The sequence below is a fragment of the Mustela putorius genome, unplaced genomic scaffold (assembly GCF_011764305.1).
Source record: "Mustela putorius furo isolate JIRA1106 unplaced genomic scaffold, ASM1176430v1.1 tig00003901_pilon_pilon_pilon, whole genome shotgun sequence".
Lineage (NCBI taxonomy): Eukaryota > Metazoa > Chordata > Mammalia > Carnivora > Mustelidae > Mustela > Mustela putorius.
Genome location: NW_025422049.1, coordinates 13,005,417 through 13,077,505, shown reverse-complemented (window position 1 = coordinate 13,077,505; position 72,089 = coordinate 13,005,417).

Sequence of the window (72,089 nt, the reverse complement as noted above, 5' to 3'; positions counted from 1 at the left end):
CTCCCTGATGGTTAATGATGATGAACATTTTTTCATGTGTCTGTTAACCATTTGTATGTCTTCATTGGAGAAGTGTCTGCTCATGTCTTCTGTTCATTTTTTGACATGATTATCTGTTTTGTGTGTGTTGAGTTTGAGGAGTTCTTTATAGATCCTGGATATTAGCCCTTTGTACTGACATTTGCAAATATCTTCTCCCATTCCGTGGGTTGCCTCTTTGTTTTGTTGACTGTTTCCTTTGCTGTGCAGAAGCTTTTGATATTGATGAAGTCCCAAAAGTTCATTTTAGCTTTTGTTTCCTTTGCCTTTGGAGACATATCTTGAAAGAAGTTGCTGTGGCTGATATCAAAGAGGTTACTGCCTATGTTCTCCTCTAGGATTCTGATGGATTCCTGCCTCAGATTGGGGTCTTTTATCCATTTCAAGTTTATCTTTGTGTATGGTGTAAGAGAATGGTTGAGTTTAATTCCTCTATATATAGCTGTCCAATTTTCCACACACCATTTATTGAAGAGACTTTTTTTCCACTGGATATTTTTTCTTGCTTTGTGGAAGATTATTTGACCAAAGAGTTGAGGGTCCATATCTGGGCTCTGTACTCTGTTCCACTGGTCTATGTGTCTGTTTTTATACCAATACCATGCTGTCTTGGTGATCACAGCTTTGTAGTAAAGCTTGAAATCAGGCAACATGATGCCCCCAGTTTTGTTTTTCTTTTTGACTCATAATTTCCTTTTATTTTTTTTCTTTCACCCAGTATTATTTAGAAGTGTGCTCATTTTTTAAAAAAATGGAGATTTCTTACAGATATATCTTATTGCTTTTGATTTCTAATTTATTTAACTTCTGGTTAGAAAACACAGTCTATAGTATGTCTATCATTTTAAATTTACTGATATGACTTTATGCATGTGTGCTTCATTTAGATTAATAACTTACATTATGGTGAACATAAAAATAATGTATACCTTGTAGTTGTTGGCTATAGTTTAAAGTGGTTGATAGTGTTCTTTGGTTTTCCTATGTCTTTGATGATTTTATCTAGTTGTTTTATCAATTGCTGAGAGAACAATCTTACATCTGTTGGGGGAAGCAGCCATTCTGTAACCTGCCATGGGTATGGCCACCTGAATATCCAGTCTGCCAGCAACAGAAAACACTAAGTCCTCAATGTAGCACCATTGCTCAGGGTGATCAGGCACCTGCCTGATGACAGGTTGATTAGGGTGGTCTGCATCCATCATGGAAGGGACAGCTTTTTGGTTTTGTTGGAATAGATTCTTCATGTTGAGGGTACAGCCATCACATGACCTGCCACCCCTCTCCCGGACAGCACGATCAATGCACTGGGCCTGAAACATTTCCCTATACAGAAACATGGGTGATGAAGTTGTTGCTTGGTCCTATAGTCTTCTTTCTTATTTGGAAAAACCTTCCTCTGTCCTGGATATGCAGTAAACTTCTTTTTATTGTTCAAGCATGTGTGTCATATGGTACCTGGCCAGCCCCACCCCCACTGTTAGGAAATGGGGTCTTTGCCTGTAGTATGAAAGGGATGGGTGCAGTCCATCATCGTGTGTCAGGTATTAGGAGGGATCAACCAGTCATCGAAGACCAGTGCACACTACAGACCTTGATCTTGCTGTGACTCTTTTGTGAACAAAGTGTTGTTCTAGCCAGTGCTTTAGGTTTTGAGTCTTCCTCAGCAAATCCAAACCCACAGAAGATATAGTGGCTAGATGTCTGTGGGCTCCTACTTATAGGTGCTAGCATTATTATGATCTCTGATGTCATGCATATGGTAGGAATCTTCACTTGGGATTGGTAACTGGATCTTCCTAGTCTTGACAATATCTCTACTATGACTGTGGGATTCTCTCTCTCTAGTTCTATCAATTTTTGCTTTATATACTCCATAGCTATTATTAGCATAGATATCTTTTTAAGAGTTAAGTCTTCTGATGAATTATCCCCTTAATCATTATGAAATGTCCCATTTTATTTTTGATAGTGCTCATTGTCATCAATATGTTTTATATTAAATAGTTACTTTAGTCTTTTATGCATACTGCTTGTATGATATACATTTTAATTCACTTACTTTCATCATACCTATGTTTTTACATGTTAAATATGTCTCTTGTACACAGTATGTAGTTGATTCTTGCTTTTTATGCATTTTTATAATACCTACCTTTTATTATAGTGCTTAGTTCATTAAAGTTTAATATAATTATTGCTATTGGTTCATGTTTACCATTTTAATATTTGTATTTATTCTTTCTGCTTTTCATACCTCTTTTCCTTTTTCTTGTCTTTTAAAATATTATTTGACTAAGTGTTAGTATTCTATTTAAATATTTTTACTGGCTTTTTTGCTATACTTATTTGCTTTGCTTCTTCAATGACTTCTCTAGGGATTTATTTTAACTATATTACCTTGGGTGAGGTATGGCAAGACCAGACACACATTGAGAGAGAAAAACCAGAGTTTTACAGTTTGTTTTAGTTACAGTTCCCTGGGGAGGATAGAATACATTATCTATGGCTATACCAGGCAAGCACTAGACACAGAGGGAGAGTGGGCAACTGTGGGCAAGCACCTTTATTTTGGTTTCTATGGAAGAAATGGTGAGGCAAGACAAAGAGGCTTAGGATTGGCTAGTTTGAAATAACTCAGTGAGTTTTGGAGCATAGGGCCTGTCCCTGGTTGTCTGGTATCTGGCCCTGAGGCACTTAGGGCAGTTATTATATTGTTGCTCTGAGTTTGAGAACTTGATAAGAGATGTGGCTGGGAAGATTGCGTTTTAAAAACCATATTAAAATATTATAGCTACATCCTTAACACTTCACAATCTACTTTGAGTTAATGTGGCATGACTTTAAATAAATGTAGAAATTTGGCAACCATAAAGGTCAGTTGCTCTCCTTCTCATCTTTTATGCTATAGTTATTATAGGTATTATGGTACCATAGATTATAGAACCTAAAAGGTGTTATAAAGTTTGTTTTAAATTGTCATATGTGTTTTGAAGGAATCTAAAGGGGAAAAATATGTTTTTACATTTACCATTTATCATGCTCTTTATTCCTTTTGGAGGATCCAAGTTTCCATCTGGTTTCAACTTCCTTCTGCCTGAATAACTTCCTTTGCTACTTCCTAAAATGTAAGCTTAATAGTAACACATTCCTTTGTTTTACTTTCATTTGAAAAAGTCTTCATTTTCCCTTCATTATTGAAGGGAAAAAGAAAATATCATTGACAGATCTAATTTTGCATTCAGCATTTTAAATATGCTTCATTTTCTTCTGGCCTCTAGATGTCTGATGAATAGCTAACTATTAATTGAATCATTGTTCTTCTATACACAATATGCCATTTTCTTGTTGCTGATTTCAAGATTTTTTTTTTCCACATTCAACTGTTTGATGATGAAATGCCCAAACAGAGATTGCTTAAATCTTTATTCTGATTGGAGTTCCTTGCACATCCAGATTCTATAAATCTACGTTGCATCAAGTTTAGAATTGTTATAGACATTATTTTTTCAAATTTGTTTCCTGCCTTATTTTCTTCTCCTTCTGGGACCCCAATTACATGTGCTTTAGTCAACTTGTTATTAACTATCCAATCTCTGAGAATCTGTTCATTTTCTTAAAATAAACTTTTTATTGTTTGCTTGTTTTGTAGAACAGTGTTTGGTTCCTAGCAAAATTGAGTGGAAAGTACAGAATTCCCATATATCCCCTGCCTCCACACATGTATAGGTTCCCTTATTTTTTTGTGTTCTTTTGTGTGATAGCCAGTCAACTATGGAACAAAAGAAAATAGAGGAGAAGCTCAGGAAAATGGTTTACTATACTCAACAGGTGCTAGAAATAGGAGACATAGCATAGCACACAGGGCCACATAGGAAAACAACATCATTGGCCTGGAGACAAAGTACAAGAGTGAGGGGAAAGACTAAGCCACAAGCTTTATTGGAGTTTCCATAGGAAAAGCAAGAAGACAAACTAAACAATTTAGGATTGGCTAATTTGAATAATTGTGGCAGACTCTAAGCCACAGAGATGATGCCTTATTGCCTGGTACCTGGTACCTGGATGATTAAGGCAGGGGACTATTACCTCCTGGGGTCTGCAGGTGAGATAGAAAAGGACTGGCCCTGAAATGGTTACTTTGCATACCAAAGGCATGTTCCTGGTTGGCTAGATCAGGGAGTGGCAGTGGCAGAGAAAGATTTTTAAGGTTTCCAAACATCAGAATATACAGAAAATAAGAAAGGTAAATGATGCATTAGCTACCAACATCCTGAATGTGGTACATTTGTTACTGTCAATGACCCTACATTGACTTTATCACCCAAGTCCATAGTTTACATTAGAGTTCACTCATAGTGTTACACATTCTATCCTTTTGGACAAGTATATAATGACATGTATCCACTAATATAGTATCGTCCAGAATAGTTTCACTGCCATAAAACTCTTCTGTGTTTCACCTGTTCATCCCTCCTTCCCCCCCCCCACCCCTGGAGACCACTGATCTCTTTACTTTCTGTGTAGTTTTACATTTTACAGTATATCATACTCTTGGAATAATACAGTATGTAGCCTTTTTGGATTGGTTTCTTTCACTTAGTAATATGCATTTAAGGTTCTTCCATGTCTTTTCAAGGCTTGGTAACTCATTTATTTTTAGTGCTGAATATTTTATTTTCTGAATGTACCATAGTTTACTTATTCATTCACCTAGTGGAGGACATCATGGAGTGGTTGCTTCCAAATTCTGGCAGTTATGAATAAAGCTGCTAAAAACATTTGTGTGTAGGTTTTGGTTCTATTCTAGTTGTCATGTAGTGTCTTGCTTTTTAAATTTTCATTTCCCTGATGACATAAAATGTACAGAATCTTTTCATATGCTTATTTTCTATCTGTGTATCTTCTTTGGTGAATTGTTCTGTTAAGGACTTTGGCCCATTTTTAATGTTTTTTATTGTGAGTTATAGGAATTCTTTGTATAATTTGGATAACAGTGATTATCAGATATGTCTTTTGCAAATATCTCCTTCCAGTGTGGGATATGTCTTTTCATTCTCTTGTATTCATTTTAAAAAATCCTTTCCCCTGTTCTTCAGATTATATAATTTCTATTGATTTATCTTCAAGTTCACAGATTTCTTTGTTTGTCACTCCCATTCTGCTAAGTCCATCCAGTAAATATGTGTTTTAATCTCTAATATCTTTAATATACAATTGCCACTTAAAATTCTATTTAAAAATTTAAATAAAATTTATATTTATTAAGATTTAATATCTTTTTATTATTTGTGAATATATAGCTTTACATTGTTAGGTTCAGTTATAATAGCTGCTTCAAAATCTTTGTTTACTAAATCTGTCATTGGTAGATCTTGGGGTTTGTGCTAGCTAATTGTTCTTCTCTTAAAAAGGAATTATATTTTCCTAGCTCTCCATATCTCATATTATATTCAATTTTATCCAGCATATTTGTGAATGCTAAGTTCTGGAGACTATTTTCTTTTATTTATTTAGGAGACTGTATTATTTATTTATTTATTTTGGCATTTTCTTTTGTTTTAAGAGGCAATTGAGTTCACTGGGTTCAAACTGAAAAGTCTGTTTCTTGCATAGCAGAGAAGTTCATGTGTTTGTTCTTAGCTGAAGTGCTTTGAGTTATATTCTGCAAATTTTTGGTTTTAGCATTAGCCAGACACGTTAGGAAATATAATTTAAAGATCTGCTCTGTGGCTCTTTGCTCTCTTGGTTTTCTCTCTTTTTCCAATGTTCATGGTTGTTCCAGACTGAATTGTCTTGTTGCCCAAGTCAGAAAGCCTGTAGTATTTCCTATAAAGCATAACAGTGCCAACTCCCATACTAGAATTAGTGAGAGCAGGGAACACACTGTACATTGGGCTTCCTTAGTTCATGTACCCTCTGGCAAAATTGTCCTGCTTTTATTTACTGTGGCTTTTGTTTACTGTGACTTTAGGTTCAGAGATTACAGGTTTTTTTTTTATGGAAGATGCTCTTAACCATTATCATGTATTGATCATTTTATTTTTTGTATTAGATATTTATTTGAATATTGCATAACTTATAAAATAATCTTCATTTACTATCCTTTTTCCTTCAGTTTCATTCCTGAGTTGTATCACCTTTCATTTCTTTTAGTTTGTATATTTGTTTAGAGCTGAGGTTTTGAATTTCTGATTAAAGATTTTATTTTAGATTTAAAATTATTTTTTCTGAATATTAATTCATGTTAGAATACTCATAGTTTTTCAGTTCATCGTGTTTTTTTGTTTGGTTTGGTTAATTTTTGTTGAAATGATTTGATTTTCATTTTCTTTCTTTTCAGAATAGTTTTATATGGACATACTTGTGTTTGTGTTTAAATGTCTTACTTTTTTGGGACTAGCAATATTTGGCAGCTTTAAGGTGTTTTGGTTATGAACTCATGTTGAAGAGGTTTTTTTTAATCAAACATTTTGATGTAGGTAGAAGGGTTTGATTTTGTCACTCACCTTTCTTTCTCTGGGATTCTTAAATTCTGTTCCTATGTTTATTTTCCCCTTCAATCTTCCTGTTTCATTCTCTCTTCTTTCTACCAGGCATCTGAAATATGTCTTTCTTCCAAGTTGACTCTTTTTCTTGTAAAAGTGGTATCTTTTCAAGTTTGCTACTCCTGACTGTGCATGCCTCTATGACCATTCCTTGAAATTCACCACTATCCAGTTCTCTGATCCATCAGTTTTCAAATTTTTCTTAACTTTTCCTCTCTTAAAGAGGATTCTTCTCTTTCCAGAAATGATGTTTTTCTGGCCCTGCCTCTATTAGTTCCTAGCTCTTTTCTCCTGTTCTCCATATAGTTTAGCTGATATTTTATTCTGGATTAAGCCATGGACATAGTGGACTGGTTTGGTATGCTTAGTTTAAACCTATAAGTACTTTAAAATTTGCACCAATCTCTATATTTTAGTTAAATTATAGACATGAGATATGGAGAATTTAGTTTCCCTTCTTTATATGATTTTTCTGCTGATGATGTAAAGATTCAGATTTTGGTATCTGAATTTATCCTATAAGAACCCCCAAATTCCTTAACTACTTCTTGTTGCTAATATGTAAAAAGACAGTAGTGTACCTATGAAAATGTATTTATCTTGACTTTTTCATTTTGCTAACATGATATGTAACATTTGTTACAATATGATATATGAATGTTACCATCCTATGTTCAGGAAAAATTGTTAACACTATTCAAATTTAATCGACTCTTATTGCAATATATTTATCAAAACGGAAAAATGTAAGAAGTACTAATACTAGTATCTGTCATTTCCAGAGGAAGGAAATAATATTTCTGAACAGTATATTTATTATTATTCTCTATTTATAGGACAATTAAAATGTGAAATTTATATAGCAAAACCATTTTTGTAATCTCTATCATGTTTTGCTAGAAATCTGTTATAGTTTCATTATGTGGAACTTACATATTGAGAAGAAAATAATCTATTTTTTTGTTAGTACTAGGTCTTATATGCAACCACCTGTGCTCAGCAAATCATAAAAACTGGAAAGGGTCTCTGAACTCTGCTTAAAAGATTCCATTGCAAAGTCCCTGTTCCTTTGTAACTGCCTTTACCATCAACTTGTTCACTTCAGAACCTGTGTACATTTTTGCTTAACATATGATAATTCATTCAAGATTTGTCTGCTGAGTCTCTCCTGAACTTTCTCACTAAGAAAACAGTATAAACCAATTAAGAACCTTCATAAAAAGACACATTTTTAAATAACTCAGTGGCAATAATTTTGAAGATTCCCTTAATGCAATGATTGTGACCAACCCCAAATTTATATTTATTCTGCTTTTTACAACAAAATGAGCTCAATTAATTTGTATATCTTCTCCTCTGAGGCCATCTTCAAAGTCCTTGCTGTGTTGTCAGTACATGAAAGGTATCAAATAGTAAAGCCGTAATCCTAAAATGGGTGACATGGTGGAATAGGGCCCTGGATTTTATTTTCTTATTAGGTTATAAGACAGAGATAGTTTTGTACATTTATCTAACAAATACTTATTGATCATCTAATAAAATGTCAAGCATTGTCAAGTCCTATAAATGCAGAGAAAACACACTGTCATCAAGTGGTTCACAGTCTAGTGAGGAAGAGAAACGTAAAATTTTTTTAAAATGGTACTTCGGTAGAGTCAAGGATGGGCTCCCAACCCACTCTGAGGGTTAGCGCAAGGTAAGCCAAACAATCCCTCTTCTTATTTTGTTTTGTTTTGTGTTGTGTTGTTTTGTTTTATGAGAAGGACAACTTTCCAGATTAGATATGGTGGCTCTGGAACCAGACCTCCTATTCAGCACATTTTATGAGATTATTAATCTGGTTTTGTCTTGGAAAGTAATACTTGTTATGAAATGCATAGGGAGATTAATCTGTCTTCAAAGACAATTGCATTATCTTGTTCATGCTCTACCATGGTCAGAGGAGGATTCTTACTTAAGTCTCATCTTAAGCAAGTTAGAGAGAGATTTTAGAGTACTCCTGGGAGAGTTTGAAAATGTATGAACTTCGTGAAACCTAGGACTGACAGTTGTTTGAGAAAACTGAAGATGAGAGACTAACTAGTATCATTGGCCTAAGGCAGTAAAACAAAGAAAGGTCTGTTAACAGCAGGTGAACTTCCACTGAACCTAGGGCAAAGGGCCATGTTTTTGAGAAGCAAACGTGGACTTATTTAAAGAAAACCAGCCTGGAGAGTCTTAAAGGGGAAGAAGGTGGAATAATCTGACTCCAGAACTGCAATAAAACCCAAATCTCATCACATAAAGGAGGATATTTTAAGAAATCAATTTTAAAAAGAGACATTTTCTCATTAAGAGATCTACAGGGGGAGGTCCTTATAATGGAAACTCCAAAAAGAATCCCCAAGTAAAAGAACCAAAAGTCTTAGATGTTTTTGTTTTATTTCTGAGTTTTTAGAGCCCTTTATATATTCTAGATCGAGCTACAGCTCCTTTGTTGGATATGGGTTTGCAGATATTTTCATGAATCTGTAGTTTGTCTTTTTATCCATTTAACAGAATCTTTTTCAAAAAGAGCAAAAGTTTTAAATTTTGAAAACTCCAGCTTATCACTTGTCCTTTTAATAGATTGTACTTGTAGTATCATGTCTAAAAACTCATCACTTAGTTTTAGCTTCCAAAGTTTATCTTGTAAGAATTCTTCTAGGGGTGCCTGGGTGGCTCAGTGGGTTAAAGCCTCTGCCTTCGGCTCAGGTCATGATCTCAGGGTCCTGGGATCGAGCCCCACATTGGACTCTCTGCTCGGCAGGGAGCCTGCTTCTTCCTTTCTCTCTGCCTGCCTCTCTGCCTACTTGTGATCTCTCTCTCTGTCAAATAAATAAATAAATAAAATCTTTTAAAAAAAAGGAATTCTTCTAAATGTTTTATAACTTTACATTTTACATTTAAACTCATTATTGATTTTGAAACAATTTGTGTATAATGTGGGGGCTTTCGGTTGAGGCCCTTATTTTGCCTATGGGTACCTAATTCCTTCCATTCCATTTGTTGAAAAGAATTTACACCATTGAATTGCTTTTGCAGTTTCAGCGAGACTCAGCTGGGGTTATTTATATGGATCTCTTTCTGGGCTCTCTGTTCTGTTGCACTGATCTGTGTATCTTTCCCTTAGCCAGTAACACACTCTTGATTCTGTATAATAAGTTTTAACATTAGATGGAGTGATTCATCTTTATTATTCTTTTAAAAATTTAGTTCCACTAAACCTTTGCATTTCCATAGATTTTATTTCATTTTATTTTTTATTTTTTAAAAGTTATATTTGTTTATATTAGAGAGAGAGAATAGGACAGAACACATGTGTTAGTAGGGAGAGGGGCAGAAGGAGAGAATCTTTAAGAAGACTCCCCACTGAGCCTGGATGCAGATTCAGGATCAATCCTATGACCTGTGAGATCAAAACCTGAGCTAAAACCATGAGTCAGATGCTTAACTGACTGAGTCACTCAGGTGATCCTCCATATAAATTTTATATGGCTTGAAAATATCTACCCAAAATCTTGATGTTATTTCTATAAAAATTTATAGTATTTTTATAGGAATTGCATCAATCTACATATCACTTTGGGGGAAATTGGTATCTTTACTATGGTGATTCTCCCAATCCAGGGACACTCTATGTACTCTAATTTCATAAATCATCGTTTTGTTATTTATAGCATATCAATTCCATACTTTGTTAGATTTAAAGTATTTAATGTTTTAGATCAATTGTAAATGGTATTGTTTCTAATTTTATTTTTCATATGTTCATTGCTAAGACCTAGAAATAAGATATATTTCTGTGTATTAACCTTATATTCTGAGACTTTGCTAAACTCACTTATTAATTCTATAAATATTTTGTAGTATCCATTTTTTCATAGATAACTGTTTTAACTATAATTAAGGACATTTTTATTTTGCTCTTTCTAATCTGCATGTCTTTTCTTACTTTTTTGCCATGGCAAGGACTTTCAGTACTTTTGTTAAATAAGGGTACTGAGAACTCAACAGTCTTGCTTTGTTCAGTCTTTTTAACTTTTGAAATTCTAGTATGTGAGTTGTGATATCTCACTCTTGATGAGTAATGGTGTTGAAAACCTTCAATGTGTTTAATATCTATTCTAATACTTTATAATGGAAAGCTTTATCTCTACGTCTTATTCTAGAAGCATTAAAATATTATATTTTTACATTTAATTACATAATTGACTTCAAAATAATTTTCGTATATAAATACCAAAGATAGGGTTCCCACCTTTTCTGTGCGGACATCCTGTTGCAATACAATTTGTAACAAAACATTTTTTTCCCCACTGAGTTGTATTGGTGGCTTAACTGAAAAATCAGGAGAGGGACACCTGCGTGGCTTAGTGGGTTAAAACCTTTGCCTTCAGCTCAGGTCATGATCCCAGGGTCTTGGGATCAAGCCCCACATCAGGCTCTCTGCTTGGTGGGGAGCCTGCTTCCCCTCCTCTCTCTCTGCCTGACTCTCTTCCTACTTGTGATCTCTGTCTGTCAAATGAATAAATAAAATCTTAAAAAAAAGAAAGAAAAATCAGGAGATATGTATAAATTTATTTGTGACATTCTATTCTGTTCCTTTACTCCAAGTGTCTATACTTATGCCAACCCCACAATGCCCTCATTATTATAGCTTTATAGATATGTTGAAACCAGATAGTGCTGGGTCACTTGGACTTTGCTCTTCTTATACAGTATGTTTTTGCTTATTTGCAATTCTTTATAAACTTTAGAATCCAGGGGCACCTGGGTGGCTCAGTGGGTTAAGCCTCTGCCTCTGGCTCAGGTCATGATCCCAGGGTCCTGGGATCGAGCTCTGTATTAGGCTCTCTGCTCAGCAGGAAGCTTGCTTCCCCCTCTCTCTCTACCTGCCTCTCTCCCTACTTGTGGTCTCTTTGTCTGTCAAATAAATAAATAAAATCTTCAAACAAACAAACAAACAAACAAAAACTTTAGAATCCAATCATCAACACATAGATCAATGGAACAGAACAGAAAACCGAGAAATGGACCCACACCTATATGGTCAACTCACCTTTGATACAGCAGAAAAGAATATCCAATAGAAAAAAGACAGCCTCTTTAATAAACAGTGTTGGGAAAACTGGACAGGGACATGCAGAAGAATGAAACTGGACCCCTTTCTTACACCATACACAAAAATAAGGTCAGAATTAATTAAAAACCTAAATGTGAGACAGGAAAGCATCAAAATCCTAGGGGAGAACACAAGCAGTAACCTCTTTGATCTCAGCTTTAGCAACTTCTTACTAGATACATCTCACGAGGCAAGGGAAACAAAAGCAAAAATGAACTATTGGGACTTCATCAAGATAAAAAGCTTCTGCACAGTGAAGGAAGCAACAAAACTGAAAGGCAGCCTATAAAATGGGAGAAGACACTTGAAAATGATATATCTAATAAAAGGTCAGTATCCAAAATTTAAAGAACTTATCAAACTCAACACCCAAATCCCAAATATTACTATTAAGAAATGGGCAGAAAACATGAATAGACACTTATCCAAAAAGACATTCAGATGGCTAACAGATATGAAAAGATGTTTATCATCACTCATCATTGGGGAAATACAAATCAAAACTACAATGAGATAACACTTGGCACCTGTCAGAATGGCTACAGGGAACAACACAAGAAACAGATGTTGATGAGGATTTGGAGAAAGGGGGACCCTCTTATAGTGTTGGTGGAAATGACAACTGGTACAGCTACTGTAGGACAACAGTATGGAGGTTCCTTGAAAAGTTAAAAATAGAACTACCCTATGATCCAGCAATTTCACTACTAGGTATTTACCCAAAGGTTACAAGAATACTGATTCAAAGGGATACATGTACCTGATGTTTATAGCAGCATTATCTGCAATAGCCAAATTATGGAAACAGCCCAAATGTCCATCGACTGATGAATGGATAAATAAGATGTGGTACATATATAGAATGGACCATTACTCAGCCATAAAAAAGAATGAAATTTTGCCATTTACAATGATGTGGAAGAAGCTAAAGTGTGTTACACTAAGTGAAATAAGTCAGTCAGAAACAAACACCAAATGATTTCACTCATACATGGAATTAAGACACAAAACAGATGAATATGGGGGGAAAAACAGAGGCAAACCATAGAAGAGACTCTTAACTATAGATAACAAACTGAGGGTTGCTAGAGGGGAGGTAGGTGGGGGATGGGTTAAGTAGGTGATGGTACTAAGAAGGATGCCTGTTGTAATAAGAACTGGGTGTTATATGTAAGTAATGAATTACTAAATCCTACACTTGAAACGAGTATTACACTATATGTTAACTAATTGGAACTTAAACAAAAATTTGGAAGAAAAAAATAAAGAAGATCTGCTGGAATTTGGGGGAGAGTATATTGAATCTATTGATAGATTCAGGGACAATTATACCATAAAAATAAGAATTTTTCCATCCATGAAAACATTATATGTCTTCATTTTATTTAGGTTTTCTTAAATTCAATTTCAACTCCTACATTGGTTTTTAGTTACAACTGTTTATTTTCTGGTTGCTTTATTGATTACAGTATGTATCCTCAACTTACTTCAGTGTACATTAAATTCTTATTATGCCATTTCACTTATAATGTAAGAAACTTAGAAGACACTCTTCTAAGTAGTAATATGATTCACTACTCTCCAAATCACTGTGTGAGTGTTGTACAATATTTCCCTTTTACATACATGATAAACTCCAAATTATTTACTTATTTATTTATTTAGTATTCTATTTTTAGTTGATTGTTGTTTATTTTTACACCTGGTTTTTTAGTCATTCATACCAAAACAAAATTTTATCTTTGTGTAGAATTACATCTTTGTTGGGTAAATACATAGAAATGAAATGACTAAGATTTATGGTAGATTTATATTAAAGTATTTAAGAACTATCAAATTATTTTCTGAAGTGTTTGTAGCATTTTGCATTTCTACCAGCATTGTAGGAGTGTTCTAGTTGCTCCATCTCCTTGTTAACTATTAGTACAGTCAAGCTTTTAAATATAAGCCATTCAAATCAGGGTATAAAGTTTTCTACTTGTGTATTTAATTTGCAATTCCTAAATGACTTACCACATTAAATATCTTTTCATGACCTTACTTACCATCCATATATCTTCTCCAGTTAACAGACTATCCAAATCTTTAGCTTATTTTTAATTAAGTTGTTTGGCTTCTTATTACTTAGTTGAAGGAGTTCTTTATATATTGTAGATACATGTCATTTGTCAGATATAAATTTTGCAAATATTTATTCTACTCTAAAATTTTTTATGTTACTTTTAAACAAGATTTTTTTTTTCAAATTTTGAAAATGTCCAATTCTTTTATCTTTATTAGTTTGTGGAGTTTTTGTTATTTGTTGCATCTTAAGAAGTCTATATTCAGATCTATGATGCATTTATTTTTTAGATTTTTTCAGTGTGCTTGACAATATTACATTAGATTTTTAAAATTTTTTATAAACATTACGTTAGTTTTAAGTATACAATGTAGTGATTCCACAAGATTACACATTATGTTGCATTCACCACATCTGTCCCCATACATTGCTATTACAGTATCATTCCCTATGTTCTACCTTTTATTCCCATGACTTATTCATTCTGTAACTGGAAGCCTATAACTCCAGGTCCATCCATGTTGTCTCAAATGGCACGATCTCATTCTCTTGTATGGCTATGCAATATTCAATTGTAATATTTAATATTCAATTGAATATGCAATATTCAATTAAATATTCACTCTTCAATTGTATTTTATGGCTATGCAATATTCAATGCAATGTTGCAATTCAATATGCAATATTCAATTCAATTCAACACACACACACACACACACTACATTTTCCTCATCCACTTGTCTATTGATATATACTTAAGTTGCTTCCATATCTTGGCTATTGTAAATAATGCTGCAATGAACATTGAAGTGCATATATCTTTTCAAATTAGTGTTTTTATTTTCTTTGGGTAAATAACCAATAGTGGAATTATTGGATCATATGGTAAATTTTTGTGTATGGTATGAAGCAAAAGCTATAGTTATAAAGATATCTAATTATTCACTTTGTTGTTATTTATGGTTCTTTTAGAGTTTACAATATAATTTTATAATTTAGAGTCTGTCTTCAAGTGATATTCTACTACTTTGTGTATAGTATAAGAACCTTAAAATAGTATATTTCTATTTTCTCATGTGGTCTTTAGGAAATTGCTGTCATCCATTTTACTTCTTCATTTCTTATAATCCCCATAATACATTGTTATTATTTTACTTAAAATAATCAGTTATTTTAAGTGGATATTTAGAGAAAATATGTTATATATATCCACAAATTTACCATTTGCATGCTTTTCATTCCTTTTTATAGATTTAGATTTCTACCTGATTTCATTTTCCTTTGATCTAAAGGACTCCTTTTGTCATTTCTTACAATGTTGGTCCCCTCATGATGAAATGTTCCAGCCTTTGTATGTCTAAAAAAGAAGTTCATCTTTTTTAAAAGATATTTTCACTAGTTATAAAATTCCAGGATTTGTTTTTTAAAACCTTTTACTACTTTAAAGATGTATCTGTATAGCTTTTTATCCCATATTTTCCCAAAGTGAAGTCTGCTGCCATCATTGTATTTGTCTGTGAGATAATTTTTCTGTACTCAAAAGAGAAAGACAGAAGCTTTCTTAGTTTCTCAACTTTAAGATTCCTTTGTTATTTCCATGAACTGTTAAAATAATGTAGCTTTTCCCCCCTCTGCTAAAGTTTGAATGTTTATATCTCCTCCCCCCCTGTTCATATGTTGAAATCCTAACCCTCAAAGATATTGAAATTAGTATACAGAGCCTTTGGGAGGTAATTAAATTATGAGACCAAAGCTCTCATGATTGAGATTAGTGCTCTTGTGAAAGTGACCTCACAGAGCTCCTTAGTCCCTTCCACAGTGTGAGGGCACAGTGAGAAGTCTGCCACCCAGAAAAGGGCTCTCAACTATGCTGGTACTGATCTGGGACTACCAGGCTCTAGAACAGTGAGAAATAGATTTATTTTGTTTATAACCTACCCAGTCTGTGGTATCTGGTTATATAGTAACTCAAATAGACTAAGAAACCCTGATGTGCTTTCTCTGTTCCTTTCCCTCATATTGATCTCAACCTTAATTTATTTTGCCCTGAATTTCCATGACCAGTTCAGATTAAATTATACTCCCAGTAGTTTCTCCTCCATGTCGGGGAGGAGGGGGGCTAAAATATGGTTGGTATATTTTGAGTTCATAAAGGCAGAGAATATTCTTCACCAACAGACTTGTACATGGTCCCTTTTGAACTTGCTAGAAAACTAGAATTTGTGTAGTTTTCTCCTAGTTTTAACGCTATTCTTAGACTGGCCATCACATTTCCTATGCCTAGTGATAACCTTTCATTTTAGAGTTGGTACCTGTTGTCAGTTTGATTTTCAGTGTCCTGGCTCTTCCAGCCATCAAAAGTTCCATTATATGGGGCACCTGGGTGGCTCAGTGGGTTAAGCCGCTGCCTTCAGCTCAGGTCATGATCTCAGGGTCCTGGGATTGAGTCCCGCATCGGGCTCTCTGCTCAGCGGGGAGCCTGCTTCCTTCTCTCTCTGCCTGCCTCTCTGCCTACTTGTGATCTCTGTCAAATAAATAAATAAAATCTTAAAAAAAAAAGTTCCATTATCTTAGTATCACTTCTTCCTCATATTTGATAATACCAATCAATCTGGTTCCACTTCTTGATTTGATATATATATAATATATATATATATCCTTATTTATATATATATCTGCATATATGTTATATATATCCATGTATATCTGTTTATTATATTTCAAATAAAAAATTATGTGTCCTCTTCTCTTTGACATCTATAGTACTTTCTGCCTTACTCTACATTATAAAGCCTGGCTTAGACTTCTCTATATATGTTAGTCATATTCTTATCTAAAAGCATTTTCCCCCCTCAGGTAGCTCTGTCAGTTCATAGAACCTTAAAATACTATGTACATGATTTTCTAGGCCTCACGTTTAGAAAACACGGGCCATCAGAAAAAAATATTCCAACAATAAAAATATAGCATATAATTACTGACATTATATTAGAAATTACCTAATTACCTAATCTAAGTTTCTCATTTAACTGATGAATAAAACCAGGTTAAGTATTTGGCAACAGTAATCTGGACTAGAAGTTAGTATTCCTCATATTCACCCATAGCTCTTTGAGCTATATTAGGTCACCTTCCCCTGCATTTACTAACATCCTGTTTGGATATCTCAACCTCTTTTTCACCTCTCAAATCTTTGCTTCAAATATATAAGTTGGAATTTTTAGGACCACATACTGCTAACTTTCATTATAATGTATATATTTCAGATAGGTATTGAACATAAACAAGCAAAAAGCCTATCCAAAATGCAATACAGATTTTAATCTTCTCATAGCCTGACTTTGCCTTTAAAACAGTTCTTATATGATTGCACTATTGGATTTGCATTTATCAAGGTGCAAAGTAAATGGCAGTAAATTATATTTTACTGTATTATAATATAAAGTTAAAATAAAATTATACTTCTGAGATGGTTTAGGCTTAATCTAACTTCTCAAATGTGTTTATGCTCACAAGAATAAGTATTGATAATTTTCTTAAATATTAAAAAGCAAATGATTATTCAGTTCCAAGAGCAAGGAAATTACTGTCATTTTTCAAACTCAGTTATCCACCATGAAAGCTCTGTAACATACTTTAAAAACCAGAAAATATAAATTCAAGTACATTGGCTTGTAGGTGCTATCAACCGGTGAACCAACTGATGATTGTTAAACTATAATTGCCAATTTATTCCTACCAGACGCTCCCCAGTAACATGTTATTTGAACATCTGTTGATAAATAACCACTCAATCATCATTTAGAGCATTAGTCTACCAGGTGGTATATAATCCTGGTACAAGATAATGTTTTTTAAAGGAAACATTAGAACTAGGAAGCTGCCATTTGTTTTACTTCCATGTTTTGGCATTCAACATAGTTTCATGTTGTGGAGAACAGATTGTAACCATTTTGTCACTGTCCCTGCCTGACAAGTGTCAATATTATTGTATCAGCAAATAACTACTTGGAATATGTTTCTTGATGGTGGTGATAACCAAACATTATAATATCACTGTGTTGGAAAGATTTTGAGAAATCATTTATATCTTCCTTTTGGCCTTTGAACTAAACCTCAGTCATTTTAATATGCCCCTATATTTAATGGCTTATTTGTTTGTTTTGTTTTGTTTGTTGTTTTTTAGAGAGAAAGAGAGTGAGTGCACACATGAGTGGGGGGAGCAGAGGCAGAGGGAGAGGGAATCTCAAGCAGACTCCACCTGGAGTAGGAGTCTAATGCAGGGATAGATCCCATAACCCCAAGATCAGACCTGAGCCAAAACCAAGAGTTGGACACTTAACCAATTAAGCCAATTAAGTGACAATTTAAATTTTAAAAATTTAAAAAGTTGGGATGCCTGGGTGGCTCAGTGAGTTAAGCATCTGACTTTGGCTCAGGTTGAGATAGAGTCAAATAAATAAATAAACACCTTTTTTTAAAAAAGACTGGTTATGAGCACCTGGGTGGTTCAGTGGGTTAAGCCTCTGCCTTCAGCTCAGGTCATGATCTCAGGGTCCTGGGATAGAGTCCTGCATAGGGCTCTCTGCTCAGCTGAGAGCCTGCTTCTCCCTCTTTCTCTGCCTCTCCTGCCTCTCTGCCTACTTGTGATCTCTGTCTAATAAATAAATGAAATCTTAAAAAAAAAAGACTGGTTATGAACTGAATTGATTCAGATTTCTTAAGAATAATCTGTTCTGTCTCTACTGCTATCATAAGCCAATAGGTGGAAGTACAGATATAGGGGATAAATAACATTGTCCTGCCAGTTGTACAGATGTCCAGTGATACAGGTCAAAACACCTACTTAAATGTTGATTGGATGATTATTACCACTAGGGGCCACAGAATGTAATTAATGTAATTAAGGTGTAGCTCCAAAGTTTTGAGAGAAAGTCAGAAAACTGTCTTCCTCCAAACCTAAAATTACTAGGATCAACATGAAATAGATTAGATTGGTCACATGCAGAAGTGCTCTACTACGCAAAATGAATTGCAAATGTTATTTTTACTGAGATTTCTCCCAGAACTTGATTTTTACCACTGTCACTCCACCTCATCAAAATGAGTAAAATATAAATATCCATCCACTTATAACACATAGTCTTATAAAGCTCTGGCAGTAGAGATATCTGCAGAGTTTAGGAAAAGCAAATCCAATCAGTAAGACTAAACTGTCAATCCAGACTTGTTCATTTGAGTGACAGGCTGTATTCAGTAGATGTGATTTTTATATTCACATTCCCACAGAAAGTATTCTTTATAGTGAAATAGGCCAAATCTGGGGTTACCACCACCTGCATTAATGATCCATAGAAAGTCCTTCAACTCTTGTTGAATTGTGTACTTGATGTCAAAAGGAGTATACCACAGACAACAGGGATTACTAGGAATTTCATGTCTGCCCATTTTCTTTTCTTAATGGTACCTTTTGAGTGTACCAATCCATTTTAAGCAGTTGGAAGATGTGCTGCAGGAAGAGATTTTAACAGTCCTTCTCTACCAGTTAACATTTGTGTATAACAGTTTAGGTAATAATGCAGTCGGATGGGTTGGCCTCAGGTGACTACAGTTTTTTCACTTTTCTTCCTGCTTTTCAAACACCACTTCACAAAAGAGAACTTGAAAAGAAAGTATTTGGTGTTGATTAGAAGAAAAAAAAAGCCTTTTATAAAAATGTCCCTTTTTGTCTTCATTTCTTCTCTTCCTTACCCAACCCCAATTTTCCTCATAGAAGAACTATGATCTGCTATCAAATTCTCTTATTAATTTATATCTGAAAAGCCTCTAGGTATACAGTACAAAGATTAAAATATAAATTAATAGAAAAAATAAAAAGAAAAGCTATTTCCTGTTTCTCTGAAACAGTCCATTTGTGGATACTCTCATATCTCTGTTTCTTAGTATTGTAGGAATTTTCAATGACAAAATTGAAAACTCTACCCCAAATATCTCCATAGACACATGCATACTATTTAAATAGCAATAAGTATTTATGCAGGATTTTCTGTAGAAAAATTACCCCTAAATTTCACATTGCATATTTTTAGTTCTTGACTTGTATAAATCTGGCATTATAGGTGGACAAAAGCTACCAGGTGGTCAAATTTGAGAAGTTGAGGTTCTCAGGAGTGTACACACACATTTGTTCTAATGTTTAATATTTTATCATTAGATATACATTTTTTGGATTTTGAACACATTTCTTTTAGGTTCTCCTATTTAAATAAATCAACACATCTGAGAAGAGGAACTTAAACCCTGACATCTTCCATTTCTAAATTTTTGTGAAAGCTTAATGTAACCATATATATATGAGCACTTTTGTTCGTGTAAGTATTGGTATAAGCCTTAGACATTTAGTAAGTTATTGGAGCAGCAAGAAGTTTTAGAGATCCCCTAATTTAAATTCTTCACATTATAGAGGAAGAAATAGGAAGAGTGAGTGGCTCGAATCCCAGATCAGTATTTATTCCTCTATATCAAGCTGATCTTACCATTGTGTTATAGACATGGTGTGTGTACAAACTTACCAGTTAAAGCTCTTTATGTGACAGAAAAGTATCTACCCCTTCCTCTTGATAGCATAAGCCAAATGCTCTGATATAAACCTGGTTTTCTAGACTTCTAAAGCACAGAGTAGGCAGAAGTATGCAGACAAGGTATAAATGTATGACGTAAGTTTAGAGAAGATAAATGTCTTATTGTTATCACACATTGAAAACTCACTTATGGGGCACCTGGGTGGTTCATTCAGTTAAGCATCTGACTTTGGCTTAGGTCATGATCTCAGGGTCCTGGGATCAAGCCCCATGTCCCTCTCCCTTTCTCTCTCTCTCTCTCAAATAAATAAAATCTTAAAAAAAAGAAAATTCATTTAAACTAAAAGTGATGTTTAGGGTGAAAGGTTAGGCATTGTATACAGTGGTAAAAGTTGTTCTGAAACTCACTAATCTTTCTCATTTTTCTCCAGCTGTACTGAGGTGTAGTTGAAAAATAAAATTGTGTATATTCAAAGTATATAATGTGATCTGTATATGTATACATTATGAAATGATTAGCATATCAAGTTAACACATTTATCACCTCACATAGTTACCTTTTGTATGTGGGGGCATGAGAATATCTAATATCTACTGTCTTAGCAAATTTTAACTATATAATATGGTACAACTAACTATAGTAACCATGGTGTACATTAGATATCCAGAACTTACTCATATTATAAACAAAATTATGTACCCTTTGACATGTATCTGCCTGTTTACATGACCCATATCCACCCCTATCAACCACCACTCACTCTCTGTTTCTATGAGTTAGACTTAGAAAAAAAAATTTTAGATTCAACATGTGAGATCATACAGTATTTTTTTTCCTCTACCATATTTCCCTTACCATAATGTCCTCCATGTTCAACCATATTGTCACAAAGGTCAGAATTTCCTTCTTTTTTATGGCTGACTAATATTCTATTTTATATTCTTTTCTTAAGATTTTTAAAATTTTAATTTTAATTATATACAGTTAACATATAGTTTTATGTTAGCTTCAGGTACACAATATAGTGCTTCATCAATTCTATACATTAGTCAGTGTTCATCATGATAAATGTATGCTTTAATCCCCATCACCTATTTTGTCCATCCCACACCACCCTCCCCTCTGGTAGCCATCAGTTTGCTCTTTATAGTTAAGGGTCTGTTCTTGGTTATCTCTCTTTTGTTCATTTGTTCATTTTTTCTTAAACTCCACCTGGGTGGCTCAGCTGGTTAAGCAACTGTCTTCAGCTCAGGTCATGAACCTGGAGTCCTGGGATCAAGTCTTGCGTCAGGATCCCTGCTCAGTGGGGAGTCTGCTTCTCCCTCTCCCTCTGCCCCTAGCCCCTCTCATAATCTCTCTCTCATTTTCTCTCTCTCAAATAAATAAATAAAATCTTAAATAAAACTCTCTATATAAGTGCAATCATATGATATTTATCTTTTTCTAACTTATTTTGCATATGATCAGGCTCTCTAGCTCCATACATGTTGTTGCAAATGTCAATATTTCATTCTTTTTATGGCTATGTAATATTCCATTATATATAATATGTAATATATTATATATAATATTCCATTTATATATAAATAATATATATTATGTATGTAATATGCCACTTCTTCCTTGTCCATTCACCTATTGATGGGCACTTGGGCTGCTTCCATAATTTGGAAGGAGTGCATATATCCTTTCAAATTAGTGGTTATTTTAAAATTATTCTTTGGGTAAATAGCCAAATGTGCAATTGCTATACTATAGGGCAGTATGTTTTTTAACTTTTAAACTGTTTGAGGAACCTCCATATTGTTTTCCAGAGTGGTTGCACCAGTTTGTGTTCCCACCAACAGGGTAAGAGGGTTCTTCTTTCTCTACATCTTCATTACATTGAGATATGTTCCCTCTAAACCTATTTGGGGGGCGCCTGGGTGGCTCAGTGGGTTAAGCCGCTGCCTTCGGCTCAGGTCATGATCTCAGGGTCCTGGGATCAAGTCCCGCTCGGGCTCTCTGCTCAGCGGGGAGTCTGCTTCCTCCTCCTCTCTCTCTCTTGCCTGCCTCTCTGCCTACTTTTGATCTCTCTCTGTCAAATAAATAAATAGAATCTTTAAAAAAAATAAATCTATTTGGTTGAGAGTTTTCATCATGAATGATGTTGCACTTTGTCAAATGCTTACCCTACATCCACCAAGATGATCAGATGGTTTTTATACTTCTTCTTTTTTTTCTTTTTATGTTTCAAGTTTTTATTTAAATTCTAGCTATTTAACATACAGTGTAATATTAGTTTCAGGAGTAGAATTTAGTGGTTCATCACTTATATACAGCACCCAATGCTCATTACAACGAGTGCCCTCCTTAATAACCATCACCCATTTAGCCCATCCTCCCACCCACCTCCAATCCAACAGCCTTCAGTTTATTTTCTATAGTTATGATTCTCTTTTATGGTTTGCTTCCCTCTCTTTTTCCCCTCTATATTCATCTGTTTTGTTTCTTAAACTCTACAAGTCAGAGAAGTCATATGGTATTTGTCTTTCTGTGACTGATTTATTTCACTTAGCATAATATACTGCAGCTCCATCCACATCACTGCAAATGGAAAGATTTCATTCTTTTGATGGCTGATTAATGTTCCATTGTGTGTGTGTGTGTGTATGTGTGTGTGTGGGTACACACACAAATAACATACCTTCTTTATACCTTCATTAATTGATGGACATTTGGGTTGTTTCCATAATTTGGCCTTGATAATTTTGCAATAAACATGTGGGTGCTTGTATACATTTGAATCAGTATTTTTGTACCTTAGATAAATACCACATAGTAAAATTGCTGAATTATACTTAGTTCTATTTTTAACGTTTTGAGGAACCTGCAAACTATTTTCCCACAATGGCTCCACTAGATTGCATTCCCACCAAGAGTGTAAGAGGGTTCCCTTTCCTCTAAATCTGCATCAACACTTGTTTCCTGTGTTGTTAATTTTAGCCATTCTGACAAGCTTGAAGTGATATCTCATCATAGTTTTTTGATTTGTATTTCCCTAATGATGAGTGATGTTGAACATCTTTTCATGTGTTTGTTAGTCATCCGGATGTCTTCTGTGGAAAATAAAGAAGTCTATTTATGTCTCCTGCCAATTTCCTAACTGGATTATTTGTTTTTGGGGGGGTATTGAGTTTAATAAGATTTTTAAATAGATTTTTGATAATAACCCTTAATCAGATATGTCATTTGCAAATATCTTCTTCCATTCTGTGGCTGCCTTTTTGTTTTGCTGATTGTCTCATTCACTGTGCAGAAGCTTTTTATCTAGATGAAGTCCCAATAGTTCATTTTTGCTTTATTTCCCCCCTTGCCTCAGGAGATGTATCTAGTAAGAAGTTGCTACAGCTGAGATCAATGAGATTACTGCCTGTGTTCTCCCCTAGGATTTTGATGGTTTCTTGTCTCACATTTAGGTTTTTAATTAATTTTGGCTTTATTTTTGTGTATGGTATAAGAAAGGGGTCCAGTTTCATTCTTCTGCATGTCACTGTCCAGTTTCCCCAACACCATTTGTTGAAGAGACTGCCTTTTTTCCATTGGATATTCTTTCCTCCTTTGTCAAAGATTAGTCGACCATATAGATGTGGGTCCATTTCTGGGCTTTCTATTCTGTTCCATTGATTTGTGTGTCTGTTTTTGTACCAGTACCATACTGCCTTGATCACTAAAGCTTTGTAATATAGTTTGAAGTCTGGAATTATGAAGACTCCAGCTTTGCTTTCCTTTTTCAAGGCCATTTGACTATTTGATTTCTTTTGTGGTTCCATACAAGTTATAGGATTATTTGTTCAAGCTCTGTGTAGAATGCTGTTGGTATTTTAAAAAAATTATTTTATTTATTTGACAGAGAGAGATCACAAGTAGGCAGAGGCAGGCAGAGAGAGAGAGGAGGAAGCAGGCTCCCTGCTGAGCAGAGAGCCTGATGCAGGGCTCGATCCCAGGACCCCAAGATCATGACCTGAGCCGAAGGCAGAGGCTTAACCCACTGAGCCACCCAGGCACCCCTGCTGTTGGTATTTTGATAGGAATTGCATTAAATGTGTAGATTGCTTTAGGTAATATAGACATTTTAACAATATTTTTTCTTCTAATCCATGGCCATGGAATGGTTTTCCATTTCTTTGTTTCCTCTTCAATTTCTCTCATAAGTATTCTAAAGTTTTCGAAGTACAAATCTTTTATGTCTTTGGTTAGGCTTACTCCTATATCTTACTGGTTTTGGTGCAGTTGTAAATGGGATGGATTACTTGATTTCTCTTTCTGCTGCTTCATTACTGGTGTATAGAAATGCAACAGATTTCTGTATGTTGATTTTGTCTCCTGCAACTTTACTGAATTTGTGGAACTGTTTTGGTGATTTTTTTGGTGGCATCTTTTAGATTTTCTCCATAAATTATCATATCATCTGCATATTGTGAAAGTTTAATTTCTACCTTGCTGATTTGAATGCCTTTTATTTCTTTTTGTTTTCTGATTGTTGAGGCTAGGACTTCCAGTACAATGTTAAATAACAATGGAGAATGGACATTCCTGTCTTGTTCAAGACTGTAGAGAGAAAGCTCTCAACTTTTCACCACTGAGGATGGTATTAGCTGTGGGCCTTTTGTATATGACCTTTGCGAGGTTGAGGTATGTCCCCTCTATCCCTACATTGTTGAAGGTTTTTACCAAGAATGGATGCTATATTTTGTCAAATGCTTTTTCTGCATCTATTGAGAGGGTCATGTTTTTTATCCTTCCTTTTATTAGTGTGTTATATCACATAGATTGATTTCTGATTATGGAACAACTCCTATAGCCTAGGAATAATTCCCCCTTGATTGTGGTGAATGATTCTTTTAATGTACTGTTGGATTCAATTTGCTAGTATTTTATTGAGAATATCTGCATCCCTGTTCATCAGAGATATTGGTCCATAATTCTCCTCTTTGGACGGGGGAAGTCTTTGGTTTTGGAATGAAGGTCATGCTGGCCTCATAGAATGAATTTGGAACTTCTCTTCCATTTTTATTTTTGGAAACAGTTTGAGAAGAATAGGTGTTAACTCTTCTTTAAATGTCTGATACAATTCCCCTGAGAAGCCATCTGGCCCTGGACTTTTGTTTGTTGGGAGATTTTTTTAAATTTATTTTTTATTTTCAGCATAACAGTATTCATTATTTTTGCACCACACCCAGTGCTCCATGTTGGGAGATTCTTGATAACTAATTCAATTTCTTTGCTGGTTATTGGTCTGCTTGAATTTTTTATTTTTTCTTGTTTCAGTTTTGGTAGTGTATTGTTTCTAGAAATATATCCACTTGTTCCAGATTGCCCTATTTTCTTAAAATTGTTTGTATTTCTGTGCTGTTGATTGTGATCTCTCCTGTCTCATTTGTGATTTTATTTACTTGGGTCCTTTCTCTTTTCTTTTTGATAAGTCTGGCTTGGGGGTTATCAGTTTTATTTATTCTTTCAAAGAAAAAGATCCTAGTTTCATTGATATCTCCTACTGAGATTTGTTTGTTTCTATATCACTTATTTTCTGCTCTAATCTTTATTATTATTATTTCTCTTCTCCTGGCTTTAGGTTTCATTTATTGTTCTTTTTCTAACTCCTTTATGTATAAGGTTAGTTGTGTACTTTAGATTTTTCTTGTTTCTTGAAATAAGCCTATATTGTAATATACTTCCCTCTGTGAGCATTTTTGCTGCATCACAAAGTTTAGACTATCTTCTTTTCATTGTTTCCACATATTTTTTATTCTTTATTTTCCTGGTTAACCCATTCATTCTTTAGTAATGTATTCTTTAACCTCTAGGTATTTGTGGTCTTTCCGAATTTTATTTTTTGGTTGACTTCAAGTTTGATAGCCCTGTGGTTGGTAAATAAGCATGGTATGGTCTCAATCATTTTGTATTTGTTAAAATCTGATTTGTGACTCAGTATGTGATCTATTCTGGGGAATGCCACATGTTTACTCAAAAAGAATGTGTATTCTACTGCTTTAGGGTGTTATATTCTGAATATGTCCGTTAAGTCCATCTGGTCCAGTGTGTCATTCAAAGCCATTGCTTCCTTGTTGATTTTCTTCTTAGGTGATCCATCCACTATTCTAAGTGGGTATTAAATCCCCTACTATTACTGTATTTTTAACAATTAGTTTCTTTATGTTTGTTATTAATTTATTTATATATTTGTGTGATCTCAATTTGGGGGCATAAATGTTTAGAATTGTTAGATCATCTTGATGAATAAACCCCTTAATTATTATATGATGCCCTTCAGCTCTTGTTACAGTCTGGCTTATCAGCTAGTTTGTCTGATATAAGTATGGCTACTCTGGCTTTCTTTTGCCATTTATTAGCATCATAAATGGTTCTCCATTCCTTTTGTTTGATTCTGCAGGTGTCTTTAGGTCTGAAATGCATGTCTTGCTGGCAGTATATAGATTGTTCTTATTTATTTATTTTTTTAAGAGTGTATTTATTTATTTGAAAGGGAACATGAGAGAGAGAGAGAGAGAGCATGAACAGGGGGAGAGGCAGAGGGAGAAGAAGAAACAGACTCCCTGCTGAGTGGGGATCCCAGTGCAGAGCTTGATCCCAGGACCCTGGGATCAGGACCTGAGCCAATGGCAGAGGCAGATGCTTAACTTACTGAGCCTTAATGGGTCTTGTTTTTTTTTTTTTTTTTAATCCATTCTGATAGCCTATGTCTTTTGATTGGAACATTTACTCCATTTACATTCAAAGTGATTTTTGATAGATATTAATTTAGTACCATTGTATTACTCTATAACTCATTGTTTTTGAAGATTTCCTCTGTTCTTTTCTAGTTTTTTGTTTTTCTTTCTTAGCCAAAGAGTCCCCTTTAATATTTCTTATTAGGCTGATATAGTGGCCACAAACTCCTTTAGATTTTGTTTGTCTGGGAACTTCTTTATGTCTCCTTCTATTCTGAATGACAGCCCTTCTCATTACCTCAGTCAGTGGCTTTGGGAGTACGTTTTCTTTATGGAATCCTCTGCTCTCTCTCTCTCTCTGTCTCTTTCCTGCTTTTCCCCACCACTGCTCCCCCTCCCGGTTTCACCTCTCTCTGTGATCAGGGCTGTCTTTCCTCCATAATGCCCATGATCCTTTTCTCCCCCAAATTACATCTCTACATCTCCTACCTTCCATGATGTGGCCTCCTCTGTCCCTCTAGTTGTGCAATTTGATTGGTCAGTCCTCAGATCAATTTCTTGGGTGTTCAGAATGATTTGATATTTATCTAGCTGTGTTCCAGAGATGAGACAAGCATAGGGTCCTCCTACTTCTCTGCTATCTTTCCTCTATTCTTCCTCTTGTTAATGTTATATATCACATTGATTGATATGTGAATTGGAAGCCTCAATATTCTTTATCATCCACCTTGGGTGAAGGATGACATAAGAATCCAATTTCAGATTTTTTTCTCCAACAATGTCTGAACCCACTTCACTGTCATTAAGATACTCTTATCCATGGGTAAATATGTCAAAATTGGTGTTTTATGTGGGAATGACAGTATAAAACTTTTTTTTTTATCTTACTGATGTGACTTTGTCCTGATCTTTCCCATTATATCTGAAATCCCTTTATCAGAAAAGTTATTCCTTTGTATTTCCAAACATTTTCAGTTTACAAAGTATGACTGTAAAAGGGGATCTTAATTTGTCAGATTGCTCAAAAGTGGTTTAGTTAGGTGAAACTTACCAAGGTAAAGTTTGATGGAAACATAACCACAATATAGAGAACATGAAATGGGATTTATAAAGATGATAGCAGGCATTGCATTAGGGAATTCTAGACAGGAAATGGGCAGCTATGAGGTTGAATAATTCTAGAAATGAATATGGCATATAGAGGTGATGAAAATATACTGAAAACGCTTTACATTTTGCTAAGAGCCACCTAGGGTTTTGTAAAAAGTCCTGGAGGGAAAGAAAGCATTGATGCAAGCTGAAGATGGCTGGCATTTATTGGGTATTTTCTATGTGGAGGGCTTTGTGTTACTCTCTGTGGTGTACCAGCTCCCTCACAATATTTGGTACTTATAGCTAAACAATGCACATTTCTTGAATTTTAGGACAAAAAACTTTAAAAATTTTCAAGTCAAGTGATTTCCTACATACTATAATGCTAATTTTTAAAGATATTGTCTCTTTCTGTTCAAACATGTACCATAGTTCCTGTTTATAAATGTACTAAAGTCTGCTCAAGCATAGAAATAAAGTAAAAGATCTAACATGCAGAGTTCTTAACTAGGACCAATTCTCCTAGTTTATTATTCTGGAGGGCAAATAGTTGCACATCATTGAGAAACTAATGGTGCAAGTCGTAGAGAAAGTTTCAAGTCATTGAAAGTCTGTCATATCGTTCTCAGCATAATACAGTACCCTGAGGATTTCAAATCTAGCCTTGCTACAAATTATGCTAAATCCCATTTACACACTACACAGCTCTTTGGACTGGCAGATTCAAAAATTATATTACCTAAAGTCAATAATGCCTTATACTTCCTTTTCTTTTCTCTATATACATCACCTTTTCCTTCATCTGCTATATCTTCAACTCAGAGTTTGAGTTGAAACCAGAACTTGACAGTCACACTAATTTGATGGGCAAAGGAGGTACTTGTTCTCATGAATGTTTCCTATATCGAAGTCTTTCAGCTGCCTGTTGTAAGGCTGGAATGTAAAACCAATGACTCCTTTCTCTTGTGATATCCTTTGGCTCCATGCTGTGAGTCAAACACAATCATTCTACTGTTCATTGGCAGCCATTGAAAACTATGGAAATCTAACATATTAGTTATTATCAATTATCTGTGTTTACCAATGTGGATTCCATTGTCCTGGAAGTCTAGGTTGAGAGTTCAGAGTCCCTCACCCAGGTAAGGACTATTATAAAATCTGTATTTAGAGAGTATTGAGTGGTAATTAAGTCCCCAGGCTGTGGAGCAAGACTAACTATGTTGAAGTATTTGCTCCATTTCCTGCAGTTAGACCATGTGGTACATGTAATTTAGTATCTCTGTATCTTAGATATTTTTTAATTTGGAAAAGCATGTGGTTTTTGTGAGGGTTAAGCAATATGTGTAATATTTACAATACATAAAAATTATCAGTTATTTATTATTACTGTGGCTTTTTAATTTTATTCAATGTCAAGACCTTTTCTAGGAGCTGAAAGTACAAAGATGAAAATAGTTTTTTTTTTTTTTAAAGACTATTTATTTAAGAGAGAATGAGAAAACAAGCAGGGAGAGCAGAGAGAGAGGGAAAAGTAGACTCCCTGCTGAAAAGGAAGCCTGACTCAGGGCTCCATCCCAGGACCCCAGGATCATGACCTGAGCCAAAGGAAGTTGTTTAGCTGACTGAGCCCCCCAGGTACCCAAAAATATTTTCAAAAATAGGGGAAGAAAACAGTTATATTGTGTGATCTCTGCCGATCAAATGACTTGTTTGAGATACTAACTACTCATGTTGTTAGTTATCAGAAGAGTTTCATTGCTCTTTGCTTTGCCCTTTCTCAGGATAAAAAAAAAATGAACACCTATATCTTGTTTTAGGTATGAGTATGCAATCATGACTTCCTACCAAAAGGAGGTTTATAACGAAGAGAACAAACAAAACTTTAAGGAAGATTACTTACTGGAATGAGGTCCATTCCAAGTGGTCCAGACAGAACAATTTCAAACTTTAAGGAAATTATTCCTGAATACTCTGGACCATATTGATAACTACAATCTTATAGCTATTATAATATTCACATTTAGAGAGTATAGCATGGTAGTTAAGTGCCTAGGCTATGAATCTAGACAGGACTGAAATATAAATGACATAGTTGAAAGAATTCTGGATTAAAGGCTAGTCCTGGTTTATTAATTTGTTTCTTAATTATTAAGAACCTATTACATTATGAATATATGCTGGTAAATAAAACAAATATGGTGCCTGAGTTTATGAAGTTTACATTTCAGTAGGAGAGACAAAATAAAGAATCAAAGAATTGTATAATTAAACCAATAAATTCTGTGAAGGAAATTAATACATATGGGTGATGGAGTATCATGAGAGCCTGATGTTATGAAACAATATCAGGGAAGGTATGGCTGAGGAGTTAACATTTAAGGGGAGTCCTAAAGGATGATAATAACCCACCCATGCAAATAAGAGTGGAGGCTATTCTAGATGGAAGGATGAGCATATATGAAAGACCGAAATGGGGAAGAGCCTGGCATCTTCAGTGAAGTGAAGGGAGGCTTGTATAACTGGAGAAAAATGAGTGATGAGGAGAGTGGCTGAAAGCAAGTCAGAGACTATTCAAAGCCTTAGAAGCTGTGGGTTTTTTTTTTTTTTAAGATTCTGTTTATTTATTTCAGAGAGAAAGAAAGATCATGCGTGCAAGCATGAGCAGGGGTAGAGACAGAGGGAGAGGGAGAAGCAGACACCGCACTGAGCAGAGAGCCCCAAGTGGGGATGTGGTGTTTGATCCCAGGACCCTGGGATCATGACCTGAGCCAAAGACAGACGCTTAACCAACTGATACACCCATGCATCCTAGTCATAGGTTTTAATTTAGATTTCATCCTAAGTGTGCAGAAAAGCCAAAAAGGGTTTAATCAATAGAGCAGTGCAATATAATTTCATATTTTTAAAAGACCTCTCTGATTTCCATGTGTAACAGTGATAAGAGGGGGAAAGAAAGAAGAACAAAGACCATTCAGGAAGCTGTAGCAGTGGTCTCCAAGACACATGATGGTAGCCTAAACAATGCTGGTTATAGTAGAGATAAAGCGAAATGAATGTGTTCGATATATGTATATAGGTAGATAGATATAGATATAGATATAAAAATTAAAACTAGCAGTACTTATTGATGGATTATGCATTTGAATTAGTAGGGAAGAAAATATTAAGGAAACTTTAAGGTTTCTGGTTTGAAAAAACAAGGTGGATGTTACTGCCATTTACTGATATTTGCAGGATTGAAACAGAAAATGTGTGTGGGGTAAGAGGTAAAGTTAAATATGAGCTACTCATGAGACATCCAAGTAGAGATGTCAAGTAAGCAGAAGGAATATAAATCCAGAAATTCCAGGGATAGGTCAGGGATGAATATAGCAATATGGGAAATTGGAACTATAGATAACATTTATTGCCATAAGACTGATAGCTCCCAGAAAACGAGTATGCAGAGAGAGAAGCCAGAACTGAGCACTGTGACCCTCTAACATCCAGTGGTCACAAAGAGGAGGAGAGACCACAAAAGGAAAACAAAAGCGGCCTATCTCCAAAATCCCCTTAATCTGGCTTTTTTTTTTTCTTTTGACTACCCCCATCATCTTATTTCCTGCTATACTATAGTTCTATTGAATCAAGAAGGTGAGGTGTGTCTGGGTGGCCCAGTTGGTTAAGCGTCTGCCTTCGGCCCAGGTCATGATCCTGAAGTCCCTGGGTGGAGCCCCGCATTGTGCCCCCCATTGGGCTCCCTGCTCAGCGGGGAGGCTGCTTCTCCCTCTTACCCTCTCCCCTCTCGTTCTCTCCCTTTCTGTCAAATAAATAAATAAAATATTTTTTTTAATGTACTGTTGAATCCTATTGGCTAGTATTTTGTTGAGTATTTTCGCATCTGTGTTCATCAAGGATATCGGTCTATAGCTCTCTTTTTTGGTGGGATCCTTGTCTGGTTTTGGGATCAAGGTGATGCTGGCCTCATAAAATGAGTTTGGAAGTTTTCCTTCCATTTCTATTTTTTGGAACAGTTTCAGGAGAATAGGAATTAGTTCTTCTTTAAATGTTTGGTAGAATTCCCCCGGGAAGCCGTCTGGCCCTGGGCTTTTGTTTGTTTGGAGATTTTTAATGACTGTTTCAATCTCCTTACTGGTTATGGGTCTGTTCAGGCTTTCTATTTCTTCCTGGTTCAGTTGTGGTAGTTTATATGTTTCTAGGAATGCAACAATTTCTTCCAGATTGTCAAATTTATTGCCATAGAGTTGCTCATAGTATGTTCTTATAATAGTTTGTATTTCTTTGGTGTTAGTTGTGATCTCTCCTCTTTCATTCATGATTTTATTTATTTGGGTCCTTTCTCTTTTCTTTTTGATAAGTCGGGCCAGGGGTTTATCAATTTTATTAATTCTTTCAAAGAACCAGCTCCTACTTTCGTTGATTTGTTCTATTGTTTTTTTGGTTTCTATTTCATTGATTTCTGCTCTGATCTTTATGATTTCTCTTCTCCTGCTGGGCTTAGGGCAATAACTGTGCCTCAGATAAACTTCATGAGCTGTTATACTGCCACTGAGAAAGATAGATACATTCAAATTTGATGTCAGGGAAGAAGCTGATATAAAAACCACTTGAATCAGAGAAATTTGAGAGTGGACATGTTAATACAGAAATTTATTAGTTCCACAACTTTTGTATGATTTGAGTGACCTGAATTAACTGCATAGTTTCTTTTCAAAAACCCAACTTTACTCATGCATTCCACTTGACAAAATTTCTCGCACCATGATGAACACCTCTACTTAAACTTATCCTTACATTCGATGAAACATACATTCTGGTTGTTTGCAAACAACATGCAATTTTAATGTCTTTCACCAGAATTACTTTGTTGCCTAGGCAGAAGGGGGGACTATCACATTAAGAAAGAAAAAGGATAGAATGTTCTTGACCAAAGGCAGTACAAATCAATCCACAATGTTTAGCAGAACTGAACTACTAACAACTAACAACTAAGAGTTGATAGGGACTCAAATGGTCAACAAATCCTGTTGATGGTCACTTGTTCATACTTTGATCATGTGAATAACTCTTCTGCAGTCTGTCTGTAATGGTCTGCCAGTACATTTACACTCATCATCCTTTGAGACAGTCACACATGTCTCCAAGACCACTGTGGCTAGAGTCTGGAGTGTCACCTATGGCAGCAGCACAGGAAAAAGCGGAATAAGTGGAACACAGCTGTGAGCTTGACCTTATCAGCATCTTAAGCTTGTGCCTACATAGTACAGATCCATGGTAATCATTATGTCAGTAAAGAAATAGGAGAACAAAGCAAATTCTTTATATTTTTGTATCACACTTTGGATTGCAAATGGTAGATGAGGAAATGATGTGAGAAGAAGTAGTGATAATAAGTGTTGATTATTATTTCAAGAAATGTATTGATGAAAAGAAGAAGAGGGGAGCAACACTCCCAGACAGAAGCAGAGTTAAGGGAAGGTTAGGGGAGTTAGGGTGGGAAAGATTAACATGCTCGGTGGCTAATGATGGATGGAAAGATCAGCGAAGCTGAAAGTACAAAAGAGAGACAGAGATTGATAATGTCTAATGGCTAACAGACACATAAAAAAGTGTTCCACATCACTCGGCATCAGAGAAATACAAATCAAAACCACAGTGAGATACCACTTCACACCAGTCAGAATGGCTAAAATTAACAAGTCAGGAAACGACAGATGTTGGCAAGGATGCGGAGAAAGGGGAACCTTTCTACACTGTTGGGAATGCAAGCTGGTGCAGCCACTCTGGAAAACAGTATGGAGGTTCCTCAAAAAGTTGAAAACAGAGCTACCCTATGACCCAGCAATTGCACTATTGGGCATTTACAACAGATGAATGGATAAAGATGTGGTGTATATACACAACGGAAAACTATGCAGCCATCAAAGTGAAATCTTGCCATTTGCAATGATGAGAATGGAAGTAGAGGGTATTATATTAAGCAAAATAAGACAGAGAAAGAAAATTATCGTATGATCTCTCTGATATGAGGAATCTGAGAGGCAGGGCAGGGGGTTGTGGGGAGAATGGCAGAAAAATGAAACAAGTTGGGACCAGGGAGGGAGACAAACCATAAGAGACTCAATCTCAGGAGACAAACTGAGGGTTGCTGGAGGGGATGGGAGTGGTGGGGATAAAGTAGCTGGATTATGGACATTGAGAAGAGTATGTGCTATGGTGAGTGCTGTGAATTGCACAAGACTAATGATTCACAGACCTGTATCCCTGAAGCAAATAATACATTTTATGTTAATAAAATTAAAAAAGAAATTGTTGTGGGACACAACAAAGGCAGTCCTGAGAGGAAAATATATAGCGGTACAAGCCTTTCTCAAGAAACAAGAAAGGTCTCAGGTACACAATCTAACCCTAAAGGAGCTGGAGAAAGAACAAGAAAGAAACCCTAAGCCTAGCAGGAGAAGAGAAATCATAAAGATCAGAGCAGAAATCAATGAAATAGAAACCAAAAAACAATAGAACAAATCAACGAAAGTAGGAGCTGGTTCTTTGAAAGAATTAATAAAATTGATAAACCCCTGGCCAGACTTATCAAAAAGAAAAGAGAAAGGACCCAAATAAATAAAATCATGAATGAAAGAGGAGAGATCACAACTAACACCAAAGAAATACAAACTATTATAAGAACATACTATGAGCAACTCTATGGCAATAAATTTGACAATCTGGAAGAAATGGATGCATTCCTAGAAACATATAAACTACCACAACTGAACCAGGAAGAAATAGAAAGCCTGAACAGACCCATAACCAGTAAGGAGATTGAAACAGTCATTAAAAATCTCCAAACAAACAAAAGCCCAGGGCCAGACGGCTTCCCGGGGGAATTCTACCAAACATTTAAAGAAGAACTAATTCCTATTCTCCTGAAACTGTTCCAAAAAATAGAAATGGAAGGAAAACTTCCAAACTCATTTTATGAGGCCAGCATCACCTTGATCCAAAAACCAGACAAGGATCCCACCAAAAAAGAGAGCTATAGACCAATATCCTTGATGAACACAGATGCGAAAATACTCAACAAAATACTAGCCAATAGGATTCAACAGTACATTAAAAAGATTATTCACCACGACCAAGTGGGATTTATTCCAGGGCTGCAAGGTTGGTTCAACATCCGCAAATCAGTCAATGTGATACAACACATCAATAAAAGAAAGAACAAGAACCATATGATACTCTCAATAGATGCTGAAAAAGCATTTGACAAAGTACAGCATCCCTTCCTGATCAAAACTCTTCAAAGTGTAGGGATAGAGGGCACATACCTCAATATCATCAAAGCCATCTATGAAAAACCCACCGCAAATATCATTCTCAATGGAGAAAAACTGAAAGCTTTTCCGCTAAGGTCAGGAACACGGCAGGGATGTCCATTATCACCACTGCTATTCAACATAGTACTAGAGGTCCTAGCCTCAGCAATCAGACAACAAAAGGAAATTAAAGGCATCCAAATCGGCAAAGAAGAAGTCAAATTATCACTCTTCGCAGATGATATGATAATATATGTGGAAAACCCAAAAGACTCCACTCCAAAACTGCTAGAACTTATACAGGAATTCAGTAAAGTGTCAGGATATAAAATCAATGCACAGAAATCAGTTGCATTTCTCTACACCAACAGCAAGACAGAAGAAAGAGAAATTAAGGAGTCAATCCCATTTACAATTGCACCCAAAACCATAAGATACCTAGGAATAAACCTAACCAAAGAGGCACAGAATCTATACTCAGAAAACTATAAAGTACTCATGAAAGAAATTGAGGAAGACACAAAGAAATGGAAAAATGTTCCATGCTCCTGGATTGGAAGAATAAATATTGTGAAAATGTCTATGCTACCTAAAGCAATCTACACATTTAATGCAATTCCTATCAAAGTACCATCCATCTTTTTCAAAGAAATGGAACAAATAATTCTAAAATTTATATGGAACCAGAAAAGACCTCGAATAGCTAAAGGGATATTGAAAAAGAAAGCCAACATTGGTGGCATCACAATCCCGGACTTCAAGCTCTATTACAAAGCTGTCATCATCAAGACAGCATGGTACTGGCACAAAAACAGACCCATAGATCAATGGAACAGAATAGAGAGCCCAGAAATAGACTCTCAACTCTATGGTCAACTAATCTTCGACAAAGCAGGAAAGAATGTCCAATGGAAAAAAGACAGCCTCTTCAATAAATGGTGCTGGGAAAATTGGACAGCCACATGCAGAAAAATGAAATTGGAACATTTCCTTACACCACACACGAAAATAGACTCAAAATGGATGAAGGACCTCAATGTGCGAAAGGAATCCATCAAAATCCTTGAGGAGAACACAGGCAGCAACCTCTTCGACCTCAGCCGCAGCAACATCTTCCTAGGAACAACGCAAAAGGCAAGGGAAGCAAGGGCAAAAATGAACTATTGGGATTTCATCAAGATCAAAAGCTTTTGCACAGCAAAGGAAACAGTCAACAAAATCAAAAGACAACTGACAGAATGGGAGAAGATATTTGCAAACGACATATCAGATAAAGGACTAGTGTCCAGAATCTATAAAGACCTTAGCAAACTCAACACCCAAAGAACAAATAATCCAATCAAGAAATGGGCAGAGGACATGAACAGACATTTCTGCAAAGAAGACATCCAGATGGCCAACAGACACATGAAAAAGTGCTCCATATCACTCGGCATCAGGGAAATACAAATCAAAACCACAATGAGATATCACCTCACACCAGTCAGAATGGCTAAAATCAACAAGTCAGGAAATGACAGATGCTGGCGAGGATGCGGAGAAAGGGGAACCCTCCTACACTGTTGGTGGGAATGCAAGCTGGTGCAACCTCTCTGGAAAACAGCATGGAGGTTCCTCAAAATGTTGAAAATAGAACTGCCCTATGACCCAGAAATTGCACTATTGGGTATTTACCCTAAAGATACAAACGTAGTGATCCAAAGGGGCACGTGTACTCGAATGTTTATAGCAGCAATGTCCACAATAGCCAAACTATGGAAAGAACCTAGATGTCCATCAACAGATGAATGGATCAAGAAGATGTGGTATATATACACAATGGAATACTATGCAGCCATCAAAAGAAATGAAATCTTGCCATTTGCAACAACATGGATGGAACTAGAGCGTATCATGCTTAGCGAAATAAGTCAAGCAGAGAAAGACAACTATCATATGATCTCCCTGATATGAGGAAGTGGTGATGCAACATGGAGGCTTAAGTGGGTAGAAGAAGAATAAATGAAACAAGATGGGATTGGGAGGGAGACAAACCATAAGTGACTCTTAATCTCACAAAACAAACTGAGGGTTGCCGGGGGGAGGGGGTTTGGGAGAAGGGGGTGGGATTATGGACATTGGGGAGGGTATGTGATTTGGTGTGTGCTGTGAAGTGTGTAAACCTGGTGATTCACAGACCTGTACCCCTGGGGATAAAAATATATGTTTATAAAAAATAAAAATTAAAAAAAAAATATTTTTTTTAAAAGGTGAGATTTTTCAAGATGTGACAGTTATTTTGGGAGCTTCCTTTTCTTACATTTTACTTCTATAGTTTATGCATCTTCTGATACCTATCCTCTGAACTAGGAAGTAAAACATCAATTAAAATACTCTTTGTTAGCTCACTTTTCCGATGATGTACTTCTGTTACTATGTGAAAGAGTGTCTTCACAAAGGTCTTGAAATTTTTGAAGTAAATCCTATTTGTTTGGTGAGTCCTTACCCACAGTGTAACTCTGCATTCAGGCTATGAGATTAAACAAACCAATTTAAGTTTATGTGCTCCTTCTGGTGACGATACCATTGTGAGATTTGGAGATTACAGAAAATTCCCCATTTGGACAGATTTGTCAGGCTGAGAAAAATACAAATCGAAGTGACAAAGAATAACCACAGTAAACATTTCCATCATTCTTACTTTACAGCCTCTGCAATTTCTCTCGAGGTTAAAAAATCAGAAGGGTAGGGCTGAGTGCTTTTTGTTATTCTTGAGTTTAGTTTTCTTAAAATGGATTAGAGTGACAGGAGATTAACATTCCAATCCAATCACTAGTATATGGATTTCCATTCTCTTAAATACCTAAGAATATTAACAGAGATTTGTTGTACAGGTTGGGGATTATCTCTAGAATTAGTCCATCACTTGAGATATGTCATTATAAATTAGCCTTTGTTCTCAACATGGGGCTTTAAAGTAGGTATAAAAAAGGTGCTTTTTAAACTTCTGCCATGCTATTTAATTTGTATATGATGGAGAATATTTTTTTTCATCTTCTACTTTCAGGAACTGAATACATGGGAAAAAATGAAATTTTATTACCAAGATAAATGTTTGGTACTAGACAAGCAAGTAATGGGACCCCACCTCTCTCCCCTCTACCCTAACATACAAAACTCAATTGTCTTCTTTAGAGAACAATTGCATGCATTCCCAGTACAAAGTGGGAAGATATACAAACTTGAAAAGCTGAGACTCGATTCTATCATTTGTGAATCTCTAACCAAACTTCCCTAAATTTTCTCTGGTGGTGTGTATGAGTGTTTGGGACAGAATTTTCTAAAACACATAAAATATCTCTGATGGCAATATTTCCCTGGTGTCTGTTATGTCTTAAAAATACAAATAAAAACAGGAAAAACTTGTGCACGCAGTGTGTGTCTTAACTACAGATCAAATTTCAGGTAATGGCTACAATGAGAACAGTTAATATCAAGATTCAATTTTCCTTTTAGGGGCAGAAAAAGCATCTAAGTCATTTGTGTGTTCTTAGCACCTAGCATGGTGCAGATGCATCAAAGGTGCTTAATCCATGACTGAATGATACTAATTGTTATGTTTGGATTTTATTTCTTGTTTTAAACCGTGAGCACATGAAAGAGTTTGCTGAGCAAATTCTGCTGGAATTCTCCAATCCTACCTTCTCTAACGCATCCATTTTGCACAGATTTTTTTTTGTTTCATATTATGAAACTAATTGCTTTGATAGTTTTAAAATATAAATTGACTTCCAAGGTCGTATTTATTACAGAAAAACACCAGGATTTGAATTACAGTCACAGTCCTTGATATTATTCAATTTAAATTTTACTGGAATTTTGACTGGGGGCATTTTATGTCCTTTTACTTTCCCCTGATAATGAGGAATTTATCAGAAAGGAGAGAGGTCTCTGTTTTCCTGAAGGAGCTTCGGTCGTATGGTGGCCACTTCTCCCTGCTCCAGCTGTAGCCTAAGTTGTATTATATAGAAAATTCTGCATTTTCCACCAAACCTCAAATGCTAAAGTAAGAGGCACGGTGATTTCTGTGCCGGACAGAAGAAATTTTTCCAGTCAACCATAAAGGACCCAGCTTCCAAGAACTCACAATTCTTTTGCACCCTGAAAGTTAGCCGTCCTCTTTCAGGTTCACAGCTCCCTCTGTCGGGAAGTGTCTGCCAAATCCAGAAACTGTGCAATTGCAGTAACATTTCTTAACCAAATCTGAAACTGTATTACAAAATTCTACTGTTGTTTGTTTCTTTTTCTTTCTTTCCATTTTTAATATAGAAATAGTTCCCTGAGTTTTCAAGACCGTGCCTGTTGTGTGGCTCAAGATCCTGGAAGACTTCTACTTCTTTTGTGCAAGGTTCTTAATTTGGAGGGTTCAGGGACATTGTAAATATACTACTAAAATCCCCTTCACATTTTCTTTCATGAGACTTGAGGCACTCTTGCAAATGAAGCTCCTGGTCACTTGCATGAATATCCAAGAGTCCTTGAAATATCTACAAATAGCAAGGCTTATTGTAACTCTTGCTATACCAACCAAAAATCTAAAATGTCCCCAACAATTTAAACAGTCACGCCTTAATTCCCTCTTCCATAGTAAAAAAAAAAAAAAAAAAAAGTAAGAAATACATTAATCACACTGAAAGCTTAAAAATGAGCATAACATGCAAAAGTAATAGAATAAAACGTTTGTATTTCTAAGCTAACCTGGACCAAAGCTCACAGCTCATTTTCTGCTCCTGAGAAATAGCAGGGCAATTGTTTGGTCTCTGAATGAGCCATATGAGACTTTGGGGCTACTTGGCCAAAATGGCAGGAAATGTAAGTTATATAAATTATAGTGACAAAGGTAGACATAATATTCAATTATATCATTTCTTGTTAAATAAAAACTACATATACATATATCAGGAAAATATTCTCAAAGGTTCCATTTCAATTTAGAATCTTTAATGTTTACATAAATTATTTAAAAATCACTAAGTCACATTCTGCTACATGTTAAAGAAGAAATCCATGTTGAGAAATAGGGTAAGTCACATCACATTATAGCCTCATTTCTGAGGCATTGGGCAAAAAAAGGGCCCATTATGTATCCATTAATGTGCTATATCTACTGCCTTTTACAATGGAAAATGTGGCTTATCTTTCACTGTTTTCTTGAATTTCATTGATAATGTTTTTATTAATTCCACAGTACTTAATGGTTTAGATTAAATTGTCTTTATGCTCCCTCATATTTTATGTGTCATATAGGTCCTCAGTTCATAAAGTAGGCTAGGATGCAGTCAGTATAAAGCTTACAAAACACAAATTGCAGTATACAAGATAATTTGTTTCTCTAAAACAGAATGTAATGCATTTTAAGAGGCCACATTCTCTGTGGCTGAAAACTTTATCTTATATGATTTAAACTAAAATCAATGAATAGAAGCTTTACTCATTTGAGTAAATGAATATGTTTTATTCATTTATAATGAATATATGTTAAATTATGTCTCTTCCTCATACTTTGCATTCTCCCCACTCCTACATCACAGTTTCCAGTGTTCTTGTAATGCTATGCCATTGTTTCGAAAGGAGTGTGTTTTTTGGTTCTTGGTAAATCTCCCTTCTGGCATCTGTTGAAATCTATATGATATACAGTTAGTAGTATATGACAGGCATTGTATCCACAGTATCTTTAGGTCTGTCATCACTTTCTCTACTATCATATTCTCCACTCATGAGAAACAGGAAATATTTGAATGCTCTACCATCTCTCTCTTGGGCCTCAGGAAATCATTGGCCCAGTTTTTGGTCCTATATCCTAGATACACTATATCACTGTTTCTGTGGTACTACTGCTGAACCGGGGTGGGAGCAGAGAATTTTTCAAGTTCTGGGCTTCACCTTAAGTCTAAAGCACAAGTCTTCTCTTCTCTCAGATCCCTGAATCTATCTGCAGTTTCTATCTTCCCTATAACACCCCAGGGACACAACTTGGAGAAAGAAATTCTCAGAATCAGTTCTCATAGGTACTAACCAGGGTTTCATTGTCTTATTTCTCCTTCTTATCTTTTTTATTTTCCTCCAGTTCAGAGAACCTTATATTTCCTTTGGTGTTGGAGAATTTGTTGATATGTTATTATGTATTCTTCCAAATAAATATCTTATGACTTTGGCTTCTGATTCTCAATGCCTGGGTTTTTGGATGCAAAAAATAGTTTCCTTTCTAACCAGTTTCTCTGCCACTAGTTTCAAAATAAACTTTACATTGATTTTTTTTTCCTTTTCATTTCTCCCATAAACTTTGTGTCCTGAGGCACTGAATGTCAAGGTCTCATCTGAAATGGGGAAAGCTTCAAGGCAACAGGACATTATAGAAAATTAGAAAACTTCGGGTAATACTTCTAAGTTTTATGCTGTAACCATTAAATTTCCTAATACTGTAGTAATCAGCATTTGAGGATATGCCCTGTGATTGCCATCGGCAGTATAGAAACACCAAAACAAAACATTTCCTTGAAGCCTCAACAACTGTGACAAGTATACACAGTTTCGTAAACCATTTATTTGTCATCAGCATTGCTCTTCTCTTTTGTGCATTTAAAAGGAAGAGACCCATGCCAAAGAGAGAGGAGCCAAGTGTGGTAAAAATCTGCCCCTCTGCACAAGTTAACAGGTTACTTCTAATTTACGAGGAAAAAGAAAAATAGAATGAGTGCTTTTCACTCTAATCTTAGAAAGTCAAACCCTTGATCAGGGGACGTCTTTTTCAAACCACTAGTAAGAACAACTAAATTTCTCTTCCAGTTCCATTACGTTGGTTGAGATACAGAGGATATATAAATCTTACCCAGATATAGGAATTTCTTCTAAAGCTTAGGTTTACTGCCTTCTTTCATTTTGCTTCTTGTCCATAAATATCTTTTTTACTTGAAGTTGCCTCTACCTGTCACATGAACTAAGTTAAACATACCTTAGCATGATAGCATGCTAGGATGTCACCAACGCCAAAGGGAGTCTTTTTGGTAAGAAGTACCACAATGATTCATTTCCCACTTAATGGAATATTGCCCTTTTTGTAGCACTATTTTTTTCCTCATGGTAATATCTCAGTTCCCAGAAATTTCTACCCTCTTATTCTGGGCCTCTCTGACTATTGTCAACTGCTGTTCCTTATGCTGATAGAAAAAAAAAAATCATTACTTACAACTCAGTATGTATGCCATGTTTTTATTTTTTAACTCCGTACCAACAGCCCTCATAAAGTCTCCTATGTCATACAGAAGAGGAGCTAAGAATTTCCAGAATTCCTCTTCCATTTGTTTCTTGGTTAAATTTTGTCAATAAAAGATACACAAGATTTGAAAAGCAGAAGAGAAGGAGAGGTCATTACTCTCTAGAAGCAGCTGGTGGCAGACAAGTGGGCAGACATCAGGTCTGAAGAAACTTGCAGGAGAACTTAAGAATAACTTGGATCCATGACCTATACCTGAATAGTTGGTGGGAATAGTCCTGACATTTCTTGCATTGACAGAAGCTTCAGAAATTCCTGAGAACCACTAATTTCACTGTTGCGTACTGAAATACTTGGGAAACCTCCTAAATGTTCTTGGTATTTTCTGTGGTTTGGATATGCAGTCGAGAGAACCACCTGCTTTATTACTAAAGACTGAGGTAATGGGTCATGACTTCCTGACTTCTGCTCCTGGTCTTCTTTCCAAAAATTTCATAAGTTCTAGTGCCACCAGTGAAAACTTTCATACTGTGAATACATAGAGTGACTCTGATTTTCTAATCTAATTCGAATTGAATACACTAGTCTTTGCCTCTTTCCACTTTGTGAGGTTAGTGAAACCCTTAACAAGATTTTAAATTTCCAATCTCTCCCTATTTGGGACAAAGAGAAGCATCCTCTCTAAGTATCTAGTTGGAACTAGTCCCAGCAGAGGTTGTATCTCTGTTCTTTTGTAACAACTTCTTCATTTTACAAAATATCAAAATGTTACAGCATTTAATTCCTCTATATTGAGATGGTTTAGCATCCACAGGACCTCATATTTCCAAATTTCTGGAACATTTAATACCAACCTCCCCATGTCTTTTTTTTATGGGTAGATCCTTAGAAAGTGGGTTTGTGGCCTCCAAGTTATTAATTTTCTTTTACTATTTTCATCAATTAGAAATTCTAGAGAAGAAACTTTGAATTGCATATTTACTAGCAAACCAAATGATTGTCGATATATGTATCTGAGGAATCTTTATTTATAAGAGGCTAATTTTGTATTTTTGTTCACCCACACCCATCTCAGAGGCTGTACTCTGTTTAACAGGACTATTTTGAAAGCTTAATGAATCCTAAAATCTTTTTAAATCCCTTAATACATGATTGGTCAATCAAAACCTTGCTGAAATATCCACTTATATTCTGATACTCTTAGGGTACTTACACTTCAAGAGATATGATCAAAATTATACCTGAGACTTGGCTAAAATATTGGCAGATGCTCACTTATAAGAATTTACTTTTTGAGGATATTACCAGTCTTAAAAAGATGTCTTTAAAATTTGGAAGGATACTTTGTATAAGCAATATGGTACTGAGATGGATTATGGAAGCAAGTGGAAAGTTAATGGGGTCTCTACCCTGTAATGTGAAATAGTAGTGCTAATCCACCATATTTCAGTTCTCTTGTATATAAAGGGATAAAAACCTTTCCTTGTTGAAACACTAAACAAAAGATTATCAAAAATATGCAAATAGAAATTATATTGTGGGTTTGTTTGCTGCACCAGATTGATTCTAGCTGTCAAGGCCAATAAAACACCTGCTGAGTTATTTCAAATAACCACATAATACATTTGTTTTGACTATTGGGACATCACTGGCATAGCCAACAATCAGCAACTTCACGAAAGCATCACCAAGTGACATAGTTCTATGAATCGTTCATATAAAGATAGAACAAAAGTGAATAAACTCAATATGTGATTTTGTCAAGGCATTCAGGAAATTTGGACTTCCAAATTGTTTCTCATTTGACCTGCAATTACCTTATAAATAGTCATACAACTCAGAACTAATACTAGAGCATAAACTTCTGAAGGAACATTGAAGGTTAAAGAACGTATGACAAAAGAACATGCAAAATAGTTATTGTTCCTTAGATGCTCTCTTTTTCTCCTTTTAAAAATATCCATTCCATTTGCAGACATTCACTATTCTCATCTTCTCTTAGCTCGATCTGTGATAATAGTCTGAGAGTCATGTTCATCCTAAAGAATCATTGGCTTGCTATTCAAAGTGAACTCTGATCTATAGTGGACGAGTGATGGTTAAATCTAATGAAATAAATATTCCTGGGGCAATTAAAGGTGTTACAGGAAGATATTTGGCACCAGGTCATATTCTTGGCAACCATCAGATCACAGCATATTTTACTTACATACACAATTAATTTTATTTGCTTACTTTCATTTTTGTTTGTTTATATTGCAATTAATATAGGCTTTCCTTGCTAAAATAAGTGAACACAGGTGAGTGTCCAAATGTCAAGTATTTACATATTGCTGAATTGAAACTAATTTCCCTTTTTTCTATCTAAAACACCATTATACATGAGCCACTCAATCAACACCACATTTTTATCATAAACCCAATAGAAATAGGAAAGTAGTCATCCCTATGAAAATTCCAGAAAAATTATTGAATGATGGATGAAATGTCAAAAGAATTCATTAGATCATAGTGAAGTTGTATAATAGGACCACTAAAATTCCACAAGAAATTCTTACATAAGCACTTTCAAAGAAACTCTTATATACTACTTGCCTACATTTATTCTTATGAGGGAAACAGTGATCCATGTTTTTTTTAAGTCCAAGAGCACTTAATGGTGAAAAAGTTGTATCTATCCTGTTATTTCTTTTTTAACTTCCTAATGATCTTACTGCCTCTACTGGCCTTAAGGTGATACCAGCTGTGTTTTTCAGAACCTGTAAAGAAACTGATTAAAGAGATAAGATATGTGAATGCTAATTATAGATTAAGGTGATTCAAACTACAAAACAGCTATAGGAAATAAGCTATTTGGCCGCATGAATTTTGGCAGAGTGGAAAAATGGCACAGCTATCTTCTGCTAAACCCATGCCTATGGAAGAAAAAATTAAAATTAGAAATGTCAAAGGCGGGAATAATTCTTTAGGAGAACATTTTAAAATACGTTTTCTAAGTCACAAACAGATTGTAAATTTCCCAAGAGGAAAACTGGTCCCTTGACTTTCTATCATTCACAAAGTTATATGAAGGTAGGTGGACCTGTACTATAAACCAAGCTAATAATGACTATAGTGTACTGAATGACAAGTGAAGACTACACTTGCTCTAAATCAGAGCTACCAATTTGAGAATAAAGAAAAGATTTGAGGGCGCCTGGGTGGCTCAGTGGGTTAAAGCCTCTGCCTTTGGCTCAGGTCATGATCTCAGGGTCCTGGGATCGAGCCCCGCATCGGGCTCTCTGCTCAGCGGGGAGTCTGCTTCCTCCTCCCTCTCTCTCTGCCTCTCCATCTACTTGTGATTTCTCTCTGTCAAATAAATAAATAAAATATTTAAAAAAAAAAAAAGAAAAGATTTGAAGGCAAACATAATTCAATGATTACACTAAAGGGAATGACACTATTGTCATGGAAACCATTGAAGGGAGCCCAAAGTGTTTTGTAAATACCATCTCTTTGGTATATTGCTCATTTTTTATCAAAAAGCTCCTTGATGTGTTCAATAAATTTATTTAAGAAAAATGTTTTACATGTTATGTATCTAGAAACATTTTGTAACTAATATTCTGTGAACAAAATAGTATGCAAAATTGGCAACAGAAGGGCAGCAAAGTCAAAATTTCAGAAAGGCTCTTAATGGATTTTTTTTCAGTCTGAAATCTCTTGACATTTTCTGGATCAGCTGTATAAATATATTTCATATCGAAAGTAAGATAGTTACTGTGATTTGCATGTACTGATATAATATTTCTTAATGTCATTTGGTTATATTTTTAACATTTAATACCATTGGCTTCTTTTCTTCTGTTTCCAAACAGAATGAACAGACCTAAAACAAGGAAATTGAGCTAGGTATCTTCTGTTGTGTCTTCTGTTGCACAACCTGTTTTTGCTTGACAACTAGCTTGATATTCATTGAATAGTCTCAACAACTTGATGCTAGGTGCTATACAAAATTCATTTCACTAAACAAAGCAAAGTTTAGATGGTGACACACAGTAAATATTCAATAAATATTCTGAAGTGAGCAAATCTGTTATTAAGAGTTACACAATTAAAATATCTTTTCACAAATTCTAAATCTACCCTTCTGGATCCATAGTCTTGCCAAACTCTTCTTTCTTTTGGTCTATTTCTTTACTCAGATTTATAAACAGACATATGAAAACCCAGAACATCTTTCTTCTCCTTCTTTAGGAAGGCACTTATCAGAAATGTCAACAATTTTATTTGATTTATACATCATGCCAAAATAATAAAAGCCTAGACTAGAATTTCTTCTTAAAACTTTAGTTATACATAATATCTCTTTTCATCTTAGATAAGAAAGATCAATGTTGGTTTTGATTTATTTAATTAATACTAAGACCTGAAAACCTAACATGATTGTAAAATACCCTCTCCATCATTTCAACAAAGTGTGGAAAGATAGCTTAAAAACACAGTCCATGAATACATTTCAGAACTCTATAAAAGAAGCAAGAACTTGTAAAGACATTTTTTTTTTTTTTGGAGATACAGTTTTGTGTCTCTGCCAAAAAACAGCTAAGCCACATTTCAAACATATGTACTTTTAAAATGATTATAGTTCCTACCTGTGTTAAGCTATCTGGTTGCAATATTTGAATGCTGGCTTATTTTAGAATAGAACCAAAACATAATGATGAGGACAATGGGTTCTACTTCTAGGATTCCTCTCCCTTAAGGATTTTAGCTGATTTTTAGGGGTTCACTATATTAATCCTTATACCATCCATCCAAGTTCAGCAGGAGATAAGAATATCATTCTTGTTCTATAAAGAAAGAAATTGATCTGCTAAAAGATTAAATGATACACTTGCAATCAGATAATGAGTCAGAAATGGATTGAAGCAAAGAAACCTGGTGTGATAGAAAAAAACCTATGGATGGGAAACAAAAACGAAAGTAGAGGACGTGGTGTGCTAGTCAATCCCTTCTATTTAATTGGTGCTGGAAATGCCTAACCAAAGCACGGAAAGAGAAAAAAAAAAAAGTGATGGAGAAGCAGAAAAAGAGTACAATCTTAAGATAATGAATTTTCAAAACTAAGAACAGCAATTTTAAATTGTGATAAACATGAAGACAAGATAAACTACCTGAACAACACTAAATTCCAAATGCACATTCCTGATGCTTTGTCTTTGATGTCCCTTAAAAGTTTTTAAATATTCTAGAGGGATCTACTCTTCCATTATTTACACAAAATGCTCTCAAAAATGAATCAAGGCATTTCAAACTCAATGGGCCCCAAAGTGTATGTTTCCTTCTGCCTTTTTTGGTAATCCCTACCCTAATTAGTGGCTTCACCATTGTTCTACTCAGGTAGACATGCAGGACTCAAAGCACTTTGTAATTAGAAAGAATAGCTTAACAATCACTTATTCTTGTTTCTATCTTTCTCTCCCAATAAGGATTTCCTTTTTTTTTTAAGATTTCTTATTTATTTATTTGACAGCGAGAGATCACAAGTAGGCTGAGAGAAAGGGGGAGGCAGGCTCCCTGCTGAGCAGAAAGCCCAATGCTGGGCTCCATCCCAGGACCCTGAGATCATGACCTGAGCCTAAGGCAGAGGCTTAACCCACTGAGCCACCCAGGTGCCCCAGAAATGTCTTTCCTTAAATAAGAATTTCTTTTCTAAAACTAGAGCAATTTTAGGTTCATAGTAAAATTGTGGGGAAGGTAGAAAGGTTTCCTATTAATTCATTCTCCCCAACACATGTAGCCTGCCCCATCATCAACATCTCCCACAAGAGTAGTATATTTATTATAACTGATGAATCTACATTAACACAATGTAATCACCTCAAAATCATACCATATATCAAGGTTCAATCTTAGTGTTGTATATTCTAAGGGTTTGGACAAAAGTATAATGACATGTATCCATAATTACGTTATCTAACAGAGTGTTTTCTCTGTCCTGAAAATCCTCTGTGCTCTGCTTATTTATCAGTAACCCCCACCCCAGTCCCTGGCAAACACTGATCTTTTTACTGTCTATAGTTTTGTCTTTTCCATAATGTTATGCAATTGGAATCACACAGTATGTAGCCTTTTCAGATTGGCTTCTTTCACTTGAAATATTCATGTAAGGTTTCTTTGTTTTTTCATGGCTAGATATCTTTTTTCCTTTTTAAGCTGAATATTTTGTTTGGATGTACCATGATTTATTTATCCATTCACCTTCTGAATGGCACTTTGGTTGCTTCCAAGTTTTGTTGATTATTTGTGTGGACACAAATTTTCAACTCCTTTAGGATCACACCAGCAGTGTGATTACTAGGTGGTATGGTAAGAGTATGTTTAATTTTGTAAGAAACTACCAAACTGTCTCAAAGTAGCTGTACTATTTTGCATTATCATCAGCAATGACTGGAAGTACCTGTTGTTCCACATCCTCACCACCATTTGGAATTGTCAGTGTTTTGGATTTTGGCCATTCTAATAGGTATATAGTGGCATCTCATTGTTTTAATTTGCATTTTCCTGATGACATGATAAGGAATATTTTTTCATATGCTTATTTGTCATTTGTGTATCTTCTCTGGTGAGGTATCTATTAAGGACTTTGGTCCATTTTTAAATTATGTTCTTTGTTTTCTTCTTGTTGAGTTTTATGAGTTCTTTATATATTTTGGATAATAGTTCTTTATCAGATGTTTTGCGATATTTTGCAAAAATTTTTTTGCAAATATTTTCCCTCAGTCTATGACCTGTCTCCTCACCTCATTCTGTTAAGATAGTCTTTCACAGAGCAAAAGTTATTTCTCTTGTGCATCAGCCTTGATGTTATATGCAAAAAGTTAGCATTTTACCCAAGATCATCTAGGTTTTCTCCTATGTTGTCTTCAAGGAGTTTTATAATTTTTTGTTTTACATTTAGGTCCATGATCCATTTTGAGTTAATTCTTGTGAAGGGCATAAGGTCTGTGTTTAGATTCTTCTTCTTCTTCTTCTTCTTCTTTTTTTTTTTTTTTGCATGTGGTTGTCCAGTGATTTCAGCATTGTTTGTTGAAAAGTCCATATTTGTTCCATTGTATTGCCTTAGCTTCTTTGTCAAAGATGAATTAACTATATTTATGTGGGTCTATTTGGGGCTGTCTGCTCTCTTGTTCTACTTGTGTATTATTTTGTTGATACCATGCTGTCTTGATTACTGTAGCTTCACAGTAAATTTTGAGTTTGGGTAGTGTCACTCCTTCAACTTTGTTCTTCAATATTGTGTTGGCTATTCTGGGCCTTTTACCTCTTTATATAAACTTTAATATCAGTTTATAAAATAACTTGCTGGGATTTTGTTTGGGATTGCACCGAATCTATAGGTCAGGTTAGGAAGAACTGATACCTTGACAATATTGAGTCTTCTAATCTGTAAATATTGACTATCTCTCCATTTATTTATTCATTTTCTTTATTTTACCATAATTTTTATAGTTTTCCTCATATAGATCTGGTACATATTTTGTTAGATTTTATTTCTTTGGAGTGCTAATATAAATGTGTTTTAGGCTGGTATTTCTTAAAGTCTGTTCTGCAAAACATTAAGTCAGTGTAACAATCCCAGAAGTGTTTCATGGTCAAATAAGTTTATGAAACACTGCATTTTCAACTCTCTTTTTATAGATTCAGAGATCACAAACATATCAAGTGCTCAGAGATATTACCCTGTAAACAAATTGCTTCATTGTTTAACATCATGATTCTGCAAACATTTGATCATTAAACCATTATACTGCATGTGTATCACATTTATGAAATACCTGTGGAACATATTTGAGAACCCATATCAAATTTGACTCATTTATTTTATATTTTAAAGAATCCAGAGGTGGGGAAATAATGTGCCCAAGGTCACACAGCTAATAGGAACAGAATCAAGGTGTGAAGTAAAAAATCTAGAATCCTAGTGCAGTATTCTATCAATTTATCTCTTTTTCCTCACTTTCAACATAAAAACCTAACAAAATATTTTATCTATTATATTATGACAATATCTTCATTTTTAATATCAATTCATTACTTTGCAGTTCTCAAACTTGATAAATGATCAGAATGCAGTGGAGGCGCATTTTTGAAGATTCCTGAGCTACAGATGTATAAAATTAGAATCTCTATGTGTGGGAGCTGGGAAGCTACATTGTTATGCACAGGTGATAATAATTAGCATTAAAGTATGAGAACATAGGTCTTTAGAGCAGAATTTAGTAGGTCTAACATCTTCCTAAGAATATCTTAGAAAAAACAGATTATCCAGGCTTTGCTGTTTGAGATTCTAATTCTGGAGATCTGGGGATGGAAACTGAGCATTGGAATTTTAACAAGCATTTTCCCTTTTCTTTTTTTTTTTTTCGTTTTCTCCAGGTAATTCTGATGTAGATGATCCTTGCATCACAACTCTATTTACCTTGTCTTCCATGTTCTTTTTTTTTTTTTTTATCCCTTTCTACATTCCATTTGGAAGTTATTTTTACAAATATGGATGTGGTGTCATATCTCTGCTCAAAATAATCAGATAAATGATAAACTCATTAATGGGACATTTAAATCTTACCTTTTTAGACTGATTCCAGTATCCCAAATAGACATTCTAACTCTGAAGGTTTTGTGCTCTTCCTACACATACTGTGCTTAATCATGCATCCACTCTTGCTTTCTAAAGGGTTATCAATTACTGTATGATTATGTTCACTGCCTGCTACTTGAAAGTCCGTTGACTATCATAATACTAGATCCTTCAAAACTCCTCCTAACAATATAAGTTATATCCTCCTAAAGATATCCCTACAGGACCTTCCTTCAGTTCCTCAGAGTTTATGGGCAATAAACACTATAAGAACCTAACAATATCAGGGCTCCATCATATGCATGTGTGTGTGTGTGTGTGTATAAATATATAAATATAAATATATATATATATATAATAACTTTCTCAATCAGGAAAACCTTTCAGCTAAATTATAAGATAACTAAGTTAGTCTCTGCAACATCAACCTTCAGTTTCCATATTTTCCTTCTTTCTGGTGCCACTCTCTTCCTTACAGGTGCCACTCCTCTCTCCTTCAGACTGACATGATAAGTTTGTTCATGCAATAGTGTTGCCTCTCAGGAGAGTTTGCCTTGCAGCTGGCATATATATGTTCAAAAAATGCATAAATAGAATCTGTAGGGAAATAGCTATGCTATGGGCTATATGATACCCGAATTTACATAAAATTTTAAGCTTCAATGAGTGGCAGTATTTTGGTGTGAGTGGCCTTCTTTTTTTTTTTTAAACAATATATGTATTTATTTTTTTACAGATTTTATTTATTTTTTTCGACAGAAAGAAATCACAAGTAGGCAGAGGAGGCAGGCAGAGAGAGGGGGGAGCAGGCTCTCTGCTGAGCAGAGAGCTGATGCGGGGCTCGATCCCAGGACCCTGGAATCATGACCTGAGCTGAAGGCAGAGGCTTTAACCCACTGAGCCACCCAGGCGCCCCTGTGAGTGGCCTTCTTGACACAACAAATTTCTAGTAAGAGGGATGCCACCTTCTTTATTTATGCATCATAATTCTTATCCCCAGATCCTCCTCTAGCAGGCTGAGAAATATCAAATGTCAAATTACTTAATTTAACTTCAATTTTAAAAGTTTAAATAGCAGAGCATAGCATTCCAGAGTTTTGAGTGTGCTTTTACCAGTATTAGGAGATGGAATCCTTCTATACTTATTTTTTTTAACTGTAAGTTTTAGCTTCATTTATTGAAATAGTTGAGTGTTGAATCAATTTTTGATGTCACAAAGACATGTATTAATTAAAAGAAAATTGATCTCTCTGTACTTAGAATATTTGAAGCAGGTAGAATTTGATCATTTTCCTTTTTTGTTTAAAGATTTTATTTGGGGCATCTGGGTTATGCCTCTGCCTTTGGCTCAGGTCATGATCTCAGGGTCCTAGGATCTAGCCTGGCTGCCTTGGGCTCTCTGCTCAACAGGGAGCCTGCTACCCCCCTCCCTTTGCCTACCTCTCTTCCTGACTCTCTGCCTACTTGTGGTCTCTCTCCCTCTCTCTTTCAAATAAATAGATCAAATCAAAATTATTTATTTATTTGACAGAGGGAGAGAGTGAAAGCATGAGCACAAGTAGGGGGAGCAGCAGGCAAAGGGAGACGGGCTCCCCACTGAGCAAGGAGCCTGATGCAGGACTTGATCCCAGGGCCCTGGGATCATGACCTGAGGTGAAGTCAGAGGCATAACCCACTGAGCCACCCAAGCATTCCAGAATTGGATCACTTTCAATGTGTTGTATGAAGGAAGAGGCTAGATAGAACGTAACCGAGAAACTAATTTACCAGGTTGACTTACTCTCTTCTATTTCTCCATTTAGAAATCAACTTTCCATACAGTTTCAGAAATGAGTTATTTCTGAGATATTATATGTGTGCAAATGTGTATATATATATATATACATACTTATACATATACATATACATACATATGTGTGTATGTATGTATATATGTAACTATATTTGTATAAAATTTCAAAACTCATTTACAACCACTCCATAAAGCAGTAGCCTCAATCTTTACCTTGAGAATAGTGACTATGGCTATGAGCAGACATTTGTTTATGATTCAAGAAGGAGTCTCATTCTCAAGGTGACAATTGTTCATGAGTTTCATGCAATTCAGTCAAATATCTGTTGTATGCCTTTATGCAAATGGAGCCATGACAGATATAGAGAATACAAAGATCAATAACACTTAAGTTTCTGGTTCTGAAAATGAAGTGGGGGAAAGAGTTCATTAAATAAGTTCACCATATAAGAGGTCTGCAAAGGGGCCTATGAGAATTAAGAAGAGACACTTAGCCCAAGCTGGGGATTTGGAGGTAAGCTAATTCATGAAGGATGAGCTAGAGATGATCAACTAAAGAAATATGGCAATGGAATTTTAAGCAGAGAGTGGACATAATATGAGTAACTCTTTAGCTGTTTGGTGAAGTATATAAGAGAGTACCGAGAACTGAAAGACGAGTCCCAGGAAAAAGAGTCCCAGTATTATTGATTATGAGGTATGAGTGAAAGATGAATGAAGCAGGAGTTCATGTCAGGGAATTAAATTCTTTGTAATGGAAAAGTGCCCTCACCCTTATTCAACCTTATCTTCTGCTTTCCCTTGATCCAGCCAGCCCCTTTATGAGCCCATACCAGATATATTCTCCCAGCTTCTGCTGGTAACTTTTTATCCTTAACAAGCCCAGAACTTCCCTAGCCAGCTTCTTTTTTTTTTAATTGACCTGAGCTTTTGAACTACTGGGCCAGAAGGGGAGGTGGGAATAGATGCTGGATACCGGTGCAAATTGACATGCAAGACAGAGGCTTGTGCACAGTCTTTAGGTAAAGGGGAGTGATAGTGATAGTGAATGAGCCACTTCAAGGGAATCTAGGATTTCAAGGTTTTTGAAGGATCAGTGCAACTGTCCTCATTACCCAATATTAGGGCCCCATTCTTCATAACCAAGGTTCTAACTTTGGCAAAAACAAAACAAAACAAAAAACCATTTCCAGGATGTGCATTCCATTTTCTCAGGACCTCTGTTACTCTTATAATTAAGGCCTTGATGAAATCCAAAGCTTTTTCTGGTCTTTAAACTCAGGAGATAACATTCTGTTTATATGCTCCCAAAGCCTTCTTATTTCTTTCATGCTTCACCTTCAATTAGTGATGAATTACGCTTAGCCTTTCCTTGTTTTTCTTCAGTGAATCAATGTCACTCAGTGATTATGTTTTCCTTATCACTAGTACTCTACTGAAACCTTTCAAAAACCTTAACTGTTGGATCTTCTATTCCCTTCTATCAGTATCCCATCTTACTTTGCAAGCTGTTTACATTTTAGTAATTATACCCATGCCAGGGATTATGAGTACTTCACTTAAACTTAATTTTGAAGGCCCCAACTACCAGTTGGTGAGCAATATATCCCACTTCAAAATCCCATTTTAATCTTCCTTTTAATCTTCCTCCTTTGACTATTCTGGAACCTCATACTTCTTTGATAGAGTTACCTAGGAAACAGACCCTGAAGCAGAGATTTGTATGCAAGAAGTTTACTGGGGGTGATCTTGGGATCAACATATGTGGGAAAGTGAAGGAAGTATGACTGTATAAAGAAAGGGAGTGATCTATGAGGTAGTCTCAACCAAGGGTTTTGCTGGTCCCACTAAAAAAGTTGGAACTGGTAAGCAATAGGTCACTCTTTTTTTTTAAAGATTTTATTTATTTATTTGAGAGAGAGGGAGAATATGAGAGAGAGAGAGAGACCATGAGCAGGAGGGAGGGGTAGAGGAGGAAACAGACTCCCTGCTGAACAGGGAGTCCAATGTGGGACTCAATCCCAGGACCCTGCGATTATGGCCCTAGCTGAAGGTAGAAGTTTAACCGATGAAGCCACCTAGGTGCCCAGCAATAAATCACTTAAAGGGAATAGAATTCTAGAGTCATTCACTTGGGGGAAGAAGCAAATTTATAAGGTGACTCTTAAGCAACAGGGAAAATATAATCCTCTAGGGCATTTTTTTTTTTTTACATCTAAAAGAACCCTTACATAATTGAGGAATTTTCTAGTTAGCAGTGATTATAATGGCCACGTGGAAGCATTCTGGGAGCTTGGTTTGAACATACCCTCTGAAATAATAGAAATAATACTATCTAGTAATAGGTTACTCTTAAAGTTTGTTTCCCTTCTACTGTCCCCAGGTATTTATTCATCTTGTATAAATATAAAAGCCTGGTTTCAGCTATGTAGCAGAAAATTAAAATGAATATATTGTTATATATAATTTGTCCATGGAGATAAAGGCGGGAGAGTGTCTCCCCAACTAATCATCACAATTCTGTGTCCTGCCTGGAGATGGCAAGATGGATTAGTAACACCTCCAAGAGGGAGATGAGTCTAGGGGAACAAAAGGCAAGTGTAACCACCTTTTATATGCATAAACTCTTCTTTCATTATCATCTTGGAAGACCTAGGCTTTATTTTATTAAGGACATTGACTGATTTCCTATCCCTTCCTTGGCAGCTGAGGTATCTGTTTCTTATCATGACCACTGATAAAGGCATTGCTGTCTTGTATTTTACCATCCTCAGTAGACCTTGCAGGGCTTGAAGGAGTCATAGAGTGAATACTAATCATAACATTTTGCATTTGTACCTTTCCTAATGCTTTCAGAATCTTAATAGAAAGTAGTGCAAATAGTCCTGGGATATGAACCTAAAATACAGGGTTGGCTTTCTTACTGTGTGAGTTTGGGCAAGCATTAATAATGGAGATCCTCTAAAATGCAGGACTGCTTTAGATGACTTCTAAGGTCTCTTTCAGCAGTGACATTATTTCATCATTTGCTGTTCTTCATTAATTTGATAGATGCCAGAAACCAAAAAAAAAAAAAAAAAAATGTAAGGTAGTCCTATTTAACCTCTTTTGACATTAGTATACTGAAGCCCAGGTAGGCTAAATTATTTTCCCAAGCTTGCAGAACTAAATTGGAATAAGGTTAGAATTGGAAATTGGGTTCTTTCTGTTATTTTAAGGTGTTCCCAAAGAATATGATAAAGATGATCTTGGGAAGCACAGGGAATGAGGGGTATAAAATTTTGCTTGGGACCCAGGGGATAGAGCCTGCTTTAAATGATCCTGACACTCTTGAGGGATAACAGGAATTGAAAAGAAAGAGACAGGCCATCTAGACTCAAATGCTTAAAGAAAGGAAGCCAGGGATATTTTATATAAACAAATAAATGTGTATGTGTGTATATATTTCTATGGAATTTAATGGAAAAAAAGCAACAAATATTGTGTACCCTCACCCTTCATGTGACAGACTATGAAAAGTACATAAAAATATGATGGGCATAGTCTTCACACTCAAAAATCTTGAAAATTATAGAAAACATCTTAAAACTTATGGAGAAATCAAATGCACACATATAAAAAATTGATATTAGAAAGTAAACCAGATGCTTGGCCTGGAAGGAAATATGAGTGAGCATCCCACTCTAGTCCTCCATGCTATCCCAAGAGAGGAGTGCTACAATTCAAACTGCTATCTTTTGGGCAGTGACTGTTGATATCTTCACCCTCCTCCCTAAAATATTTAACTCTCTTTCTTCCCCAGCCAACAAAGAGGATGTGAATTTAGGGGTTCTATCCTCTTGCAATGATATAAATATAACCTAATCCCAGGGGAGGAAAATAAGTGCTTTCTTAGAGCCTAAAATAAATTTCTTTGAAACATGGTTCTGCAGAAGCTCATTCCTATGACTGTAAGATTTGGAAAAGTTATACAAGATTGCAAGATCCTGGGACACCTGTGTAGCTCAGGTAGTTAAGCATCTGCCTTCAACTCAGGTCATGGTCCCAGGGTCGGTGGATGGAGTCCCGCATGGGGTTCCTTTCTCAGCAGGGAGTCTGCTTCTCCCTCTGCCTGATGCTACCCCTGCTTTGTGCTCTCTCTTTATTCTGGCAAAAAAATAAATAAAATATTTTTTTAAAAAGATACAAGATCCTAGAGGACATTTCACAAAGTAGAAAGCGTTATGCAAATGCAAGGGATTACAAAAATAATTACGGTTATTGTTCAAACAAAAGTTTGTTGATCGGAGTATAATACATTCTACACAATGACTATGCCTTCATAAGGACTTTCTTTGGTTTTTGTCCGTATAACAATTGTTCTCTGTAATGAATGAACTAGACCATAGTGTGCACTGAAAGGAAACTGCGTTAAGTTAAATTATTAACAATTCTTTTGTTATGCTTTCTTTCAAGAAGCATTTACTCTTGAATTATGTGAGCCAGCCTCCTTTCCCATCCTGGGTATTCCAAGGAAACAAAATCTCATCCAAAGTCCCTAATTTTAAATCACCAGTGCACAATACCTCAAATCAAAGAGATCTAACAAGTAAGTATATATAATGTATAAAATGAGGATATTTTATGTAAGTATATCTAATATATAAATTTTGTTCATTATAGAGAATATAAATGTATGTGTGTCTATGTCTCTGTGTGATTTCACATCATTAGTTCTTTGATGTCAGCCTAGCAGTTTTCTCTTTTCGTCCCGCAAACCTTATTTCTCATAAGAGACTGGATCAGGTGTCTCACTATACAGTAAGGGTTCGAGCAATGTTCTGGATAAATGATACAATTTGTGTTAATTAAGCATTCAGAAAAAGGTGAGAAAAGTCATTTGACTGAGTTAGTAAATTGGTTGCCATGGCAATCTCTTTTCAGATTGGAAAGAAACCATAGGAGGGTCAAGAACAGATTTTACACAAACTGGGGATAAAGAGAGGGGAGAGAAGTACTATCATTTTTTTTCCTATTCTGGAAGCGAATAGGTAGATAGAAAAGGCAATTTATGGTTTTTCACTTGGATTAGCAGTGGAGCTCTCTTTCAGGAGAGGGATCAGCTACTACAATAAAATGCTGTTTTCTTGGCTGAGTTCTGCCATTAGTAACCTTCAATAATACAGGTGGAAGGAGAAAGCACTATAATGACAGTTAGTGTTGAGGTTGTCAGAGGCTTGCTGAGCGCTGTGGACAGGCAAAGGGCACAAAGATTTTCTTTGCCTGAAACCACTCCTGGTGAAAAAAGTAATGCAATTTTAATTAGTTCATTTTGCTTTGTTTGTTTCTTGGTTGGAAAAAAGAATACCCAACTCTCAGTTTGTGATTGAATAACAGTTGAATTAATGACAGATTTTCAAACAGATAACAATTTGTGACTACTTATGCATGCTTTTTATTATTTCTATTATTTTTATTATTTATAATTGCATTCTATCGAGGCACTATCAATATACAGCTAATTAGCAGGCAGGTACATTTTGTGTTGTTATTTTCATAAAGAAACAATAAAGTAGAGTGGAAAGAACACTGAACTCAAAAGTCAGGAGGTCAGGGTTAAGATTCCAGCTTTGTCACTTACAAGTTAGGTGGCCATACAAGAACTTGTATAAATTGCATAAATGTCACAGGGAAAAATTGAGACCAATATTAACTATTTTGCCTATCTCACAAGTATGGAACCAAATGAAGTAATTTGTGTGTACTAACTACAAAAGTAGTACATAAAAATAATTGGTTTTATGGGCATGCAGTCTGCACACTTGTACAAGTTTCCATACTTAGCCCCATGCTTGGTTTAATGATCTGTAGTCATTGTCTTTAATAATTTTTAGACAAGGGACCCAGAAATTATGTAGCCATATCCAGATATAAGATATTATTAGAAAGAAATATCTTCTTACAAAATAAGCAGTATTTTTTAACTGTGGTTATGAATCTGGGCAGGTTATCCCTATTGTTTATTGAATTTCAAACAGGACAGAACGGAAAGGATTAGTGAATGAGATTTTATAGGCATTTTGGGGTTGTTTGCTTTTTAAGTGATATCACACAAATCACATAGGCCAAGATTGAGTTGGATTTAAATTATGAGACTGATTTTAATAGGTCTAACTATTTTCCACAAGTATATTTGATTTGTTTGGAGCATTTTAAAGGAAACAGAGTTCTTTACATTACCATTGTCAGTAAGAACAGCATCAGGGCACTACATGGGAATAACACAACCTTTAGTCAACCTACTGTATTTTTTGCCCCTAATTCCACGGTAGAATTTTTTTTTCATTCCCAATACTTACACTTATTAGGTAACAATACATAGGAGGTCGTTCCTGAAACCCTATTATGGCATTTGTTCTGCCTAGTACCATCTAAGGTAGCTAATGTTTATGTAGAGAAAAAGATAAAAAATGCATATATATTAGGGCTCGGTAGGGAAACTTGTATGGTATTTTCATGTGGGAACTTAATAAAACTCTGGGCCTTGAATCCCACTGTTAAATCATGAAAAGAAAGACAGACTTTAGGTTTCTGCTAGCAAATATATGACTTGTAAAATTCACCTTATTTTCAAATGCTTTATACATCTTCTTTCCCTAAGACACTAATAACCTTGAACTAAGGAGAACTTAGTTCACACAAATAGTTTCCATGCTGATGGAAATGCAAAGAAGACTGTAGTAAATTAGCACACGTATCATATCTTCCATTCACAAATATAAAGAAAAAATCCATACCGACTTTAAAAGCAGGGAAGATACTGTAAACCTATATGGAAGTTGGAGTTTGTGAAATAATGTTCTGGGTAAAAATTACAGTTAACACTAAAGTCTTACTTGATTTCTTGGTGAAAAATGAAAGGGTGCTGAGTGCTACTTTGTGTATGTGTGTCGTCCCTGGTCCCTCTTCCCACAAAAAATTTTTAGTTTATATTGAATTGAAAAAACACTCTCCTTTGACCAACAGACATGTGAATTTAACCATATGGAACCCTTACACTCTTTTTAAAAAGATTTTATTAATTAATTTATTTCTTAGAGAGAGAGAATGAGTGAGTGAGAGGGAGCATGGGAGAGAGAGAAAGTGTGTGCATGAAAGGGGGGAGGGGAAGAGGGAAAGGGATAAGCAGACTCCTTGCTAAGCTAGGAGACAGACTCTGGACTCCATCTGAGGACGCTGAGATCATGACCTGAGCTGAAGGCAGATGCTTAACTAACTAAGCCATCCAGGCACTCCCCTCCACACACAATTTATACTCTTTACTACATAATTATAGCCTTACTCTAAATCACAGTGGGAAGAATGCATTTACTATACATTTAGCTTTTGTGAATTACATGTATGGCAAAATATGTAATAGGCAAAAACAAATAAAATTTATAATGGCCAGATAGTATATATAAATAACCCTCAATCCTTGAGACTATTTTTTCCTCTTGCCTAAGTAATAAACAATTTTTAGCATAAATGGATTCACTTCAAATGCAATACAGTACACACTATCCACACAAAATCAACCTCTGAAACAGTATATTGAGTCAAAAATTAAAAGCATGCTCTGCATGAATATTAAGAGTAGTCATTATTGACGTTAATAATACTGTATTGTATACTTGAAAGTTGCTAAGACAATAGATCTTAAAATTCCTTGACACACACAATAATTTGTAGTATTTGCGGTGGTGCATGATAATTTATTGTAGTGGTCATTTTACCATATCTACAAATATTGAATCATGTTGTACACCTGGAACTAATAATAATGTTATATATCAATTACATCTCAATAGAAAACAAAGTAGTATCCTTTAGGTTATTTTCAAATAAGCTAACAGTACTCATGGGAGTCACAGTTATAAACAAGAATCAGACCTTTCACCAGGCAAGACATTGAAATTATACAAGTTGGTCCTTGGTAGCATCTACTTTTGTCTTGGGTCTTCTTCTGCCTTTTGACCTATCTAGCCCTGGCTTTGAGAAACTCTTCATGAAAATACTCCATCTAAGTTTGTCCACCCTAAGCAACAAAGCAATTTTCATTTTGTCTTCTTTTTTATTTTTCATCGGGTTTTGGATTTGGATGGGTTACCTAATACCTGTGGTAAAATTATGCCATTTTTTGAATCTCATTAGAAAGCTGCATCGGATTTGCCCACTGGATGATTTTCTGAGATTATCAAGCTAACATGTTACTCATCTGAAGATGCCATATGGTCACTAAAATTTAAATCACCATTTCTTTCAAAATCAAACATCTCTTTCTTATAGGAGAACATTGTCTCCCTAAAGCTGGTTTATATTTTAGTGCAGAAACCAGAAACTCAGTAATTGAATCTCCCCAAAATACTTCCTACACACCAGCAAGTAAGGATTTCTTTCTGTTGTTTTCATTTAGTTTCTGTCTAAGCCCAATTCTGCTGTTTTTGAAACCTAGTAAGATTATAGCCCAAAGGTGTTAGGAGATTTTAAAATTTTATAACAGCTGCTCAAGAGTTTAAAAAAGAAGTTGTAAAGTTAGATAACTAGTATTTCTGCTTCCTACTAATTAGTTTGGAACAGTTACAATTGGAATCTTTGATTTCATCAAAATTTGTTCTTAATTTTTTACATCCTAGACTTGAGGAATTTTAAAGATGCTCAGAGAATCCTCTTCCTGAGATTCACTTTGCTTCTTAGTTACTAATCTTCCATACAACACTTCCCATTTTAGGGTTTGTCTTTTCTACTAGATGGTGAAACAAACAAGGTATTTATTTTATTTAAAATCAATTAATTAACATAGAGTGTATTATTAATGTCAGAGGTAGAATTTAGTGATTCATCAGTTACATATAACACCCAGGGCTCATTACATCAAGTGCCCTCCTTAATGCCCATGATCCAGTTACACTGTCCCCTACCAAACTCCCCTCCAGCAACCCTCAGTTTGTTTCTTATAATTAAGAGTCTTGTAGGGTTTGTCTCCCTCTTTGATTTCATCTTATTTCATTTTTTTCCCTTCCCCTATGTTCATCTGTTTTATTTCTTAAATTCCACAAATCAGTGAAATCATATGATAATTGGCTTTCTCTGACTGGCTTATTTTGCTTAGCATAACTCCCTCTAGTTCCATCCACATCATCACGAATGGGAAGATTTCATGCTTTTTTTTTTTAAGATTTTATTTATTTATTTGACAGACAGAGATCACAAGTAGGCAGAGAGGCAGGCAGAGAGAGAGAGGAGGAAGCAGGCTCTCACTAAGCAGAGAGCCCGAGAGAGCTTGATCCCAGGACCCTGAGATCATGACCTGCGCTGAAGGCAGAGGCTTAACCCTCTGAACCACCCAGGCACCCCGATTTCGTGCTTTTTAATGGAACAGAATAGAGAGCCCAGAAATGGATCCTCAACTCTATGGTAAACTAATCTTTGACAAAGCAGGAAAGAATGTCCAATATGGTGGGGGGGGGCAGTCTCTTCAACAAATGGTGTTGGGAAAATTGGACAGTGACATGCAGAAGAATGAAACTGGACCATTTCCTTACACCACACACAAAAATAGACTCAAAATGGATGAAAGACCTAAACATGAGACAGGAATCCATCAAAATCCTTGAAGAGAAACAGGCAGCAACCTCTTCAACCTCAGCTGCAGCACCTTCTTCCTAGAAACATCAACTTCAGCTGCGTCACCTTCTTCCTAGAAACATCACCAAGGCAAGGGAAGCAAGGACAAAAATGAACTATTGGTACTTCATCAAGATAAAAAGCTTTTGTACAGCAAAGGAAACAGTCAACAAAACCAAAAGACAACAGACAGAATGGGAGATGATATTTTCAAATAACAGATCAGATAAAGGGTTAGTATACAAAATCTATAAGAACTTATCAGACTCAACACCCAAAGAACAAATAATCCAATCAAGAAATGGGCAGAAGGCATGAACAGACATTTCAGCAAAGAAGACATCTAAATGGCCAACAGACACATGAAAAAGTGCTCAAGAGCAGTCAGAATCCAGAGAAATACAAATCAAAACCACAGTGAGATACCACCTCACACCAGTCAGAATGGCTAAAATTAACTAGTCAGGAAATGACAGATGTTGGCAAGAACGCGGAGAAAGGGGAACCCTCTTACACTGTTGGTTGGAATGCAAACTGGTGAAGCCACTCTGGAAAACAGTATGGAGGTTCCTCAGAAAGTTGAAAATAGAGCTGCCTTACAACCCAGCAATCACACTACTGGTTATTTACCCTAAAGACACAAATGTGGTGATCCGTAGGGGCATGTGCATCCAAATGTTTATAGCAGCAATGTCACAATAGCCAAACTATGGAAAGAACCTAGATGTCCATCAACAGTTAATGGATAGAGAGGATTACACACACACACACACACACACACACACACACACACACGCATGAACACACACACACACACACACACTCACAAACTGAAATACTATGCAGCCATCAAAAGAGATGAAATTGTGCCATTTGCAATGACGTGGATGGAACTAGAGGGTATTATGCTGAGCGAAATAAGTCAATCAGAGAAAGGCGATTATCATATGATCTCCCAGATATGAGGGATTTGAGAGGTAAAGTGGGGGGGGTATTGGGGGAAGGGAGGAAAAAATGAAACAAGATGGGACCACAGAGGGAGACAAACCATAAGAGACTCTTAATCTCAGGAAACAAACTGAGGGTTGCTGGGGTGTGGGGGTGTGAGGGAGAGGGTGTCTTGGTTATGGACACTGGGGAGAGTATGTGCTATGGTGAGTGCTGTGAATTGTGTACGACTAATAATTCACAGACCTGTGCCCTTGAACCAAATAATACATTATATGTTAAATTAAAAAAAGAAAGAAGAAAAAAGAGTTTTATCATGAGACTGCAGCAACTCAGTCCCATCTTCAGACTCCCCTTCTAATTCCAATTCTTTTGCTATCTACACCTCATCTGCAGTTACTTCCTTCAGTGAAATGAAGGAATCAACTTCTTTCAAACTCCTGTTAATGTTGATATTTTGACCTTTTCCCATGAATCACAAATGTTCTTAAGGATGTCTAGAATGGTGAATCCTTTCCATAATTTTTTTGAATTATGTTGCCCAGATACATCAGAGGAGCACTAGCTATGGTACCTGTATTCTTACAAAATTTCTTAAGTAATAAGACTTAAAATTCAAAATTACTCATTGATCCATAGGCTGCAAAATGGACGTTGTGTTAGCAGAGATGGAAACAGCATGAATCTCATTCATCTCCAGAAGAGCTCATGAGTGACCAGATTCATTGTTCATGAGCAGCAATATTTTAAAAGGAATCTTTCTTTTTTCTGAGCAGTAGGTCTCAACAGTGGACTTAAAATATTCAGTAAACCATGTTGTAGACAGATGTGCTATCTTCCAGGCTTGTATTGTTCCACTCATAGAACATGGGCAGAGTAGTTTTAACATAATTCTTAAGGGCCTAAGATTTTCAGAATGGTGAATTAGCATCGGCTTCAACAAAAAGTCACCAGCTGCACTGGTACCTAATAAGAAAGCCAGCCTGTCATTTGAAGTTTTGAAGCCAAGCATTGACTTACTTTCTAGCTAAGAAAGTCCTAGATGCCATCTTGTTTTACTAGAAGACTGTTTTGTCTACATTGACAATCTGTTGTTTAGTGTAGCCATCTTCATTATCTTAGCTAGATCTTCTGGAGAACCTGCTGCAGCTTCTACATCAGCACTTGCTACCTCCTCTTGCATTTTCATGCTGTGGAGATTTTTTTTTTTCTTATAACTCATGAACCAACCTCTACTAGTTTCAAACTTCTCTTCTGCAACTTTCTTACCTCTCTCAGCCTTCATGGAATTGAAGAGAGTCAGGGCCTTGCTCTGGATTCGGCTTTAGCCTGAGGGAATATTGTGGCTGGTTTGATTTTCTGTTCAGACCACTCAAACTATCTGCATTATCAGCAGAAAGTAAGGCTAGTTCACTTTCTAAGCATTTGTATGTTCACTGGAATAGCACTTTTAATTGCTTCAAGAACTTCTTTGCATTCACAATTTGGCTAACTCTTTCATGCCTTTCTCACTAAGCCTCATCATTTCTAGGTTTTAGATTTAAAGTGAAAAACATGCAACTCTTCATCTCATTTAAACACTTAGAGGCCATTGTAGGGTTATTAATTGGACTAATTTCAATATTGCTGTGTCTCAGAGAATAGAGAGACCCACAAAGAGGGAAAGAGATGAGAGACAGCCAGTTGGTGGAGTACTCTGTTCATATACAGAATTTATCAATTAAGTCCACCATCATATGGGCGTAGTTTGTTGCACCTCCAAAACAATTACAATGGTACCATCAAAGATCACTGATCACAGATCTCCTCAACAAATATAGAAATCATGAAAAGTTTTGAAGTATTGTGAGAATTCCTAAAATGTGGCACAGAGATGTGAAATGAGCAAATTCTGTTGGCAAAAATGGTGCGGATAGACTTGCTGGATGCAGAGTTGCCACTAGCCTTCAATTTGCAAATAAATAAATAAATAAATACTGAAAACCCATTATATCTGTAAAACACTATAGAGCTAAGCAAATAAAATAAGTTCTTGTAGGTAACTAAGGCTGACATTTACTTAAATTTGTCAAACTTTATTTTGGCTCTGTATTTCTTAAATGGTAGATAGCTAAGTGTATGAAACAATACCTTATTACTCTTTTAACTTATATGGAAATGATTTTAATTGGGTTTCTTCCAATTTTTTCTAGTTTTACAAGTTCCTAGAAGGTAAGAGTAGGGTAATATTCTTTTTTAAACCATCCTCTATGAATGTTTTGTGCTTTGTTTTATTTCTCTATGCTTGACAAAATTGCAAATAGAGTATACTAAAGATAAGTGAGGATTCCTAAGTGCTGACATCTTCCTTAAGAAAAACTCACATTGGGACGCCTGGGTGGCTCAGTTGGTTAAGCGGCTGCTTTCAGCTCAGGTCATGGTCCCAGCGTCCTGGGATCGAGTCCCACATTGGGCTCCTTGCTCGGCAGGGAGCCTGCTTCTCCCTCTGCCTCTGCCTGCCATTCTGTCTGCCTGTGCTCGCTCTCTCTCCCTCTCTCTCTCTGGAAAAAAAAAAAAAAAAAAGAAAAAGAAAAACTCACATTATCTTCTTACTGGTCCAATTAAGCTGCTCTCTTTTGAAATAATTCCTGGAAATGCTGTTTTCATAAAGCAACAAAGCCACTACAGCAACAAACCCATATGGTGTGTTTTGGTGGGAATATTTCTAAATATGCAATAAAGCATGACAATCAATTAGGTAATAAATTAAACCATGCTCAAATTGAATTCAGAGAGCACATTTCTAAAAGCATTTGACTCAACCATAAGCAGGATCTTCTGCCCATACTCCAAGTCTGAAACCATTTTAGTACTCATTCTTATTCTGCTTTACAAATATGGGAGGGATTTTCAATTCTCGTAGTTGTCTTTAGGGCTTATATAGCTTCTCAAATGAATCTTCACAAAAACTTTCAGTAGGAATAAAATGTCCTTTCTAACATTTACATACAAGCTGAAGCAAAGATCTGACTCTAAACATGATTTCCTCCATTATCTAAGCTTAACAATTCAGTAGCAAGGTTAACTTTCTTTTTTTCACAATGAAATAAGGAGTCTACAGCCCCCATTTAATGTATCATTCTTTCTTTTTTTAAAGATTTACTTATGTAGGAGCACTTGGGTGACTCAGTCATTAAGCATCTGCCTTCATCTCAGGTTATGATCCCAAGGCCCTGGAATTGAGCCCCACATTGGGCTCCCTACTTGGCGGGAAGCCTGCTTCTCCCTCTCCACTCCCTCTGCTTGTGTTTCCTCTCTGGCTGTCTCCGTCAAATAAATAAATAAAATCTTAAAAAAAAAAAAAAGAGGATTAACTTCTTTTTTTGAGAGAGTGGGGGAGGGGCAGAGGCAAAGGGAGAAAGAAAGTAAAGCAGTGCAGGGCTCCGTTTCATGACCCTGAGATCATGACTTGAGCCAAAACCAAGAGTTGGAAGCTCAACTGGCTGCGCCACCCAGGCACCCCTCATGAATCATTCTTAACTGCCTTTATCCCTTGGAAGAATAAAGTACAAGATATTTCAGGTATGTTAAGTTTTAAGACCATAGCAGCTTTTCAGAATTCATGCCTAGGGCTAGCCAGGTCTAATAAAGCTGGCCTACTAGGCTTTCCTTTAGTAATCCTGCCTTCTCTGAACATTCTATTTACTTCATTCTTCTTATTGCTTTGTTAATTTTGATCCATTGCTCCATCTAAATACTTTATTTCTATGTGATCCTTGGCCTTTGGCTACTAGTTCAGACTTCTTATATCACTTTCTTATCATCTGGGTTTTAGACGTAATTTATGACTGGACTATTATTTTTATTTATTCTTCTACTTTGCTCTTATACTTTGTCTCAACATTTCTGATCCTGGCTCATAGGTCTTCTCTCTTATTCACTGATACTCATGACTTTGCCATATATCAAAAGAATGAGGTACCATAGTACACTCCCTTCTACAGTAACAAGGAGGAAAGTCTGTGTGTATTAATGGTTATCATTTTCAGTTGGCTTTCTGCTATTTTGGTTGATTGTAGTTTGTGTCACATATCTTAGCATCCAATAAGTATTTTATAGCATCTGAGTTTAAAACTACAAGTTATTAGATTACTTTCACAGAGTTGATCCTTTTTACTATATAATCAGTTTTTACTTAAACTTTATTACCTTTTGTGTGTGTGTGTGTGTGTGTGTGTGTGTGTGTGTAAATGCCTATGCCTTCCTTATTATGCATTCATGAGGACAGACAAAACACAGTTTGGGTTAAGACATAAATTAAAAAAAATAAAAGGGAGGAATACAAAATAAATAAAAGGGAGGAGTACAAAAAATAAAAGGGAGGAATGCCTGGATAGCACAGTCAATTAAGCAACAAACTCTTGGTTTGGGCGTAGGTCACGATCTCAGGGTCCTGAGATCGAGCCCTGCATTAGGCCCTGTGCTCAATGCCATAATCTGCTTAAGTTTCTCTCTCCCTCTCCCTCTGCCCCTAAGCCCCACTCTCCTCTTTCTCAAATAAATAAATCCTCTACAAAAAAAGACTTAAATTATGTACAATAAACTGAACTATGAAGCCTGACCCATTTTCATTCTGATACTCTAGCTGGCAGAACATTTGCCTGATCTAGAGCACTAATTGTTCACACCACTTGTTTTATGTGTTTTTAACTGTTATTTCCTTAAATTGATGGCTTTTCTTCTATGCACCATCTAAGCTCCATACTACATTGTACTTTTAGTGTATACTATGTGTTTATTGACTGATAATATGCAATGAAACATGGAAATAAAAAGGAAGGTTTGATATGCTCCTTTCAGAAGCCATTCAGAGAAGCCCTAAGAAGATATATTTATTAAAGAAACACTCTGGAGAAGTTAATAAATCATTGTAAACTCTCTAAAGGGCTTTTCTTCTTTTAGAACTAAGATAAGGTGATTCAGCAAAGAATAAATTATGGAAAAAAAAGGTTTTTTTCAGATATAAAACCTTAAGCCTTTCTGAGTAGAGTTTGACAATATCATGACATATTTATGCTAATTCATGTATTTGCAGATTATTTCATATGTCCTTGGCTCTTCCACCTTAGCAACCAATATATCCCAGATTTAAAGCAAAGTCATTGTATATTTATGCTTCCATGTAATATTTTTTTCCTGTCAACAATTATTAGTGCAAAATGTACTTGGTTGATTTAATATAAGCACCATGTTTTACTTTCTTCTGTTGTGGAATAACTATTCAATTAGATCCACTGACATGTTGAAAACATGTCCATTGTACCTATTTTATTTCATCTTTATCTTTTTGTTTCATGGTAGACCAACAGAGGGCTCACATGTGTAACAGACACGAGTGTTTGCTCTATAGTATATCCAAAGTTGCTATCTGAGGCACATTATGCCTTTTAGTTGGTACCTCAATTTTCTATCTATTAATATAGTATAGCAAGTGTTCTGGATATATTTTGAATTGATGCCAACCTGAGGGCAGGTCAGCAGTTTCTAGGGAAAAAGAGCCAATCTTGGGGCACCTGGTTGGCTCATTGGGTTAAAGCCTCTGCCTTCGGCTCAGGTCATGATCTCAGGGTCCTGGGATTGAGCCCCGCATTGGGCTCTCTGCTCAGCAGGGTGCCTGCTTCCCCCTTTCTCTCTGCCTGCCTCTCTGCCTACTTGTGATCTCTGTCTGTTAAATAAATAAATAAAATCTTAAAAAAAAAAAAAGAACCGGGACGCCTGGGTGGCTCAGTTGGTTAAGCAGCTGCCAGCTGCCTTCGGCTTAGGTCATGATCCCAGCGTCCTGGGATCGAGTCCCACATCGGGCTCCTTGCTCAGCGGGGAGCCTGCTTCTCCCTCTGCCTCTGCCTGCCATTCTGTCTGCCTGTGCTCACTCTCCCCCCCCTCTGATAAATAAATAAAATCTTAAAAAAAAAATTAAAAAAAAGAGCCAGTCTTAAGACATCTGTAAGAACCATTTGCATATGTGGTGTGATATGAGGAGCACTGATTACAGAACACTTTATCAAAAATAGTGAGAGCAGTCTTGGGAACCAGACAGACCAGAGCTTGCAAGCTACTACTTGGATTTATTAGTTATATGGTTTCAAGCAAGTCACCTTCTCTCTGTGAGCCTTGGTGTCCTTATCTCTGAAATGGAAGAGAATAATATATTTCATGTTTGTGAATTAGCTGAAATAACAACAAATATTTAAAAGTCATTCATTCCCTGTCCCTTCCTTACTGTTCTACCACAATATCTAAAATTCTCTAATTAGATAGTCATCTTAATATTCAGATGACAATACAACAATCTCTCTTAAAAGCACAATATTCTTAGAAAGGGCAACATATTAAACAAGTACATTTTAACATTTCAGATACTACTTCATGGGACCACAAGGGAGTAAAACCAGACTGTTCTGGTGAGGAGGAAATGGTTGACAAATTTGATTATAGAAATTTCCTCCAGATGTTGATAGAACCAAGCAAGACATAGCTATTATGGGATATGGGCAATGTAGTCCAGACAGTGGATACCCAAAGATAGAGGGCTTACAAAAGAAAAATGAGTAAAGGAGGCTCATCAAGAAAGAATGGGCACACAAGAGATAAACTCAGCTGCTTCTAAATTTTGCTAAGATTCACTTGGTGGAAGGCAGTGTTCACATAATAGATTTAGAGTATTGAAATAATAATAGGAAAGCACATTATGTTTCAGGCACATATCTAGTCAGTTCACACTTGTTATTTGTTCCTTGCAGTAACTCTGAGGTGGAATATACTATCATCTTCATTTTACAGATGAGGAAATAAGACATAGGGTGATTTGGTACTTGACTAAACCTGACAACAGGTAGATGGAGACACCAGGACTTAAATTTAAGAAGTCTGCTTCCAGAGTCCATATATTTAAACTTGAAATAATTGTCACCCTAGATTTTATACCTAAAACATGAGTTAACATCTTTAATTCTCTATTCTTAAGGGATAAATAGCCAACTGCAGAGATAAACAGACTGGGAAGCAGATCTGGGTGCTGATGTGAATTCCATTAGCTGTAGGAACCTTGGACAGGTCATTTTCCACCATCTGGACCTCATTTTCCTCATCCGTCAAATGATGGGTTTGAGCTAAATAATTTTACGATCCTTTTCAATTCTGTTTCTATAAAACATTATAAGAATGAAAAGTTTTTAAGTTTATTCAGAATTTTATTATGTATTTACTCAGGAAATGCTTCATGTGATTTAGGTAACAATCATTCTAATCCTCTCTTAGTAGCTATAGAATTTCAGTGGGAGGTATAAGTTCATTTGAACTTTGGAATATATAATAAGTACCTGCTGCTGATTTTGATTACCATAAAAGCACATTGAAGTTTCTTTCATAATCTTCCTAACTTTTGAATAATTTTCTCTTTTTCAAGGAGAAAAAGCATCATGTTCTCTTTTCTTCCTTTCATTTTTAATGTTTTATTCACTAAGAGGAACTGTTAGCAATCATAATGGTAGTGTAGAGTCATCCGCTCTCCACCCCACAAAAGAAACCATGATGATTCTGCCACCCATTTAATTAAATATGTTTTTCTCTAGTAGCAGCTTAAGTTAAATGGTATTTTTGGCAGCATAATTTTCATGAAATGGCAGTAACTTCACTTTTCCGTTCTCTGAGCAGGTTTTTTTTTGTTGTTGTTGTTTGGTTGGTTTTTTATATGCTTGGAATGGAAAAGGTATGGCTGTATTCTATTTAGATTGAGGTAGGATTAGGTACATTTGATTGAACTGCTGTACTAATGCAGCAGCATTTCCTATTGACACAGATATATAACTCTGTGTTTATCAGCTACAGGATTTAGCTTTACCCTTCTGGTTTCAAGGATCAGTTCCCAAAATGTGACTGCAAAGTTTTCCCCAAGTTCACCTTCCAGATTTTTAAGTAAAAGCAAAAGAACAAACACTAGTGTTAATGTACATTCCTAAGAAGAAATCCGGACGTGATTAATGTCTTTCTCCTCTGGGCCCCACAGCACTCTGTTTCTAGCTCTATTAAAGTATTTATTTCATGTTGCTTTGCCTTCAAGTTAGCTGTGTACTTGTTTATCTTCCCTGTTAGCTTAAATTCCTTGTAAATAGAAGCCACATCCCTTAGTGAATATCCTCAGAGTGCCTAGCATAGCACAGAACACAAAAGAGGTGCCCAATGCATAATCACTGAATGAATCAATCTTGTCAAATTCAGGAAGCTGTTCAGTCAGATTTCTTCTTTGAACTCAATGTCATCTTGAGCCAAAAACTAAGTTTCACAAGACATTAATGTTCTGCC